General features: G+C 41.0%; 4 protein-coding genes across 5 annotated transcripts in view; 2 read left to right on the top strand and 2 right to left on the bottom strand.

The window, feature by feature from the left end:
- LOC124152751 overlaps window positions 1–6,005 on the bottom strand; it is a 14,364-nt gene extending 8,359 nt beyond the window's left edge. The window contains exon 1 of the mRNA XM_046525792.2: window positions 5,871–6,005. Coding sequence (XP_046381748.1) covers window positions 5,871–5,900 — 30 coding nt within the window. The 5' untranslated portion in view covers window positions 5,901–6,005. The remainder of the gene's footprint in view (window positions 1–5,870) is intronic.
- Window positions 6,006–28,590: 22,585 nt separating this feature from the next.
- LOC124152727 (ladderlectin-like) lies at window positions 28,591–36,290 on the bottom strand. Its single transcript, XM_048389846.1, has 5 exons — window positions 36,140–36,290; window positions 35,326–35,565; window positions 32,384–32,484; window positions 30,611–30,701; window positions 28,591–28,826 (listed from the first exon to the last, which is right to left on the bottom strand). Exons 1-5 carry the CDS (start codon window positions 36,288–36,290, stop codon window positions 28,591–28,593), a joined length of 819 nt encoding a protein of 272 aa, XP_048245803.1.
- An 18,683-nt stretch (window positions 36,291–54,973) lies between these two features.
- On the top strand, window positions 54,974–59,061 carry LOC125377043 (sodium- and chloride-dependent creatine transporter 1-like). Its single transcript, XM_048389845.1, has 4 exons — window positions 54,974–55,088; window positions 55,528–55,659; window positions 56,026–56,249; window positions 58,897–59,061. Exons 1-4 carry the CDS (start codon window positions 54,974–54,976, stop codon window positions 59,059–59,061), a joined length of 636 nt encoding a protein of 211 aa, XP_048245802.1.
- LOC124152729 (sodium- and chloride-dependent GABA transporter 3-like) lies at window positions 54,975–69,484 on the top strand. 2 transcript variants are annotated; one of them, XM_048388845.1, is made up of 12 exons: window positions 54,975–55,088; window positions 55,528–55,659; window positions 56,115–56,305; window positions 58,036–58,168; window positions 58,897–59,982; window positions 60,238–60,362; window positions 61,036–61,148; window positions 62,005–62,139; window positions 62,552–62,651; window positions 62,797–62,897; window positions 67,248–67,418; window positions 68,061–69,484. In XM_048388845.1, exons 5-12 carry the CDS (start codon window positions 59,843–59,845, stop codon window positions 68,142–68,144), a joined length of 969 nt encoding a protein of 322 aa, XP_048244802.1. In that variant the 5' UTR covers window positions 54,975–55,088; window positions 55,528–55,659; window positions 56,115–56,305; window positions 58,036–58,168; window positions 58,897–59,842; the 3' UTR covers window positions 68,145–69,484. The 2 variants fall into 2 exon arrangements, with proteins under 2 accessions (XP_048244802.1, XP_048244801.1); XM_048388844.1 differs by having other exon boundaries at window positions 56,026–56,305.
- Window positions 69,485–72,089: the final 2,605 nt, after the last annotated feature.

Below are 72,089 nucleotides of genomic sequence, written 5' to 3'. Positions count from 1 at the left end.
GGAATACTGTTAAAAGTGGCGTTAAACCCAACTCACTCACTCACTCTTCGTCGTGACGAGCGAACGCTTTAACCACTAGGCTACCCCAAAACCCCATACCGCATCAGACCTTTTTTCACGACAGCGTTTAATGTTAGGATAATAAAAATAGTTTTCATGTTTGTGCCCCACTGTGAGTGTACGAAGTTCCTGTTTTTTATGTATTTATCCTTCAATCGTTTGGGAAATGCAACAAATTAAGACACTGGTTCCATAAAGCCAGTATCCCAACGTCTATGTGCGCCAAGGGACTATCAAAGTGACGCGTGATGAGATGAGCGAACGAAACTAAACCCCGGCTTACGAACCACTCTATCAACCAGACAGGGAAACAGCTCCCAAGCCTTGATACCATTATTCAAGACGTGTTTCCTGTATACCTAAGAGAGATATTTTAAATTACACGAACCAATAAACGCAGTGAAGTTTTAATATCCTTAAAACCTTAATTTGAGTGTTAAGATTAAAATTTCATTTTTCTGCTATTGCTCTTTTCAAATTCATCGCATAGCGTCCAGCTCATATTCACTGATGGTTAGCACGTGCAAAGGTCAAGCCCCGGATGTATTGACACAGTAATGCATCATTGTATAACTGCAAGTGATGGTAAGTCCCAAATGGAAAACATAGCCACATGTGAAGCATGTATTATGTTAGAAAGGCTCAATACATTACTTCCTTCTGGCAAAACTTGATAGGCATTAGGGGGCACGGGTGTCCCAGTCGTTTAAGGCGCCGCAATTCGCTGTGCAGAGTTGCGTCCCTTGGGCACGCCAGAAACCTATGATTGTGGGTTCCAATCCCGGTTCGCCCCGATTATGTTTCTAGGTTAGTCAGCACCATACCCGTGCTCATGGGTTACACCGAAGTGGTAAACGTCTTAGACCTGCATCACTTCGAGCTTTCCAGCCACATTAAGCTGACACGCCGTGATATAACTGGAATACTGTTAAAAGCCGCGTTAAACCCAACTCACTCACTCACTCACTGATAGTTTTTAAGTTCCGTGAGTTAAATTTGTAGAGCAGCAGCCCAGAGCACTTTGGTCAACCGAACAAGGTACCAATATCCGAACACAGGAACATTTACTGTGTAACCCAACATATTCATATATGGATGTCTGCCGGGGAGCCCTTGCTGCGTGTGCCCCCCCCCCCCCCCCCCAAAAAAAAAGAAGGGACCATTCAAGGGCTGGATCAAACATTGGAGGTACCACATGAAAGTAAGTGTAAATGAACTGGTTCATCTCACAGAGTACTGAATGGGCCACACCAGACAAATCTTCCTCTGCATAAGGCCTGCCAGACACCCCCCACAAAGCACTCAGTGGACACTCTGGTAAAATTTGACTAGAGTATACATTCAAAGTACCAGATAAGTTTAGATGAACAGGTACATGTTACTGTGTACAAAACGGCCCCTTCCTGACAAATTGTCCTCTGCATAAGGTCCGCCATACCCCCCAGAGAGGGTCCCAAAATTTGGGCTAGGTTAAACATTGGAGGTACCACATAAAACCAACATAAAATGAACAATTGCACTCTACTTATTGCACAATACCCATTGCCAGGCAAATCATCTTCTGCATAAGGCCCGCCAGACTCCTACATAAAGTTGTCCCTTCGGGTATACACGGGTTAAATTGGGCTGGAATTTATATCGATTGTACCACATTAAGGTAAGTTTCAATGAGCAGGTTCTTATCACAGAGTACAGAATGGGCCACACCAGACAAATTGTCCTCTGTATAAGGCTTAAACATTGGAGGTATCACATGGAACCAACAGAAAATGAACTATTACACTCTACTTATTACAAAATACCCATTGCCAGACAAATCCTCTTCTGCATAAGGCCCGCCAGACACACCCTCACCCCACCCCACAAAGTTGACCCTCTGTAATCCCAGTGTGCATAATGAAACATAGGAGGCAGAAGAGCATTGGACATCAGCTCTGAGGGTCAACAAATGGTCAATTTATGTTTTGTTCTTAAAGATGGAAGGATTTTATTGAGATTAAAATCACGTATTTATAAAATTAGGTCTCTGAATACTAGTATTGATATCATAGATTAGGCCTATCGTTGAAATGTAATGAAAATGGCATGAATCTGATACGTGTTAATATATATCTGATCAGCTATGATAGCTTGGCTATGGATTCCTACAAAACCCAAACATGCTTAGGTAGTCCTCAAAGCCTGCTGTAAGAATGGTTAATGATAGTCCCTAATACGTACCATTTGGAAATCTCTATGTGATAATTGTGTTTGCATTGGATTAGACTTGATTTTCAAGACTCAATAGTATCTCGTCAACGAAGAAAAGACGTCTATGTAAAATTGATAAATATTGAGATATATTTGGCCCGAATTCAGCTTTTTAGATGATAAAAATTTCTAAATAAATGGAGATCATAGGTTATTAAACACAATTATTACCCAGATTTTCCAGATTATCGTCCTAAAACATTTCCAAGTGGTATTAGGGGCTGTCATTAACCATTCTGCAACACTCAACAACAAAAGTTCCTGTGACACCAATATTTTAGTGTATTTTTCAAAGAAGTAAAGTTTGGTTTTCATTATTGTAGTACATGCAGGGAATCAAGTCACAAAAACGCAACTGCTACAGAAAAAATGCATTCCATGTAAAAGTTTACTTTTATGCAAGCCCCATGCATTTCACTACCCAAGAATGAGTATAAAAACGTTAATGGGATTCCTTATGCATTGTTTAGCATCGTGCTGACAACAACCTCTCAGAAAAACAACAAAACTACGCAATTATTCAACATTATGAAATGCCACGCTTGTCCGAAAATGAGCGTCTGCGAGCCATTGGTATGCTTGAAGCAGGATCGAGTCAACGTGATGTTGCAAGAAAATTTAACGTCCACAGAAACACTATTTGGTGTTTATGCCAACGTTGGCAACAGACGAATGCAGTCAGAGACCATCCTCGGAATGGCAGGCCAGGCGTAACCAATAATCGACAAGACAACTGGATTCGAACAACACACCTCGATTCCAGCCAGCAACAGTGACTGCAAGAAACATCCCTGGCCTTCGACGAATATCTTCACAAACCGTGCGTCGCCGCCTCAGATGTGCAGGGATTGTCGCCAGAAGACCCGCCAGACGTCCCATTTTGACAAAAAAACACCGTCAAGCACGTCTACAGTGGTGCAGACAGCGTCTACGCTGGACGGTCGTACAGTGGGGACAAGTTCTATTCACTGACGAGTCTCGTTTTCACCTCAGCCACCGCGATGGACGGATTCGAGTGTACAAACGTCGAGGTGAAAGTTACGTCAATAATTGTCATCGGCCGTGTTGTTCTACCGTTTTTGCGTCGTCATGGCCCAGGCATTACCTTTCAACATGACAACGCCTGGCCTCATATTGATCGACTTGTTCAGGATTCTCTTCAACAAAACAACGTGAATGTCATCCCCTTGCCGGCTCGCTCCCCTGATCTATCACCAATCGAGCACAAGTGGGATGAGATGGATCGGCGCCTTCGACGTCAACTACGTGTTCCACAGACACTCCAGGAACTTCGAGATATGCTCCAGCAGATATGGACAGATAACCCACAGGACTTTGTGCGACGCCTGGTCCATTCCATGAGACGAAGATGTGTTGCTTGCATCGCAACCAGAGGTGGATATACACGCTATTGATTTTGTAAATTGACATTTTGGCATGTTCATGGTTTTTTTTAATGAAATCACGCATTTTCTGAAGTCAATATGACAAATTAAATCATTTGAACACTTACAGGAGTCTTTTATCTGTTGCAAACCGAAATTGTTTCAGATTTGGGAAAAAACATAACTTTGCATTAAATCTTATTCAATGTCACAGGATTTTTTGTTGTACAGTATATAAAAATCATGGCACATAGCATCATGTGCCTATCTGAGCATGTTTGGGCTTGCAGGAATCCATAGCCAAGCTATCAGGCTATAGCAGGCTTTGAGGACTTCATAGCTGATCAGATATATATTTACAGGAATCAAATTCATGCCATTTTCAATACATTTCAACGATAGGTCTAATCTATGATATCAATACTGGTATTCAGAGACCTAATTTTATAAATACGTGATTTTATTCTCAATAAAATCCTTCCATCTTTAAGAACAAAACATAAATTGACCATTTGTTGACCCTCAGAGCTGATGTCCAATGCTCTTCTGCCTCCTATGTTTCATTATGCACACTGGGATTACAGAGGGTCAACTTTGTGGGGTGGGGTGAGGGTGTGTCTGGCGGGCCTTATGCAGAAGAGGATTTGTCTGGCAATGGGTATTTTGTAATAAGTAGAGTGTAATAGTTCATTTTCTGTTGGTCCAATGTGATACCTCCAATGTTTAAGCCTTATGCAGAGGGTGATTGTCTGGTGTGGCCCATTCTGTACTCTGATAAGAACCTGTTCATTTAAACTTACCTTAATGTGGTACAATCGATATATATTCCAGCCCAATTTAACCCGTGTATACCTAAAGGGTCGTTTGACCAAAGTGTTCTGGGCTGCCGGTCTATTGGTAACCACTGTTCCATGCGTATAAAGAATTTGGAAATAAAGAAAAGGAATACTTCAAATTTGGTTCACGCAATTTCATCAAAAACATGGCCATGGGTGTTTGTTTCATGCAAGACAGATCATGCGTTTGTTTTATGTTGGTTTCAAATTAAGTTGGCGATTATTGTATTCCCTCAAGTAAATACAAAACGCAAAAGAATAGCAAGTCTTGATTAAACGCCGAAATAGCCTCAATTGGGCGCAAAGGGCAAAATATATAGTCGAGAAACTTATATGAATCGAAAGTCAGTGATGACACCAGGTGTTCGCAGAAACAGTAAGAATGCCCTGCCCTACCGGTAGAACCCCCCACTCATACAATTTGCATAAAAAGTAAGTGTTGTCTGACGTAGTATTCCTGCAATAAGGTAGGTGAGGTGAAATGGGGTTTAACGTCGCGTCCAAGATTATTGCACTTATATAGCGACGTGCATGTACGTGTGTGTGTTTGTGTGGCTGCTTGTACTAGTCCGGACTGATGCCGATTTATAGTGCTAGCTCACTGAGATACCATGCCGCGCCAAACAGGGTAACAACAAGTACCATCTTTTAACGTCTTTTGGTATGACGCGGTCGGGGATCGAACCCCGGACCTTCCGCTCTCCGGGCGGACGCACTACCTCGAGACAACGGAGTCTGATAAGACAAAAGATTCAAACAACCCAAACCGTTATTATACGCCACACTTAACCATTTGTAGTGTATTCTAAAATTGTATTTAGATCTCAAATCTGAAATCGGAACGTAGATTCTTGTGATAGTTAGTGAGTGAGTGAGTTGGGTTTTACGCGGCTTTTAACAGTATTCCAGTTATATCACGGCGTGTCAGCTTAATGTGGGAGGAAAGCTCGAAGTGATGCAGGTCTAAGACGTTTACCACTTCGGTGTAACCCATGAGCACGGGTATGGTGCTGACAAACATAGAAACGTAATCGGGGCGAACCGGGATTCGAACCCACAATCAAAGGTTTCTGGCGTGCCGAAGGGACGCAACTCTGCACAGCGATTCGCGGCGCCTTAGACGACTGGGCCACCCGTGTACCCTCTTGTGATAGAGACATTACAATTAAAAGAAATGGTACTATAAAATACCCAAACAATACGTTCACAATCATTAATCTACATTAAAACTACAAGAAAGTCTGACTTACAAAAGTATTTTAAAAAACGATGTGTTAAAAGTAGTTGACACTGCGTGAGACGATGAAGTAAAATAGTGATGAAAAGAGCTGTAACCTACCTTTGTGTGTTGTTTCCTCGACAAGAACATCTGCCAACAATATTAGACTATCTGACTTTAACTATGTATATATACACACTCCATAGGACCACGTGATTACGCATGAGTCAAGACTGTGTAATTGGCCACCATGGCCTGTTTCAAAACCAAACATAGCGAGTCCCTATTCGTTCACAGGAACAATAATCCATGTGACACCTTTGAACTTTTGCCGCGCTATGATACCCAATTATAACAAATTAGTATTATTAAAGACTGGAATACACACATTGATTGAATTAATTGATGTACTGATACACATTTTGTGCATGGAAAAAGGTTAACGCATGTTTTTTTATTGCTATTAATATTTGTGCCATAGCTCTAAGCTGAAGGTGCACGTCTTCAATGAGCAAATATGTTTTATTTGACCCAGAAAAATGTTCCTTAACCCTCTTGGCGCCTGGCCATCAGATTGACTTCAGTTGCGTTCCGCTCAGTGCCGCACTGTGATGACGTCGCGGTTTCAAAAACGTATGCATTGCATCAAAAGTGTTACAACGTTCTTATTTCTTCACCCAGTGTAACCAAATTGTATAACATGCAACTCAAGTTGATTGTTGGTTGGTTGGTTGGTTTGTTGTTTTACGCCGCACTCAGCAATATTCCAGCTATATGACGGCGGTCTGTAAATAATCGAGTCTGGACCAGACAATCCAGTTATTGATATCATGATCATCGATCCGCTTAATTGGGGTCGATGACATGCATCAACCAAGTCAGCGAGCCTGACCTCCCGATCCCGTTAGTCGCCTCTTACGACAAGCATAGTCGCCTTTTACGGCAAGCAGGGTTGCTGAAGACCTATTCTACCCCGGATCTTCACGGGTCGAGTTAATTGTGTTTCCAACAGAATCTAAAGTCAAAATATCCGAAAGATCTATTCAGAGCCTAGCCATCGATAAAAGTACTGGCATTGTAAGTTTCCCACATTGCTACATTAATATCGTGATGTGAAAGCATGTGACTATGGCAAGTAAAGTTCAGTAAGCGCCCTTGTTTGAAATCTAAATGTCCCATAGTTCATATCGTTGGAAAGTACATATCCTAACGGTGACAGACATATGACATTTTTGTCGAATTACACATTCATTGAGAAGTTTCCGTGATTTATATTTACCGATAAAAAATCCCGAAGAAATTGTCAGTGTTTTTGACGTCAAAACAACATTGACAGAAGTGATTAGATCATACGCAGTCCGTTTCAAAGATTATTTTTCAAAACGAATGGCAGTTTGGAATGTATACCTTGAAGAAATCCCGTTTACGTCCATGAAGGTTTCAGTGTCAATGCCCTTTCGTAAGTGATAAGACATCTTCGGGGTAATTGACATAAAAATTCAAAGGACAAAATGTGAAAGATCGCTAAACAGCACTAACAATACTCAAATTGACATCGCTCAAAATCGGACATCATTATTATTTCTTTATAATTAACAAGATTATACTAACGTACAGCCACCCAAAGGGAACTACACGTAGATTCAATCAAAATCGTTGAAATGTTTTCCTGGCCAGCAAATCCATTCAAAAAAACTCGGGCGCCATATGTCATAAAACCATTGCTTCGTTGTGCACACACACAGACCGCTTATTTATACTAATGCTATGATGTGTTATTGATGTTTTAAACCTAATTTATAAAAAGCTTGAAACTAGATGGAATTGGACATATTTAATACTTGAATTTGAAAGCTCAAGAAGCGAAGAGTAGGCTTTATCTAATACAACAACTTGCACAGGTTTGTTTGTTGTTTAACGCCGCACTCATTTATATTCCAGCTATATGACGACGGTCTGTAAATAATCGAGTCTGGACAAGACAATAATGTGACTGATATCATGAGCATCGATCCACGCAATTGGGATACGATGACATGCATCAACCAAGTCAGCGAACCTGACCTCTCGATCCCGTTAGTCGCCTCTTACGACAAGCATGGGATCCTGAAGACAAATTGGCTGTTTGATATTATAATAGTTACGTGTATGTGACATGGGTGCATAATACCAAAAAACACGCCGTCACTCGCAGCAGTTCAATATGGCAGAAAGAGGTCGAGAAGGGCGGTAACCACTTTACTAATCTCGCCATATTTCGCAATCCGTAGCACTGTATAAATATGAGCACACGAAATTAAAGCTGAAATGATTAGGGTGATGATGGTTATAATTTTGTGCGCACTTAGTGTTTGACATCTTTATTTACAGTTGAAAAGAGACATTTTCACAGGACCATATATGGTCCGTGGCACTAAGAAGGTGTGAAAAGTGAGGGACCATATACGGTCCCGTGGCACCAAGAGGGTTGATTAAGCGTAAACTCATCAGAAAATTATTAATATTTTTTTTAAAGGTGACTAAGTGCATGTGAACCGTGTGGGGGAGTGGAGTACACGATGAAATGAGACTGATGACGAGGATTTAGCATTACTGAAGACCCATTTGAGGAACAGTTATATTTATATTTGAAACTTTTATCATGAAAACAGCAGTGGAACAGAATTCAATTATCCCTGTCTACAAAGACTCTCCGTCAGTGATGGTAAATGTTTGTTAAATGTCGTCCTTTACATCATGAATGTGGTATTGCTTCCCTGTGCAACCTTCTTTACAGCCGAGAAAACTTTTTAAATTTAAATATTTCATTCTTTGAACTGTAACTTAATTCTCCTTATTGTTGTACAGGGAAGAGGAACGTACACACCTGAGGTCTGCAGGTGCAATATGATGGCAAATATGATAACGTCATAGAAAGAGCCTAAATACACCGTGAAACACAAGTATACGTCACGTCAACCAACAGAAGGCACAGGCGACGTGTGACAAGAAGGGGGGACATGACGATGGAGGAACTATCAAGTAGACATGAGAACGTGACTTAATGTGTTCTTCTGGTTTAACGTTCGCCAAACATACACTAGCGCTGTTTCATTGAGCTTTCAGTGTCATGGTGTATGGTCTGACCTGGCACAAATATACAGCACATGCACATACACACACATGCACATACATACACACACGCACACACACACACGCGCACACACACACACACACACACACACACACACACACACACACACACACACACACACACACACACACACACACACACACATGAAGGCATACATATACATACACACGCACGCATACACGCTAAAACAGATACACAAACGCTAGCACACACATACACTGAGGGCACGTGCGCTGACACACACACACACATGAAGGCACACACATACATACATTCGCACCCACACACGCTAAAACAGATACACAAACGCTAGCACACACATCCACATACACTGACAGGCACGCGCGCTGACACACACACACACACACACACACACACACACACACACACACACACATACGTTCATTCAGGCACACACACGCACATGCATACATACACACATACAGGCACGCCCATATAAACTCTGAATTGTTTGAAAGGCATTGTAGATAAGTTGACGGATGACAAAGTAGACGTTTCGGTATGGATCCTTATACCGTTGTCAGCACATGTCATGGTGCAGTCTTGCCTGACAATGGTATAAGGATCTATACCGAAACGTCGCCTTTACAGTATTAAAGAAGTTGTTATCCATACATTGTGTCTACTTTCACATGTATGCTCAAATACAACCTGCACCTCACTCTCAACCTCGCTATTGGGACCAGGTGACAGTATCCCCAGCACTCTCCTGCTTGTCGAGGCGACTAAGTGGACCTGGTGGTCAGGTACGGTGTTGTGGTCAACGTGAAATTTACATTTTACACTGCTGCGTTGAAAAGGTTAATGGATGGGGTGAAACAACGGGTCGCTTGTGCGCGATTGAAAAAACTTGCCCACTTGCATAAAGTTTTTATTGGCGATCGCCACTCCCATACTTTAACGGAATTTACAACACGTCGACCTTTTGTCCAAAATAATTCGCACGAAGCCCACGCGTGGTATCCTTTTTGCGCGCGTTTGTGTGTGTGTGTGTTTTCCCTAACGTTTTTCGTGTAAGATAGGGTAACCGGTGTCTAAAGTAGAAAAATATAATAATGTTTGTTACGTTAACCAACTTGATATAATTAACAAACTTATTTCTTAAAAAACTTGTATGAGAGGTGTGTGTTTTGTGTGTGTGTGTGTGTTTTTGTGTTATTTTGTGTGTGTTATATTGTGTGTGTGTTATATTGTGTGTGTGTGTGTGTGTGTGTGTGTGTGTGTGTGTGTGTGTGTGTGTGTGTGTGTGTGTGTGTGTGTGTGTGTGTGTGTGTGTGTGTGTGTGTTGTTTTGTTGTTTTTTGTTTTGTTTATGTGAGTGATTTTGGGGGAAGGGGAGCATCTAGTGATAAACTCAAATAAATTAGTGTCAAATTGTCATATGCTACAACTATCACTACCAATACTGCTACTGTATATAGAGACTCAACTTGCCAGTATGTTTTTACGCATGTGAAATATACACTACACGATAAAGTATTCGTTATACTGAGCAGGTTTCTGGGCATTTCCAAATGTAAACATGAACATACACTCAAAAGAAATCTCTGCTATAAGCAGAGACGATAGTTCCATTCCGAGTATATCATGAGCATGTGTTTATGAATCACTGTCAAAGAGTGATATCGATGATACCAGGAACGTTTCAAGGAGTGAAAATTCACAAGAACTCCGATATGCTCTCCCTTTGGCAAAACTGTTATGCTGGTGCCATCGCGGAAACACGACCTGACGAAATATCACCCTTGAATACATTCTGCGTTTCAAAAGGTAGCGTTTTCATGATGGTAATAATGTATTTTCATTTAAATGTTAAATTGTTCGTCCTTTGTGAATAGATCCTTAGTTTATTCTATGTCTGTCATCCAAGAGAGTCAGAGAGTCTCACCCATGACAGACAAACCAAGAGTGAGTGTGTTCAGTTTAAGGCCGCTTTTAACAGTATTACAGTTATATCACATCGTGTCAGCTTAATGTGGGAGGAAAGCCCGAAGTGATGCAGGTCTCAGACGTTTACCACTTCGGTGAAACCCACGAGCACGGGTATGGTGCTGACAAACCTAGAAACATTATCGGGGTGAACATGGATTCGAACCCACAATCATAGATTCTGGCGTGCCCCAAAACACAACGAATCGCGGCGCCTTAGACGACTGGGCCAAGCGTGCCCCCGATAAGCTAAGATAGTCTCTCCAATGACGCGCGAGTTAATATATGCACCAAACAAAAAATCAATATCATTATGTCTACTACTGATTATCAATTAATTAAACGTCGAGCTATCTATATCTATCAAGCGATGTCACTTCATTGTACATTATTGTCAGAAAAATACGATTTGAGTATATCACGCCCATTGTGATAGAAATGTTACCATGCGCCGATGACCTACGCTAACGAAAAAAACCTAATTGAGATATATGCATCACGTCGCACGACGTCCCAGTAGGGGATCAGGGGGAAATCAGTTAAACATAGACTTACGATAGTCGTAACGATGACATCCCTTTGTGCAATTCGACCCTGATTTGATTCCCCACATGTGCAACTTGTGTGAAGCCTATTTTGAGTGAGTGAGTGAGTGAGTTGGGTTTAACGCCGCTTTTTACAGTAATCCAGTTATATCGCGGCGCTTAATGTGGGAGGGAAGCCCGAAGTGATGCAGGTCTCAGACGTTTACCACTTCGGTGAAACTCACGAGCACGGGTAAAGTGCTGACAAACCTAGAAACATAATCGGGGCGAATCGGGATTCGAACCCACAATCAAAGTTTTCTGGCGTGCCCAAGGGACGCAACTCTGCACAGCGAAACGTGGCACCTTAGACGACTGTGCCCCCCGTGCCCCCAGCCTATTATGATCTGCGCCCTCAAAATTAAACGCCACGCACAACCACACTCCATCACTCGCTCATCTCTAACGTGCTTTCTGTAATATGTTGACGAATTTATGTTCCATTGTCCTACAGCCAGCAGGTGCCGCCATATGTGCGTGGAGAGGGCGTAAATTCATCACGCGGAAGGACACCGGGTTTCAGTTAACATTTGTAACAATATTTTGCAGGGTGACATTTATTCCCTGACCCGCGTGGGTTTTGATAAGACATTGTCACCTTGTAACGTGAGATGGTATTTGTTTCAATTAATTTACACTCAGTTTTACTGAATTAATTATATAATGAACTGTAGAACGCTAATTACTAGTGAAAATCTCAACGTTTCCGTGTATCATATCGAATCAAATATGTAAGATGGGACAAGTTTATTATGCTATGAAATGTAAACTTAAGAATTTCTTGAAAATTACGATTAAAGTATGCACAATCTTGAAAATTGGAGTGAGTGAGTGAGTTGGGTTTAACGCCGCTTTTAACAGTATTCCAGCTATATCACGGCGTGTCAGCTAAATGTGGGAGGGAAGCCCGAAGTGATGCAGGTCTCAGACGTTTACCACTTCGGTGAAACCCACGAGCACGGGTATGGTGCTGACAAACCTAGAAACATAATTGGGGCGAACCGGGATTCGAACCCACAATCATAGGTTTCTGGCGTGCCCACGGGACGCAACTCTTCACAGTGAATAGCGGCCCCTTCTTGAAAATGGTATCTCGAAACCTCACAAAGACTATGAAAAAGGACGTTTCCAATGGAATGTTGAAACGTACTTTTATCAGATAAGTTGTCCCAATTATGTCATCATGTTGCTTTGTTTTCCACTTGTTTAAACCATGAGATCAAACAGTCATCTGCAAACCATTTTGGCATTTGTCCAGATTAAAGCGATAAGTGCATGTCAGAGGAAACATGACTGGGATGCCATTAGGCGCGTTCAACGTGATCCCGGCCCTCTGACCATCTGCAGGTCGACGTGTTCAGGTCTGGTGACATTTGGTTCCGTGTCGGGAGCTCTGCAGCACCGGACGTCGGTGTTCCGGGAAAATGATCCGCCCATGAACTTTGGTATATGTGTCTCTGGCATACAAATTTGGACTTTTCATAAAAAAACTCATAAATTCTCTTTTGTTATATGTTTTGTAAAATGTCATCAAGATTGTAACTCATCATAGCTCTTTTGTAAAATGGTATGATCACCATCTAGATGTTTATATATTACTTGAGCTCTAATGTGTATAAACTCCCATTATCAGTAGGCAGGTCGGCAAATTAAGTAGTACGGGCGCCCAGTCCTCGAAACTGTTGCACTAATGTGTACACTAATAATTAACATAGCTATGTATCATATTAAAACTGACGCCACAAGTATAAAAGTCTAGAGGGCACAGTTTCTAACGAATGAACCAGAAAAGGCGGAGAAATCAAAATTAATTCAAATGTATTGGTAAGAATCGACCGAAAAGATTAAATAAAAATAACATTAAAATTAAAAAGGAGGGAGAAACACTGTATCTTGATCCCCTTTCATTAACGCACAATAAACATACGCGCCATGCATAGCCACATTACTGATTCAAATATATCGAGCGCATTGAGATAAGCACAAGACTAGTCGCCTTAACAGACCACAAAACAAAGTTGGTTGATCGTTCTTTAATTTCTCGGTTACCAGTCTAAACAACTGAAACTCTATGCCACTTGATTGATTAACTGATCTTTAAAAATTGTTTAGGTGTTCGGGCGACTAGGCCCATGTACACCGTGCCCATAGTGAGTGAGTGAGTGAGTGATTGTGTATGGTCTTACGCCGCTTTTAGCAATATTCCGTTAATATCACGGCTTGGGACACCAGAAATGGGCTTGACACATTGTACCCTTGTCGAAAATCGAACCCTGGTCGTCGGTGTGACGAGCGAATGCTTTAACCACAAGGCTACCCAACCGCCCCTTGCCCATAATGAAGGTTTGCGAAGTTTCTTGATTTGTCATAAAGTATCAAAACTGCCACACGCTTTAATATAAGCAAGAATTACATTCAGAACTTCATTGGGAAGGATATTCCTAGAACATAGTAAACCAGCCAATGAGAGGGCAGTATTGAGAACTGTGAGAGAATCCACCATTGCCATTCCGTTGATTTACATATCTTAGGCAATGCTGTGAATAATGAGCCACATTGTCAAGCTGATTACACAATGTACAAAGTGCAGAAATGAATTATTAATAACATTGAGATATGCACCAAGGTCACAAGTCTGGTTAAGAAAACCCCTTCTCTCCGATTGTTTTGCGATGTTTGTAAGGTATTAATAAAAGGCTCGATGCCATAGAGATGACGTCCTTTTACGGATGATGCCCATCTCTGTTCTCTTCATTTTTTCCGACGTCAACTTTAAACCTTTCTCTTTACAGAGAAAGTGAAGATCCGGTTAGAATTGATCTTCAGCTTGTATGCTTCACGTTAGAGGCGACTAACTATGATCATTATCGTTTTTTATTATTTACAGATTAACATAACAAATTCTGCAAAGAGGGTTTGGGTGATCCTGGCACAGTCAGGCTGGTTAGGCTCATCATCTGCTCAAGGTCCTTGACCCCTCTGCACGCAGCCCAGACAGCGAATGGGACTTCCCACAGGAAGCGCTGCCTAGTCAAACCCACCCAGAACTATACGGAGAATAAGAAGACTCCTCAACACTGCATTACCCAGGTTGTCAGAAGGTCTGTATTCCTGGCAGCAAACCCAGGTACTCTCCCAATGTCAGTAAAAGGTTTGAGAAGTACCAAACCTTAGGCACCGAGAACAATGGGGAGTCGGACAAGTTGGTACCTGGGATGCAAGCGTTTTATTTTAATAATAGAGATAATGATGGTAGTTAATCGCTTCTGGTGACAATAAGAAAAAGAGGAAGAAGAAGAAGAAGAAACGTTATTGTTCCAGAAAATACTGGAGCACATCAAACACAGACACACACAATCGGCCTCCACACAACATGAGATATGAATGTCACTAAACGGACGACGAGATTTAATCTTTTACCAGGAGCCACCCACGACTGCATATAACGCTTACGTCGTGTACTACAACATGTGATGTGCTGTATGGTAGTGGCCGTAACGCCTCCTCCTTGTCCTCCTGTCCCAAGAGGACCACGTTATTGGTGCAGTCACGGCACATGTCCACATTAATACCGCTGAGATAAAGGGGAGAGTGATAAACAACTGATGCGTCATACAGAGGAATTATGCATCAGGATTATCGTAAAGCGTTCCCTCCAATAAAAAATGGAAATATCCCAAAAATTAAGTTTCATTTGTTTAGGAAAGATAATTATTGAATAACTCTTTGTAAATTATGATATTTTTTTCAGGCCAATGTCTGATTGTGTAGATCCCACAAAATAAAACATGACGTTCAGTATTGACCTCAGTCATCATCGTATGTGCCAAATCTATACAGAAACAGGTATAAATCTCACAAAAGCAGGTTTGGTTTGATATATTAGCAGCAGAATCAGTTCCCTATTACTGTCTCTGAATATTAAATCAGTCAACTTTCTATATTCAGAAATACTCAGGGGGAAGGGAGTTGGTGTGGGCGTCGGGATGGGTTGGCCCGTGGGGGAACGGTGCATGGGACCGTGGAGGCGCCGTAATACCCCGTGTATTATTGAGACGGATGGAAAATTATCTACAATGTAATGTTGTTATCCCAAGTGTGGATGTGGCGTCGCCCCGTTTAGGATGACAGCCTCTGTTATGGGAAACACAAAATGTCAGCGCACGTAATTTTAAATTGTCCAATTCATTGTTTGCTTTGATACAAGAGACACACATTGTCAAATCTTTTATACGAGTGTGTGAGTTTGTGTGTGTGTGAAAAATGATACTGTTAACATAGTATTAAATTTTTTGTAATTACATCTCTTATTTAACACACCAACGTACGTATGCTGTATTTCATATCGTAATTCTCTCTTTATACCAATGTAAAAATATGTTTGCATTTTATCATATTTCAAAATATCGACACATCTGACCATGAAACATGGTATCTTAGATTTCTGAATTTACAATGTTCATGTTCCACTTTACGCTTGTGTTAATAAGCTTATGTTACTGTTCCACATTAGGCTCGTGTTAAAAAGCTCATGTTCATGTTCCACACTGGGCTTGTGTTAAAAAGCTAATGTTCATGTTCCACATTAGGCTTGTGTTAATAAGGTTATGCTACAGTCCCACACTGGGCTTGTGTTAATAAGCTAATGTTACTGTTCCACACTGGGCTTGTGTTAATAAGCTGATGTTACAGTCCCACATTAGGCTTGTGTAATAAGCTAATGTTACTGTTCCACATTAGACTCGTGTTGATAAGCTGATGTTACAGTCCCACATTAGGCTTGTGTTAATAAGCTAATGTTACTGTTCCACATACGGGCACGGGTGGCCCAGTTGTCTAAGACGCCGCGATTCGCTGTGCAGAGTTGCGTCCCTTCGGCACGCCAGAAACCTATGATTGTGGGTTCGAATCCCGGTTCGCCCCGATTATGTTTCTAGGTTTGTCAGCACCATACCCGTGCTCGTGGGTTTCACCGAAGTGGTAAACGTCTGAGATCTGCATCACTTCGGGCTTTCCTCCCACATTAAGCTGACACGCCGTGATATAACTGAAATACTGTTAAAAGCGGCGTTAAACCCAACTCACTCACTCACTACTGTTCCACATTAGGCTTTTGTTAATAAGCTAATGTTACTGTTCCACATTAGGCTTTTGTTAATAAGCTTATGTTACTGTTCCACATTAGGCTTGTGTTAATAAGTTTATGTTACTGTCCTACATGGTGTTAATAAGCTAACGTTATTGTTCCACTTTACGCTTGTGTCAATAAGCTTATGTTACTCTTCCTCATTAGGGCTGTGTTAATAAGCTAATGTTACAGTTCCACATTAGGCTTGTGTTAATATGCTAATGTTACTGTTCCACATTAGGCTTGTGTTATGTGTTAAGCTAATGATAATGGTTACTGCATAGTTGGCCATCTGGACAGACTGAGTGACGCCGCCTTGGTCAAGCTCCACACAGCGTGGAACCATGCTCACGCTATCGACCGCTTATTCCTCTACACTCTGTCTACTCCCTGTACACCGACGTTATAAAATAGCCATAAATCCACATTCACTCCCCTCTCAGTCGCCTCCATAAACCGTGAAGATGTCGTGAGGCATTGCCCATGTTGTCGCGGAGTAGACACGGGGTGAGACTTGATATGCTATCTAAATCAAAGGCAGTGAAAACCTAAACGGTATAATCCCTCCGCCATTTCCTTCACATACAGGTCACCATGTTGCAAGTTTCCTTTCTGGTAGTCGTAAAAACCAACTGCACTCCTTCCCCACCACGCCTTACGAAGAACTGACTAATTTCTCTTTATTACCATACAGCATCTTCCGATTAAACCTATGAATTGTTATTAAACCTCCCCATGCCCGTCACGGAGAGGACACAACGAATGCGCTTCATTTCGGTGACTGGTTTTCCTTTCCTGTCACGCAACCCCCGAGGGAGACAACGTTCTATATATATGGAACATCTTGGCAGTTGACGAAGAACACGTGAGTTTCTAGCGGAAGGATACACTATGAGAACAGCAGTGTTTGGACTCATTCTTGCGGGATATTTTGTTGCTGTGACTGGGAAACTACAGTACCAATGCTTCTTTGGTGAGCTCAAACGTTTCACATGTGAGTTCGAACTGTTTAAATTACCGGATGCTGCATATTTTAATTTACAATTGTTACCCCTGTGTTGTTTGTACTTTGTAAGCATAGGAAGTTCCTCACAGTCCTCGTTTGAGAATTTAAAGGTCAGGAGCATGTTAAAAACAACTTCAATGAGAAAGATTGATATATTATCTCTTTGGCTTGTGTTAATTTGGTATGTAAAACGGCATTGTGCACTCAAATAAATGTTGGTTATTTTACCATGAAAGATTTCATTTAGGATGCATCGGAAAATTGTTGTTTCGATGATATACTTTTCGAGTGCAGAAAGGCAATATTGTTTAATGCTTGTAATTGAGTGCTCATCTCATTAAACATTTCAAGGGCTACATGCACTGTTAAATTTTTAACAAGTCTATTTTCCTAAACTGTATTGCTTAGTAAAACCTATTGATTGTTTGTACTCTATTCGTCTAATTCATATATTTCACTCCCTGTCAGCCTGATTAATATATTATTGTTAAAGATATACTAGTATACAATAATTATGTTTTTAATTAGCATTGGGCATATCTAACATCGAAACATACTAGCGTATTTGCATACAGCGAATAGCTATTATGCAGTCTATCAGTGCCATGAAAAAATATTTATACAATGAGTTACTGCGGGTATCTTCTCATAATTTCAACAATAACGAAACTTACGAAATAGTATGGAAAGTCCCGCGATACGGAATGTTAAGCAGGTTGGCGTCACGAGTACTACTGTTTCTTTCTAAATATCGCCTCGGAGACGCATAAATTGAAACAAAGTACATATGTACGTGACAGGTTTTCAAACTTACATCCACTAATCCTTGTTAACTATCATTGTGTTTTTGTGTATTTCCCCACTTGCCTGTACATGCCTGTGTTTGCCTTAATCCCCAGTGTTTGTCTGAATTCGACCCTCCTTGTGGTTGCCTGAATTTGCCTCTTCCTGTGTTTGACTGAGTTTGCATTTTCCTGTGTTTGCCTGAATTTGCCTCTTCCTGTGTTTGCCTGAGTTCGCCCCTCCTTGTGGTTGCCTGAATTTGCCTCTTCCTGTGTTTGCCTGAATTTGCCTCTTCCTGTGTTTGACTGAGTTTGCATTTTCCTGTGTTTGCCTGAGTTTGCCTCTCCCTGTGTTTGCCTGAGTTTGCCTCTCCCTGTGTTTGCCTGAATTTGCCTCTTCCTGTGTTTGCCTGAGTTCGCCCCTCCTTGTGGTTGCCTGAATTTGCCTCTTCCTGTGTTTGCCTGAATTTGCCTCTTCCTGTGTTTGCCTGAATTTGCCTCTTCCTGTGTTTGACTGAGTTTGCATTTTCCTGTGTTTGCCTGAGTTTGCCTCTCCCTGTGTTTGCCTGAGTTTGCCTCTCCCTGTGTTTGCCTGAATTTGCCTCTTCCTGTGTTTGCCTGAGTTCGCCCCTCCTTGTGGTTGCCTGAATTTGCCTCTTCCTGTGTTTGCCTGAATTTGCCTCTTCTGTGTTTGACTGAGTTTGCCTCTCCCTGTGTTTTCCTGAGTTTGCCTCTTCCTGTGTTTGACCGAGTTTGCCTCTTCCTGTGTGTGCCTGAGTTTGCCTCTTCCTGTGTGTGCCTGAATTTGCCTCTTCCCGTGTTTGACTGAATTTGTCTCTTCCGGTGTTTGCGAAACGGGTGATCACCTACTCTGCTTGTTGCCGACTTACTGTCCTACAGTCACGGAGTGGGGGTCTAGGGATAAACTAAGTAACATCTCGAACATCATTGCCATTGCTTCAAAACGGTTCACAAACGCCAACTAAAATTACTTCACAGCCATTTAATATCTAAACGACAGATGAACAAATATCTAAACGACAGATGAATGCTCCAGTATAGTTGAAACAGCTCAATTTTCAAACGAAATAAGTGTTTTACGTAAATGAAACGAAATGATCGTCCCCGCACACACCGAATGAAAACACTCCCAAGCTCACCACCCAATATTATTCGTTAATGTGTACTGTGTTGTTTAACATAAATATCTATCTACATACGCATGTTAAATTACCCTGTGTTACAGATAATATATTTTAAATCGTTCTGTGCTGTACTCAACGCAACTATTGAAGGATCGCCTATGTAATATGGGACTGATACTAATTGATATATATAATGAAGGTTTCCTTTCATTCACTACTGTTAATGGGGTTTACAATCACGTGTCAATACTCTGATTTGCACGTGCAGCAACTGACAACTGGTTGTGTTCGGGCGATACGATTTTGTGACCGCGAACAAAATGCTTAAATTTGTGAAAATTTTGGCCAGTGCTTACCTGCTTTCCATGGTTCAAATATTGTTTTCATTAATACAACCACAAACCTTCACATTAGTGTGATCTTTAATACCACCATTTTTGATCATTTTTAGTTTATGGTTTGAATAGGAGACCTTCAATTGTATCGTCCTTAACTGTATGGGTTCAATTGTTGTGCTGAGTATATATATACTCGTATGTATACATCATTCCTTGCCCGCCTTGCATTCACTCTAACCCTGTCCCCCGGATCCACATACCGTATTCGATGTAATAAGCGCCCCGCTCTAATAAGCGCCCACGACAATATTTGATAATATATTGACTAGTGAACAATCCCAAATTAGCACCCCTTACGAATGATCAATGTTCACAAGACTTATTTATTCGTGTATAATACGTGTGTTATATGCATCCTTGATTATGGGAAATTAAATTCTGGAAAAATATATCTGTCGTATATAAATATTTCGTATATAAACATAAACGAAATTTTCGATGTTTCAACTTTTTCACCAAAATAACATTCTAATAAGAGCCCCCCCCCCCCCCCCCCATTTCTAATTTTGAGAGCGCCCTGGGCGCTTATTATGTCGAATACGAAATGTATAATTAGAGATCAAATTTCGTCTCGTAACGTGCAGCTGACGTGTGATGAGGACGCGCCCACAAATGACACCGTTGGGACACCTGTTGTCTGAGGCCACTGCCGCTTCCTTCCCAAAACACACACTCGCCTCCGTGAGTGAAAGCGACATCACTGCAGTCCCCATCGATCATGTCACAATGTGTTAGTGCCTTAATACGATTCTTATTACACTGGTGCATTGATCGGTCCGATGGGCGCCATAGGTAATGATATACACAGAAGGATCTGTCATTGTCAGGGTGTACAGCGTGCCGTGGTCAGAAAACTAGTGGCAGAACGTGTCCCCCCGGCCGTGATAACTCTGTGGGTGGGTGGGTGTGGGTGTGAGAGACACAGAGAGAGAGAGAGAGCACGAGACACAGAGAGAGAGAGACAGAGAGAGAGAGACAGAGAGAGAGAGAGAGAGAGAGACAGAGAGAGAGAGAGAGAGAGAGAAATCGTGTGTGTGTGAGTCAGAGAGAGAGTGTCTGTGTGTGTCAGTGAGAGAACGAGTGTGTGTGTGAGAGGTAGAGTGTGTGTGTGAGAGTGAGAAAGAGTGTGTGTGTGTGTGTGTGTGTGTGTGTGTGTGTGTGTGTGTGTGTGTGTGTGTGTGTGTATATGTGTGTGTGAGTCAGGGAGAGTGTCAGTGAGAGAACGAGTGTGTGTGAGAGAGGATGAGAGTGTGTGAGAGTGAGAGAGAGGGTGTGTGTGTACAAGAGAGAGATTGTGCGTGTGTGAGTGAGTGAGAGAGAGTGTGTGTGTCTGAGTGTGTATGTTTGAGTGTGTGTGTGTGTGTGTGTGTGTGTGTGTGTGTGTGTGTGTGTGTGTGTGTGTGTGTGTGTGTGTGTGTGTGTGTGTGTGCGTTACGTAGAGTCCCAATAGCAAGGGGAGTCGTTTGTCATATCACGGAGGGGGTAGCACACTCATAAGTTTAACACATATCTATTGCGAGTTTTAGTTTTCATAGAGTTTCTGTTTTTGTATTGATATTGACAAACCTAGTCATAATGCTTATTGTGACCGAGTCTGAGGCGTGAGATGGCAATTTTAGCTTTCATTTCATTTAAGTATGAGTTTGGCTTTTGGTTGATCTTGGGTTGAATTTTGGGTAGCCTTCTGCCCACTGGGCGTGCCATCTTTGGACTATGGAAGCTTTGATTTTGCTTTTTATCTCTAGTTTACTAAAGAGAATAGGCTGAATCTTCGCTTTGTCTTGAGCTACCTTTGCCAGTTTCTCTGCCTTTTCATTTCTAAGAATATCTATTTGAGACGGGATCCAACACCGCTCCATCCCTTGCCCTTGGACGAGAGTTTTGTATTTTAGTATAGAATATTGTTGACTGTGTTTGGCCTGGAGTTTGAGTTTCTGCCGCTGATGGCTTGAAGTGCACTTAGCGAGTCTTGGATCCATCAGTGTATATTTGGGCCCAACTGTCCCAGGTAGTTTGAAGTTTAGTGATAGTCACTGATCGTAGTAGGGTTGAGTTTTCTTTTTTAGTGACTTCTGATGTTACAGCAGTGTCAACTGTTAGAGTTTTTAAAGTCCATGGATGGTGTAACCCTTTGTAGTGACTATCTGGAGGCTGAATGTCATCACCATTGTGACTTCGAGTGAGTTCACTTACTAATATCCCAGATGGCTTTAGTGAGGGATTTTTCTTGGCTGTATTTTTCTAGGGTTCTCCTGTTTCTCTTGTAGTGCTTCTAGTGAAGTACCTGTTCCTGCATCTGGGGTTAGCATCAGGGCTTTGTATTGCATTCTGGCGGGGCGGCTCAAGTCTATAAACCATAGTCTATTTTTTATCTAAAAGGTTATTTGTAGAGGTCCAGCTGAGTGTCCCTCGAAGTGCCCCAAGATGTGCCTAAAATTTCCCGTAATACGTTCAGGTCTTTTTGACATCTGTGTTCCACATATTTTATATGTATGCTCCAGATGAGGTACTGATCTAGGATTTGCGGATTTTTCGAATTTGATTGGTTTGCCAATTATGGAGAGACGGGGTATCATAGCATCTTTTCCCCTGCGTTTGAATAGAAGTCCCACAGTTGTTTCCACTTGAAAGGGTGAACCCCCATTTATTGCACTATTGATCTACTCCGTCCAGGGCTGACTGGAGTTGTTTTCAGATTTGAGAAATATCTCTCTACTTTACCCATATTGCTGCGTCATCAGCGAATTTAGACATTTGTGTAGGAGAGTTGACATGATGAAATAGATCATTGATCATGATGTTAAACAGGGTTGGGCTGATAATGCTGCCTTGTGGCCTGCCATTGTCCACTGACATATTATCAGATTGATTGTTCCCTTTTTCCTATTTTAAACATAGCGACCTGTCTTGCAGGCAGCTGTCTATGAAGTTTGCCATGTTCCCTTCTATTCCATTTTGTGCTACTTTGTGAGGAGACCGTCATGCCATACCATGTCGAAGGCTTTTCTGAAGTCCAGAAATACTGCGGCTGGGTATTATCTGTTTTATTTAGCTTCTTTTTATTTCATTTTCCAGTTATAGTACATGATCTACACTTGAGTGTCGCTTCCTGAAGCCGCTTTGATCAGGTTTGATGTGATTGCCAGTTTGATGCATGGTTTCCGTAGATTTGCACATGTTTGAAGTGAGTGAGATCGGTCGATAGGAGTATCGCAGTGCTTCGTCTTTTCCTAAGGCTTGCTTTAGAAGCGGAATAACTGCAGCATGTTTCCATGCTTTTTGAACTTCCCATTTGGACCATATCGTGTTGTACAACTCAGTGAGTAAGCTCTTTTTTTAATCAGGTAGGTTTTCAATATCTCGTAACTGGTTGTGTCAAGAGTGAGTGAGTGAGTGAGTGAGCTGGGTTTAACGCCGCTTTTAACAGTATTCCAGTTACATCACGGCGTGTCAGCTTAATGTGGGAGGAAAGCCCGAAGTGGTGCAGGTCTCAGACGTTTACCACTTCGGTGAAACCCACGAGTACGGGTATGGTGCTGACATACCTAGAAACATAATTGGGGCGAACCGGGATTCGAACCCACAATCATAGGTTTCTGGCGTGCCCAAGGGACGCAACTCTGCACAGCGAATCGCGGCGCCTTAGACGACTGGGCCACCCGTGCTCCCGTTGTGTCAAGAACAGGTGCTTTTCCTTTTCCATTTTGTATTGCATCATCAAACGCTGTCACAGTAAATGGTATATTGTATACCAGATGCTTGCTTTGCGGATGTTGTAATACCTGAGTCTTAAGCATTTTTCCTAGTTGAATTCTTTGCTGGAACCGTTTTTGCTGCTGACAGATGAGAGGTGCTCAGCTAGAATGTTGGCCTTTTCTTTGACTATATTGGCGTTGGCTAACTTGGGAATTTTTGTAGGTTGAAGCTAACCCCTGATTGCGTGTTATTTGCTCCAGACTGTTTTAGTATTTGTTTGTTTCATTTGGAGATTGCAGAAGGTAAGCCATGACTCTTGTTTATAATCTTCTGTGGGCTGTCACGCACACGTACATGCACGTCGCTATATTAGTGCAATAATTTTGGACGCAAAGTTAAACTCCATTTCACCTCACCTCACTTCTACTCCGACCACTATCATTTCTACTCCCGCAACTATCACATCTACTACCGCCATTCGCACTTCTATTCCCGCCACTATCACATCTACTCCCGCCATTCTCACTTCCACTACCGCCATTCTCACTTCTACTCCCGTCACTTCTACTCCCGTCACTCTAACTTCTACCCCCGCCGCTCTCACTTCTACTCCTACCGCTTTCAGTTCTACTCCCTCTCTTCTCACACTTCTATTCCCGCCACTCTTACTTCTTCTCCCGCTATTCTTACTTCTACTACCGCCATTCTCACTTCTACTCCAGCCACTATCACTTCTACTCCAACCATTCTCACCTCTACTTCTACCGCTCTGACTTCTAATCCCACCGCTGTCACTTCTACCCCTACCGGATACAGGAGAAAGATATATAACATATAATAATTTTCAGTGGCTTTTTAAGGTTTCATACACAAAAGTCGTTCCTTTGCATACACAATACAATAAAAATTAATTGACAGGTAAATATAATAAACAAATTTTGTTTGACACTGGCACACCTAAGTTCATCATTTTGTTAGTCATGGAAATATAATATTAGCAACGTTTAAAAGCCCAAACACTTGGGGCTTTCCTCCCACATTAAGCTGACACGCCGTGATATGACTGGAATACTGTTAAGAGCGGCGTTAACCCCAACTCACTCACTCACTTTAAAGCCAATGTATACCAACACTCTGACTCATTATCATCTCAAAATGGCGAGCGTGACACTGAGAAAAGCGGAAGTGAGCAATGTCACGTGGTCTTGGCGCCACAACTGAAATAGGACACCCTTCTCTCCACAGCTGCCGCGAGCAATCTACCAACCCGACTGGACAGTAAAGTCGCTTTTTGCTAAGTTTAATTCTGGCAGCTTTTACTTAATAATTTCGTTGAATTCAGGTTTACTTCTCAGTGTTGTGAAATGTGGACAACAGAGGCTAGAGCTGCTGATGATTGTTCGACAGACATGGAAAGTCGTCCTTCTTGTCATAGTCTTATGAATATTGTTTGTCACTCTGAATCTCACCCGTGAAGATCAAGGTCAGAAGAGATATTCAGCAACCTATGCTTGCCGTTAAAGGCCAGTATGTTTGTCGTAAGAGGCGACAGTCGAGTTGTCAGGCTTAACTTGGTTGATTCATGTCATCGTATCCCAAATGCGTGGATCGATGCTCATGAAGTCAGTCACTAAATAGTCTGACCCAGACTCGATTATTTACAGACCGCCGTTATAATAGCTTGAATATTGCTGAGTGCGGCGTTAAACAACAGACAAACAAATAAACACTCTGAATCTTTGATAACGTCATAATAGAATAGAGCTAGGAAATGATAATAGAGACTGGGGATCCAATTCCAATTTACGTTTTTCATTCACATTGCTGTACACACGCTCTTTCATTAATACATTAACAATTCTGCAATAAATAAAGATTCTGTGTTAGCTGCCTCCGTGGTATAATGGATAGAGTGTCTGCCCGAAGAGCGGAAGGTCAGTGCCAAGAGAGGTTAAAAGACGACTTTTGTTGTTGGCGCTCGGCATTACGGGGCTAAAACAAGGACGGGTCATCTCGGAGTCAGGATACTGCGTCTGGGGTACCATGTTGAAACTACAGCATGGTATCTCAGTGGGCTAGAGCTTTAGCATCAACATTAGTCTGGACTAGTACAATCTACCACACACACACACACACACACACACACACGCACACACACATGCGCACGCACGCAAACACACACACGCACGCAAACACACACAAACACACACACACGCAAAAAAAAACACACATACAAAGACACACAAACACACACACACTCACACTCAAACACACACACACGCAAACAAACACACACACATTCAAAGACAAACAAACACACGCACACACACTTGCACGCAAACACACACGCACGCACGCAAACACACACGCACGCAAACACACACACTCAAACAAACACACTCACACTCAAACACACACACGCGCAAACAAACACACACATACAAAGACACACAAACACACACACACACATACACTCAAACAAACACACTCACAGACACTCAAACACACACACACACGCAAACAAACACACACACATTCAAAGACAAACACACACACACGCAAACAAACACACACACCTACAAAGACACACACTCACTCACACACACACACACACACACACTCAAACACAGACACACACGCGCCATATTGTCAGACATGGCTTTCAGTATCCGTATAAAATACAAAAAGCACCAGGCGTTATAACATTCACACATTAGGGCCTGTCACGTTTTTTGATAATTTCAAAAAATATGTTCCACAGAAAAAATACTTTATGTTTTTTATATATCAATAAAAGACCACGCCCGTCATTATATGAGTTCAGTAATCTCCATTCCACCTCACCTGTTTCTTTTGTAGTGGAAGACGGACAGAGGCTAGAGTTCTGTGCCCCTGGCTTACCGAGGCTCCAATTCCTTGACAATGGCGACTTCCAGAGGACCCCCCCACCCTACCCATGTTTCGACTGTATGTGTGACGAAGAGGGCCTGTCCTGCTGCGAGTACGTATGCACTGTCGCTGCTGTGAGTGAGTGTGTGAGTTGGGTTTAACGTCGCTTAGAGCATTGTTCTAGTTATGTCACGACGTGTCAGTTAAATGTTGGAGGAAAGCCCTAAGTGGTGCAGGTCTTAGACGTTTACCATTTTGATGAAACCCACGACCACGGTGGTGATGTGAATGATCTTAACGATCTTAACCTGTACGCCAGTGTTGTTTCACTTGATTGAAATAATTGATCACATATTTTGCTTACCCTTTTCGTGTCATCCTTGATTTTCAATGATCCATTCATATAAATTTCTTCATCGCTATTTTGCCTTTTTACCCCCAATGGAATCTGATTCGGCAAGTAATCTCTGGCGTGCGTGTGTGTGTGTGTGCGTGTGCGTGTGTGTGCGCGCGTGTGTGTTCCTTTAAATAAAATCATCAGAGCACAACATAATTTTCTTGCTGTTTATTCTGTATCAAGCCATATTCAAAATAAATAAACGTACATCATGCATTTTAAAAATATAAAAAAGAAAATATGCCCACAGTGCGTCTGACGATCGAAGTGTATACGTTAAGTAATACCCATGCATTCATGACTTAATTCACTGGTGATTCTCCTTGTTGCAGGTGCGAGCGAGGAAGGCATCAAGGGTGAATGTGTGATTAAAGGGAGCTAACTCTTGATTGAGGTCTTCTTCGCCTTATTTCATGACCTTGTGTTTCCGGCCTCGTGGCGCCATTCCAGACATGACATGCGTACAACGTCCCACGCACCATGGCGACAGTTACAACAGTTCAATAGAAATGGAACACATTTGTAAAAAAAGATCGCCCATCAGTCATTTGTTCACTGTAGCTATTTTGCTCTGTTTTGGATAACGCAAAATGTAATCTGTCATTATATTGACCGTATGTGTGAAAACGATGCCCGTTTGAACAAGCAACAGCTTAAAGGGAAGGTTATAAATCACACTTTCCTACCGGTGAAAATCGATGATCAATGCCTGATAATATAGGGTTCCGAATAACAGAGAGATGGGTCTATTGATGGTTGTGTTTCATGTGTTGTTTTTGATTAACGACCAACCTTTACCAGTCAAGGCGGGGAGTTGTTTCAGACAGGATATTTTTCGGGCTCTTCTTCAAAACAAACTATGTTTTCTTGTGAAAGGGGTGTCTGCACAATTTAAACAGATCACAAATGTTGTTTCGGGGCATCAACTATGTTCAAACTGAGGAATATTATATTATTATCTGAAAAAAAATAGCATTTACAGGTTGAAATTCAACATGTGTTTTCCTTTTTCAGTGATTATTGTCACCAAATGTGAAGTTTTTTTATTGACTAAAACAATGGGTCTTCATGAGTAATATTTCGTCAAGCTGATCAGCATAACATATTTCCCTAATGTTCTATCTATATAATGCTTGCTCGGTGTCAGTAAAGACACGTTCCACCCGCTCTGGTCTCATTACCTACCAGACAAACATGGCTGACCTCGCAGAAAAACCGGAATCCAAATCAACCATTTTGTCCACCATCGTCAAGCCTGTTGGGTATTTTTCACGTATAATACCTGTTGAATGTTGTTTACTATAAACGTGTTGTGTACAGCGCCATTATCGATCATACAATCAGGAACTGGTGAAATGAATATCTGTAGAAATGCACCTGGAACTAGTGATGCATACTATATTTGGCGAACACTTTCAACGTGTTCCATCATGAGAGAATGAAACAATGATATTTTCGGAAATGTAACATCTTATCAGATATACACATATTTTAAAAGCGTAAACGTAGACTATTTTTTTTTTTTTATCTTTGGAGCCGTAGCTCCGGTTATAAGTCAAATGTTCCAATTAGCCTTATCTGGACAGGCACGCAGGGACGTATATCGTTGTTACATCCAAGTTTCATTCGATCAAGTTAACGAATAAAATGACGATATCATAATATTATGTTATCTTGTTTCGTAGACGAGCGAATCCGACCATTCAATACTCTCTTGCATGCTGAATACACGGTTATCTCCCCTGGTCTGCCGAGCTGAGGTTTATCTGACAGATGAAGTTGATTCTCCTGTCGCACTTGATGTCGACCCACTTGTTCTTCCGGCTGATAGCCAGGCAGTGTTCAGCCCCCGCAGCATTGTTTGGTTCCCTCTTCTTCCACATACGATGAAAGAAATGTTTCCTGGCCGAAAACCAGCGCCATGCTCCTTCTTTGGGAAGATCCGTCCCGCCCAGGAAGTAAAACTTCCCTGTTAAAAGACGAATGCGAATTATGAAGATTGTTGATTTGTTTGTTTGTTTTACATCGCAGTCAGCAATTATCTAGCAATATTACGACGGCCTGTAAATAATCGAGTCTTGACAAAAAAGTAACAATTGTTGCTGCTATGGTCAATGTCCCACGAGGTGGGGTTCTATGACACGCAATCACTGCAACCAAGTCATCCAACTTGGCACACGATACGTTTAGTCGCTTCTTAAGACAAGCATTGGTTACTGGCATTGTGTGAAATACTTTCGCGCCCTTCAAGCCAGAGTTAGTCACTGGTTTGGGTTTAATGCGCGTTTGAAAACTATACGGATCATATCACGGCGCGTCAGCTTAATGAGGAGGGAAGTCCAAAGTGATGCAGGTCTCAGACGTTTACCACTTTGGTGAAACCCACGAGCAGGTTGCTGACAAACCCAGAATGTAAATCATGGAAATACTGCCTAAACCAGCTGCCTAGCAACAACATGCTTAAAAACATACAGCGATAGATACAGCGCAATTTTGCTAGAGGGAACTGAAAGCACTGTTCTACGATTCATCCTCTCCTTAATCAAACTCACGTTGTAAAAAATCGTAAACAAGCAAGCTTATAACCATACATGGCAACACGACGCTATGCAGTCGGGATTTGCAGTAAAGCATTTCCTTGACTAAGCAAATCTACACTGGCTGTGATCTAAAATCAGTAATGCGTCCTGAAGGTTCCTAGATAGCCGAGCAGGTAGGAATATATTTCTCCTGTCAAACAGTTACTTCCGACTTTGGGGTAACTTGGGATCTATTCTTTCTTGGGTTCTCAGTGGGGAAGTGATGACGAAAGAATGAGTGAGTATGGTTTTACGCCGCTTTTAGCAATATTTCAGCAAAATCACGGCCGGGACGCCAGACATAGACCATGTGAGGAATTGGGGGGCAAGGGTGGCGCCGCGATTCGCTGTGCAGAGTTGCGTCCCTTTGGCACGCCAGAAACCTATGATTGTGGGTTCGAATCCCGGTTCGCCCCGATTATGTTTCAAGGTTTGTCAGCACCATACCCGTGCTCGTGGGTTTCACCGAAGTGGTAAACGTCTGAGACGTGCATCACTTCGGGCTTTCCTCCAACATTAAGCTGACACGCCGCGATGTAACTGGAATACTGTTAAAAGCGGCGTTAAACCCAACTAACTCACTCATTCACTCACTCGCTCAGAATATCACGTGATGTCAGCGAGAAGTCGCATAGTTGCTGATGCGGCGTTAGAAAACAATCGCTCATTCACTCCTGCAAGCATCATGCTGGATGACGAGTGAGTGAGTATAGTTTTACGCCGCTTTTAGCAATACTCCAGCAATATCACGACGGGGGACTCCAGAAATGGACTTCACACATTGTACCCATGTTGGAATCGAACCCGGGTCTTCGGCGTGACGAGCGAACGCTTTAACCACTAGGCGACCCCACCGCCCGTTCGATGAAAAGCCGAACAGGTTCTCGTCTTGACGTTTGTGTGAAACCCAGTGGTACGGGTATGATGCTTGCACTTCCAATATTTTTGTCTCGGGGAATATTGGACGTGAAACAAATATTTGGAAAAGAAGGTTATGTGACTCAAGGATGACGCTCACAGAAACACGGCTTTTATCTTGTGGAAATTCTTGGTTCGGTTGCCATCTTGTTCAGTGGGTGAAATCATGGTGTACCTCGTCACGATATGAACTCGTCCTCAAAGCTGCAAAAACACCCACTCACGCACACTAAAATGACATGCACTTCATACTCACCGCGTCTTTTCTTCACTTCATTGGTGACCAATCTACGGAGATAGCGGTTGTTTACCATGGCTAAGTTAGATCCCATCATACGGCAGTAAGTCTGGAATTATTCAAGACACAGTTACATAAACCAGACCAGGTCATTGTTTTCCAATATACATTACTCGTCACGATATGGCTGAGATATTGCCGATGTGACGTAAAGCATAAACTCACTCACTCACTGACACTCCAATATATATTAGCATTCGATGTTTGTTTGTTTGTAGTTTTACGCCGCACTCAGCAATATTCCAGCTATATGACAGCGGTCTGTAAATAATCGAGGCTGGACCAGTTAATCCAGTGATTGATATCATGAACATCGCTCCACGGAATTGGGATACGATGACATGCATCAACCAAGTCGAGCCTGACAACCCGATCCCGTTTGTCGCCTCTTACGACAAGCACAGTCGCCTTAAAAGGACAAGCATGGGTTGCTGAAGACCTATTCTATCCCGGATCTAAAAAGGTATATCCGCATTTGATTAAAAGTTGCTGATGTAGAGTTTTCGTTTTAATATTTTCGAATTATTGACCCTTCTCACAAACCTTGTGTCGTGACACAGAATATCATACCTGCCATAAGCCGTTTGGAAGGAATCGAGCATTGCGTTCGAACTGGCCACAATGAACAGATAACTGTTTTCTTCATATTTTCGATAGATGCAATTTGTGAATTTACAGATTCCCCGCTTAAATCTGCACATATTCACATATTTATCAAAATTAGATCAAAATACACAAAATAATATCTAAGGAAGGCATATTTTCGTTCCTAACGTAACCTTTTGGGGAGTGCCTGGCATGGATGGGGTGAAACGTTTAGAAACGTAAACGCATCTCAACTCTACTAATAGTGAGAGAGTATGTTTTACGCCGCTTTTAGCAATATTCCAGCAGTATCACAGCGGGGGATACCAGAAATAGGCTTCACACTTTGCATCCATGTCGGGAATCGAACCCGGGTCTTCGGCATGACGAGCGAACGCTTTAACCACTAGGCTACCCCACCGCCCTCCTCCACTAATAAACCATAAAAAAAACATTATTATTAATATAACATCAATGACAGAGAATAAACAGTTTCGATTAGTTTCAAAACAGATTGCATTTGGCATAAAAGTCAAACCGATTTGGAAATTATATGAATACTGATAAATGAAACGAGGTCCATCGTTTATCAGAGTAAGTGAATGGACGCTAGTCCGGATGGAATACCGTATGGGACACTCCCGCGCCTTTGTACATGAATACTTCATGTATTTGTTGGAGATGAGTGCGAGAGCTTAACGAGACTTTGAACACATTTTCAGTTTGAGGATGTCTAATATATGTGGAAGAAGGCCCAGTTGACGAAACGTTTGACGGTTACAACTGTGGTAAAAGTCCCGAACATGACATGCGGGTGAGGCTTCTAATCTACCCATGATCAGAGTCACGTGACGGAAGGAAAGCCTAGTGGTTCAAGTGTTCGCTGGTCTCGCCCAAGGCCCGGGTTCTATTTTCATAATGAGAACACTGTGTGAAGAACATTTCTGGTTACTCCCAACCGTGATACTGCCGGGATGTTGGTAAATGCGGCGTAAAACCATACCTTTCACCCTCAAATAACCACCCTTCTTTTGCCCCCAGCCCTTATGAAGTCCCACCCTAGCATCAGCCACACGATCGTCATGGGCTTAGATGAGACCATCGTTTACTTCATGTTGGTAAAAGAAGGTATTTCATTGAACTTACATAAGCTTCTGCCCATGAACCGACGAAGTTGGAGAACCAGAAGCAGTTGGACTTGGTGGACTTCTCCTTGGCTGGGAATTGTGTGAATCGCTCAGGACAGCCTATTTGGTAACAGAAAACATAAGCAAAATTGTATATAACTTCATACTTTGAAGTTTACAGTTTTTCTTTCATGCTGAATGGGTAGTAACGTGATCTGATATTTGGAGTTCACACACCTGTGAATGGACAAAACACGTTCACACGATGTGAACAATTTGTTTGTGAAATTGATCATGTGAACTTTTGCCGGAACTACCTTCCCAGGTTTCCCCGAATTCTCGATCTGTATTTACGATCAACTCGTTTTTCTATTTTATTTATAATCCCTGCATTTATCCGCAATATAATGCATTAATTTAGCATTTCTGCCTGGTAATGTAACATTTCATCTGACTTATGAATAAATAAATGCTTTGGTTCTGGTGTTTCATGTCGTCTAGCTACTACATGAAACAAAATGGATTGTCCTTACGGTGATTTGCATATGGAATGGCTGTCTTTTAATACTAATAACGCAAGTAAAGAAAATTAATTCTGTAAAATTACTGAGGTGAACGAAACTGATTTATTGAGCGATATTGACTTTGATGCCTTGTTTTCGGAAATGACAGGAATCTAGCAACAATGAAAACAATGCAGTGCTCAGATGTGGCCGCTGACACAGAGCAAACGCGACTGCTCCTCATAAAAAAAACTTGCCTGTTTTACCTATTCGTCATCGGAGACGAGAAAATATCCGTAGACGGAATTAGAAATCTACTCTTCCGGTTTCTGAGTTGGCCGACCTTCTCCGTGCATTCTAGGCCGAGAAGCGGCGGCACATGAGGAGTGAGGGGGCACAGAAATGAAGCTGGTCATACAGTAAGTAGGTCCATCTCAGGTGACAAGAAACACCAGCTAAGCAAAGTATTACAGCACACGCGACAAATCCCAAACTCCAAATATAACACACCCTGACGTTGAAAATTAACACAAAACACGCAAGTTTCAGAGCACTCAGTTCAATCCCCACCAGTCCATTCCGCATGGTCCGAATTGTTTTGCGATCATCCAAACACAAGCAACACATTCATAAATCGGTGATATTCCCAATTTGCTAGTGCCATGAGAGGGTTCACGCGTCGGGGTGTTTTCCATCAACGTCGTTTTCAACAGCAGTAACTATAAATTTCATCCTCATGCTCCCGTTCGACTCGAACCTCTTTACAAACACATGTGACGTCATATATAAACCGCGCTTGAAGGTTGACCTCGCCTCGGTGCATCGAGGTCATGTTTATATTTTTGTTCACCTTCCTGTAACCTATTTTTTAAGATTTGATTTATCCCAAATATTGTTTGTAAATTTGTTCAGAGAATGAAAATTTTATTATTGCTGGCATATAGCTAGATTATGTTTGTATATATTCAAAGAACTATTTTTCTTTGCGTTACTGAGTATGAGTGGGGAAACGTGTGTGACCGAGCCGGCAAATACCGACAAAATAACATTGTTGTAATGTTCTTCGGCGAAACCAGAGGACTTCAAATTCAAGCAAAACATTGTTACGATATTATTCGCCGAAGCAGGTAAACTACAAGGTATGAAATTATATCGTAACGAATTGAACGTCAGTTTGGATGGGTTCATTGAAGTGTGAACGATTTAAAAACGCTGGTTAAACTTTCGCAAGCTCGGAGGTTCACACAGTTTAACCAGCGCTTTTAAATCGTTCACACTTCAATGAACCCATCCAAACTGACGTTTAATTCTTTAGTATATATGTCAAAAGTAGAGTAAGTGATCAATACTCTCTACTATTGGTACTAGCGAACTAACTTGCTTCAGAAATGTTTGTTTTCGCAGTGATGTTTTGTTTCTTGTTAAACACCGCACTATTCCAGCGTTATGACGGCGGTCTGTAAATAATCGAGTCTGGACCAGACAATCCAGTGATTGATGTCATGAGCATCGATCCACGCAGTTGGGTTGGTTGGTTGGTTGTTTAACGTCGCACTCAGCAATATTCCAGCTATATGACGGCGGTCTGTAAATAATCGAGTCTGGTCCAGACAATCCAGTGATTGATATCATGAGCACCGATCCACGCAATTGGGATCGATGATATGCATCAAGTCAGCAAGCCAGACCACCCGATCCCGTTAGTCGCCTTTTACGACAAGCATAGTCATCTTTTACGGCAAGCATGGGTTGCTGAAGACCTATTTACCCCGGAATCTTCACGGGTCCGAAGCAGTTGGAATACGACAAGCGTCAAACAAGTCAGCGAGCCTCTTACCACAAGCATGGGGTGTTTTGATATTGTGACATTAGTGACACAACAGGCATATGACGAATGTATTGTACAATGCAAAAGATTCGAATAGTGATCATAATGTAAATCAATTTTGGATAAAATATTGAAATTGTAATTCTACATTCCTTTAACCTCAACACGCTAACAGTTACAGATATATTTGACGTATTGTACATTTTCTTTAACATTAACATGTGTTCATTAATTAAACAGCTGAAATATTTTCCCGGAGCGGTATATATACTACTCATATGAACACACGATTTTTTTCATATGACTATATTTAAGCTGTCTAGGCATGATACATTAACTATAGTCATTTGTAAAAAGAATTGGGTGTTCTTTAACATATTTTGAGTAGTATATAAAAATCATGTTTTCGCTTGTTTATCGACACGGATTTCATTTATGAAATACAAATATATTTAAACCGTATATAAAACCTCCTATTCTTAGAAAAGTATACATATGGTCCTTTTTCTTAAATCAACCAACAAATCAAGCAATCAAGTTATCACTTTGTTGTGGGAGGGACATTATGTTATTATGGGGACAAATAAACATTGGTTTAGACTCTCATCTTGGCTTGCTGATCAATCTTACCGTTTCTGGAATCAAACAGTATCGAACTTCGGTAGGTGTCTCCAAGAGGTTGCAGCTGCTCCTGAATATCCTTCAGGTCTATCAACGTCTGTACTTGGCGGGCACCTGTTGTGTCGATTTGCCTAGACATCGTTTGTTCCATTTCATTAAGATGCACGGAAAGTCTGTCAGCTCGCTTGTTGAGGAATTCAACTTTTTTCTTCAACTCCTCTACAACAAAGGTTTCTGAGTCCGAACGGGCTGTAGGATACACACTTTTACGTGTCCAGTCTGTTTGTTTTGTGTTAATATCACTGGACCTGGGTTCCAATTTCGTATTGTCTTCGGATATATTTTTCGGAGGAATATTCTGCAAATTTGTCTGACCATCAGGAACTTTCAGACCCGATGAAGCTGATGAACTCGGTCGGTACGTAGATGTCGTTGTTGGTAAGGGTCCATCTTCCTCGCCAAGGTAATTAGGAACAGAAGAACAGCCGTTAGTTTCAAAAGAGTTTTCATACCTCACCGGCATCTGTGCATCCAAAGTATCAGTAGTTCTGTGTCCAACATATACTGGTAGTACCGTGCAGTTATTATTGACAACTTGTGCAGAAGGAGTATTACCATTGTTTCCATTTCCAAACTTGTCGTTGAGCCTTGGCAATGTTAAATTATCAGTGCGGTTCTGTCTGTTCGTACTGATGACAGCCATGCTGGAGATCGCCTCCATCAGCAATACAACGGCTACTACTCGAAACAGAGCGGCTGAATGTAACGCCATGGTGAGTGAGTAAAGAGGCTACGGAATGTCAACATTGTAGGAAGTCCTGACTTTTATACAGGTTCAAGGGAAGTAGAGGGAATTCAGGGCCGAGGGACAGCTCCTGGGACGTCCGTCGGTCATGAGGAAGACTATATGTGGTAGTGCGTTTACACATGTCCCTGTTGCCCCAGGTCTCCACTATCAGGACGGCGATTACCATTTCGACCTTTGATCATTTCATAGTTCAGCTTTCATTCAGCCAGCTGTTCTGAAGTTGGTAACACACACACACACACACACACACACACACACAAAACACACACACAACACACACCTCTCATGTTTTTAAGAAATAGGTTTATCTTAATTATATCAAGTTGGTTAATGTAACAAACATATAATTATTTATTTTTCTACTTTGGACACCGGTTACCCTATCTACCACGACAAACGTTAGGGAAAACACACACACAAACACGCACACGCACGCACACACACACACGCACGCACGCACGCACGCACGCACGCACACACCTCATATTTTTAAGAAATAAGTTTATCTTAATTATATCAAGTTGGTTAATGTAACAAACATATAATTTATTTTTCATCTTTGTACACCGGCTACCTTATAACACACGACAAATGTTCGGGAAAACACGCACACGCACGCACGCACACGCACGCGCACGCACGCACGCACGCACACACCTCATATTTTTTTAGAAATAGGCTATCTTAATTATATCAAGTTGGTTAATGTAACAAACATATAATTTATTTTTCATCTTTGTACACAGGCTACCTTATAAAACACGACAAATGTTCGGGAAAACACGCACACGCACGCACACACACACGCACGCACGCACACAAATAAAATAAAATATTTTATGTTACTTATAGATCACATTGAACGTATCGGCACTGAAATACCATGGCAATAAACAGATCGACGTATAAACGTCTTTGGACGCAGGAACGGAACGTCACAAAACGTTCACAACCAATGGGAGCGGCGAGACGTCACACAAACACCACATCACGACCTGATGCGTGCATGGCGGATAAGGCGAGCTGTGACTCCTCCAGCAGGTTTGGTGTCACCAGGAAGTGACGCTGTGATAGATGCTTGCGTCGCTGCAAGGACCCGTATTAGATACATCGCATTGGAAAACATACAAGCCATTGCATTTCATTTGTTTACTTCATAACGTTGGGTTCACAAAATACCCTGTAGCGCCACATGAAGTATGTGATCAAGTCGGAACAATACTATCCAATGCATTTGAGATTTCTCTCTTGACAAGTGACTTCCACGAGGGCTTCCAGGCTACTACTGTCGAGGATGCATTACTAACAGAGCATGTGAGGTCACAGAAGTGTTACTTTATTACTTTGTTTGTATTTAACTTTGTTTACCGGAAGTATACCGGGGGGTCAAAGGTCCGTCATAGACTGTGCCATTTGTAGGTTCCCTGTGTTCTGATCGTGTACCCCTTGTTTAAGAGGTTCAAAAGGATTTAGTCGACAATTATTTATAGTTTCATGTCCCAATCACCCCGGATGTATTAATAATTTATTTACATCTCACTACAAACATTTTCAGTGTAGTCTTAACAGCCATTAGTTTAGACAAGGTTACACAACAATTGATAACATGTTTATATTGCACAGTATTGTGCAAAGACACGTAAATGTAAAAGGGGGATATTCCTTCCAATATGTGTAGACTTTGCAAAAGAACTGACACTGTACAAAGAAAAAGGCTATGGGCCATTTTAAACACTTATGATCCAATTTATAAAATTAATAATCTATTCAGTAACATCTATGAGAATATTCAAGGGTATGTAAGGAATAATCATGATTGTTCAGAAACCTTTGATATACAGGCCGGATATAAGACAAGATTGTTTTTTATAGTCCCTTTTCATTTTCATTATTTATAAATGAACTAGCAACTCAAATTAAAAATAACTGCACGAATGATTAAAAGTACACCCGGATATGGTTCATTTATGTCCTGTAATATTTGCAGATGATATTGTGTCAATTTCAGTTATGTGTGGTCTACAGAAACAAAATTAAGAAAACAAACAATTATCGTGAACAATGGAAATTAACGGTAAATATGGATAAACAAAGGTAACTGTATTTAGAGACTGAGGGCAAATTATCAAAATATGAACAATTTTGAACAAATAGAAAGAGTACACTTAAAAGCATGTAAGAAATTTGTAAAAACAAATATACATATCATGGTTATATCATGAATGTGGCAGATATCCTTTATATATTTTACAATATTAAATTTAAAAATACGCTGCCTTGGATCCGTGTTTTCAATTCCATTCAACAAAGTTTTATTTAGCCAAATTGAAGCACACTAACACCTTCCATTTTACAATATGCTCGAAGTGAGTGAGGTATTTGGGTTTAACGCCGCTTTGAATAGTACTGGCAAACATAGCATGTAAGCCATGAACATACTGCCTAGCAACAACATGCTTCAAAAAGAATCACAGCGATAGAGGAATTGTACTCGAGGCAATTCATTAATTGTAACCACTGTTCTACGATTGATCTGCTCCTAAATCCAACTCTCGTCGTACAAGTTCGTATACACGGAACCTGAAACCCCACGGGATGGTGCTGACAAACCAAGAAACGTAACCGGGCGAACCGGGATTCGAACCCACAATCATAAATTTCTGGCGAATTGATGCGCCTTAGAAGACTGGTCCAATTGCGCCCCCAATAAGCCAGGAGACAACTGGGCGCGATACGGCGTCTAAGGGACTGCAATTATCCGTGAAGAGTTGCAGTCCTTATTTGTGCCAGGATCCTATGACCATGGGTTGAATCCCAGTTTCGGCCTTATTGTGATTGTGTTGTCATCACCACACGTGTACTTGAGTTGTTAGTTATGATTGTGGGTTCGAATCCCGATTCGCCCCGATTATGTTTCTAGGTTTGTCAGCACCATATCCGTGCTCGTGGGTTTCACCGAAGTGGTAAACTGTCTGAGACCTGCATCACTTCAGGCTTTCCTCCCACATTAGGCTGACACGCCGCGATATAACTGGAATAATGTTAAAAGCAGCGTTAAACCCAACTCACTCACTCCTAGTGGTAAAGGGATAAAAGTCCTGCCTCACTTTGATCTTTCCTCCAACATCAAGTTGCAGTGATGCAACTGAAATACTGCAAAATAACTCAAAGCAGCTTTAAACCTGAGTCATGTACTGCAACAAAGACCTTGTCCTCGTGTTTGAGTAGGCGTCACAAGTATGTCATGTTGACATTGTGTAAGGATATCTCGCTGTGAAGATCCGTATCCATCATCAAAATGCCCCATTTCAGGGAGGTGATTCCTGTTCCTCAAATTATGTCCACATTTGCCACTAAACATAAACGAACGTCTTACTTCCCCCGTATGGAGTATTGTGTGGGAGGTCAGCTTGGGTTTTTGACCCGTGTGGTTTGTAAATACTATTTATTATTTCTTCTCCTCACAACAATGCGGGGACGGTCAGGTAGCCAAGTGGTTAAAACGTTCGCTCGTCACGCCGATGACCCGGGTTCGATTCCCCACATGGGTACAATGTGTGAAGCCCATTTCTGGTGTCCCCCACCGTGATATTGCTGGAATATTCCTAACAGCGGCGTAAAACCATACTCACTCACTCACTCACTCACTCACTCACACACCAATGGAACCGAGGAGGTTTATTACTTTAAACCACATTCATCATTTCAAAAAGATGTTACCTTACTCACACATACAAGCTGTACATTGCCTGGCAAAAGAAAGTAAACACACATGTTTGATGGTGACTGAAAACAAGCACCAAATGGTTATTGGGTGGTGATGCGTTTGATACGGGTATCATTAGTTGTGTTTTGAACATTAAGTCTGAAGTATTTCGGCGACTGTGTTCAGCCTAGTAATAGTAACGTTTGCAATTGTTTGGTAAAATCCAATTTTCAAGTGTATGCTTTTTTCCGGGCTTTTTTTTCAGGTTTCGAGAATGTCAATGCTTTGTCATTGGGAAGCAGGGAGTGAGTGAGTATGGTTTTACGCCGCTTTAAGCAATAATCCAACAATATCACGGCTTCATACATTGTACCCATGTCGGGAATCGAACCCGGGTCTTCGGCGTGACGAGCGAACGCTTTAACCACTAGGCTACCCGACCGCCCCTGGGAAGCAGGGAGGGAACACTTGCTAAGAACACTCATTAAGGAGATAAACATTAAGTGTTTTCAGAGTTTGGGGATATATTGAATATTTGATTTCGGATAGTTTCATTTCGAACTGAAGACGTTGCAGGACATGTTAACGTGTACGGGCATCACTACTCAAATCTGAAAACACATAGTTGTCGACATTGCAAAATACAAAAGTAGATTTCTACGTGTACTCTCAAAGTTGTGAGACAGACATGACGTCACTCTGATGGCTCCCTGGAATGTGACGACGTCATGATAACTCAACCGACCTGGTAAGCAAAAAAAAATCGAAGTTGATATGATAAATATTGAACAAACTTAATATCTAATAAACGCGGTATTCATTTTGCCAAACCGAATGTCACAGGTTGTTCTTTAAAATCTGATTGAGAACAGAGATATTTATCCACAGATATATTTATATACAGTGAGTAGTCCCACTGAAATCTAACATCCTCGATATTGCAGTAAAATTGCACGTGTTTGTTTGCTTTTCAAATATGTGATTTAGAAAAACACATCAAGAAAAGTATTCATACGCATTGAAAAGTCCGTTAGATCTCCGAGGTTCGAATCCCATTTGAGAATATTTTCAACCAATTAGATTACGACGCACATTGTATCATAAAATCTATTCGCCATAAGGTCAGTGACGACAGAGCGAAACAGTGATCCATGGTGATTGGACACAGCATGGAATATCTACGGAAGCATAACCACATTTGTTGATGTTGTGGAATTAAATTGCTAACGTCAGCAAAACATGTACAAACGTCTAACATAGATCCTCATATATAAAGTTAGAAGTTCCGGATATAAACCTAATTGTTCCGGATATAAATTTGAGAGCTGTTGTTCCGGACGTACAGCTTACAGTTCCGTACATACGGCTCGTGTATCACTGCCATCACGCTTCCTTTCAGAAGAACCCTCGGATGGGAGTTGAGTGAGTGAGTGAGTGAGTTGGGCTTAACGCCGCTTTTAACAGTATTCCAGTTACATCACGGCGTGTCAGCTTAATGTGGGAGGAAAGCCCGAAGTGATGCAGGTCTCAGACGTTTACCACTTCGGTGAAACCCACGAGCACGGGTATGGTGCTGACAAACGTAGAAACATAATCGGAGCGAACCGGGATTCGAACCCACAATCATAGGTTTCTGGCGTGGCCAAGGGACGCAACTCTGCACAGCGAATCGCGGCGCCTTAGACGACTGGGCCACCCGTGCCCCCGGATGGGAGTTGAAGTAGCGTACAATAATTGTCCCCCTGAGAGGATATTTAAGCCTGTGTCATTCAAAGTTATTCTTATGCCTGTAACTAACAGATCTGCTTATTGTAAGCTTCATCTAATCATGCAACCAATTGTCAGAGACTAAAGGCTTGATGTAAATCTTGCTGGGAACGATGCAGGTGGCAGAAGTAGTGCCCCTAGGAAAGTGGCCTAAGTTTGTTTGCTGGAGATCTGTAGTCCGACCTTCATATGGTGTCTGTTCTGAAAAGGATTAGTCTGATTTTTTTTACTGTTTTCACATTAGTTTTAAAGACAAAGCAGTGATAAGTAATAGTAAGGTTACCGTCCGTTGTTGACAGGTCGTTATCGACCTTGTATTAATATCATCATGTAAACCCACTACCTTTCCTAGTCACAATATGACCTTCCGGCGTGACCGACGTGACCTCTCTCACTCGTACCAAAAGAAGAGGCACCTTAACGAAGGAATTCAGGGCAAACTATCATCTGTAGATATCAGCCGCACAAGAGCAATGATATTGTGATAATTCAAATAGAAAAACATTCTACGTTTTCGCTTATATTAGTTTTATCGCTTTGGTTGCGTCTTGAATTATTCATGCTTTGGCAAGAGGTGAGGAGAAATAGTGTTTAACGTCGCGTCCAAGATTATTGCACTTATACAGCGACGTGCATGCACGTGTATGTGTGTGTGGCTGCTTGTACTAGTCCGGACTGATGCCGATTTATAGTGCACTGAGATACCATGCCGCAGTTTAACATGAATACCCCACTCAGACACAGTATACTGACTCCGAGCCGACCAGTCCTTTGTTTTAGCCTCTCAATCACAAGTACCATCTTTTAACGTCTTTTGGTATGACGCGGCTGGGGATCGAACCTTCCGCTCTCCGGGCGGACGCTCTACCATTAGACCACGGAGGCGGTCGCTTTGGCAAGACGTTTTGTACAGTCAATATATGTGGCAATGTGTATAACTCCCAGTCATTTCTGTTAATGTGTTTGACAACAACGCCATTTAGATGTACACTTTTTGTTCGGGTTTATGTGCATTTGATTGGCTAAAATGTTTCCATAAACCGTACATATAAATGGTATTAAAATCCCCTAAACTAGTAACATAAATAAAACATTAATAAACAATGTATCATCACAGTTCTATTATTGCAATTATTTTAGAAAAATACACATGTAAGTTGCCATAGTGACAAGTCCATTCTAATTCTCTCCAATCATTTATGCTGGCATTGTAACCATTGTTCAACGTAATCATGCCATTTTTTAAGTAAACCGTAATTCTACATTATATAAAAAAATACTACCCATCAAAAGTTGAGACTCACCAGCGTAAATGTAGCCACTCACTATACTCAACTGTTCCAAACCAGATAATGCCAAATATTCTAAACTTTGTACAGGTACTGTTTACACATGAACTGATGTGGCGTAAAACCAAATCTGTAACGGTGAAAAGATTAGAGTTTTGAGTTCATTAATTGATAAAACCCAGTGAAATGTCGCAAATTTTTAAACAAAACTTCGCACCAAAACGCAGCTGTTCACATGCACGATAATGCACGTGTTTTAGCAGCAATTTGACGCGGGTTACTCGTGCAATTCATCTTTATAAGGATTGCATTTGGCTCCTCTGAGTTAGTGGAGAAATTCTTCTTTGATGCAAGCATGGGTACAGGGAGAAGTCTCCGTATTGAGCAACGACATCAAGCCTTGGCACTGCTACAAGATGGCAGATCACAACGGTATGTTGCCAGACGTCTTGGCGTATCCCAAAAGGCAGTTTCCAACCTCTGGGTACGCTTTCAACAGACCAACTCCGTCCAGTATCGACCTAGGTCGGGTAGGCCCAGGGTTCAAGATATTGTAAGTATATTTTGAAGGTTGAGCAAACCACCCCTGATTCCATGGCGATTAGGGAGATACCCATTAAACATCCATGTTAAGTTAAGAATGGTATCATATTGGTGTAAATTAGTTCTATCAGAAACCAAATTATCAGGTATAATGTACACTCAGACTTATGTTGAAACTCCGAATTGACAACTCAGAGTTGACGTTCCCACTTGTAAATGAAATCCAACGTATTTTACAAAGTACAGGTCTGAATCACATTTGACTGTCTCAGCAATTTCCCAGTGTACAATGGAATTGTCCTCATAGATCAATTTTTACAAAGTTGTAGGAGAAGTAAAGTTAATTCCTCAAAAGGACGCCATTATAATTTGTACGAAGATATGCTCTAAATGTTTATATTATTTACCTCATAATTTAAGCATTTGACTTACAATAATCAGACCCACCAACCAACGACTCCCAATTGAACCTGGTAGATGGCATAACCTCAATAGGGAACATAGACTTTGTACTCTCTGTAAAATTTAAATTGGTGATGAATTTCATTTTATACTAGAATGCCATGAATGAGACAATTTAAGAAATAAATATCTCCCATTATATTGTAAATATTCAAAACTGAAAAATTGGTTTCACTTATGACTTGTTTTCATAAACCTCTTCTCTTACGACTAGCCCAGTATGTAAAATGTGGACTGCGTATGCTCCACTAACTATTGTCTCATTTAGTTGTATATATGCCTCGCTTGTTAATTTCTCTATATCACCACGGTGATTCATGAGAAATAAGCATCTTCTTCTTCAGTAACAAATAGGCAGCAACATAATGAAATAATGAAGTAATGGGGTCGTACCGGCATTTACGTCATGTTGGTATGGGGTTTCAGCCACACATGTTTTGCCAAAATTGTTCGTCGGAAATAATAGACGGTTGGAACAATAGAGTGATGTCACAAGAATTATTTATGTCAGTATATATAGACTAAGTGGTAAAGCAACTGAACTGAAATAGAAGCCTTGAATATTGACAGAAATCGACAAATATTTTTTTTTAAATACCATAATGGTACTGTACCATCGATTATACGAAACACACTTTTAATGCTTTCAATTCCATGTGTGATGTGCCACTATCGTTTGAATTAATCCATGTTTCCGTGTGAAATGGCGTTGAAATCTGTTACCACGTCAAACGTATTTACACGCAGCGTTTTATTTGTTACGATTCACATATTTTAATGTTGAAATGTATACCGCTTGTAGAAGAAACAAATTATCCAGAAAAAAATAATCATGCATTAACAAACCTGACACACACTTATGATGCTCAATCCGTAATCTGTAGGTTTGTTGACTTAATATCCATTGGTATTGCGCTGTGCCTCTTATCTGTTCAAAATCGCACCCGACAGCAGTAGGATATTCTACACGTCAATGATAAAATCTAAATTAATAACCCAATCATTGATTAAATAATTATCCCAAAGAAGAGAAAACGTCAAATGGGAACTACTGATTGCTATATTCCAGACGCCATCGTCCGAACACACACATTATAGACGGGGACAGAGGGTGAATACCACTAATTACACCTTAAAGCAATACACTGGTGACCAGGGGATTGACAACAACCACAGATGATAGGGTTTTGCTTTTTCGGATAATGAGTGAGTGAGTGAGTGAGTTGGGTTTTACGCCGCTTTTAACAGTATTCCAGTTATATCACGGCGTGTCAGCTTAATGTGGGAGGAAAGCCCGAAGTGATGCAGGTCTCAGACGTTTACCACTTCGGTGAAACCCACGAGCACGGGTATGGTGCTGACAAACCTAGAAACATAATCGGGGCGAACCGGGATTCGAACCCACAATCATAGGTTTCTGGCGTGCCCAAGGGACGCAACTCTGCACAGCGAATCGCGGCTCCTTAGACGACTGGGCCACCCGTGCCCCCTCGGATAATGACATCCCAATAATCCCCATAATGACAACAATGATGTTGCACAATATGTAATTAGGATTTCTGAAAAAAAAGAAAGGTATTTTAAGTTTTGAACACATGCAGACGTATTTGCTATGCACATTAACATTTTCTTTGAACCTTGTGAACTTAAATTTCTCTGGATAGTTACTTTGGCAACCTATATAGATTTTGTTAAGATTCAATCATTCCGACACCTGGCATTGTAGAGTGAAAATGTTCAAGTTTAACATCGCATCAGCAATCTTTCAGTTTACAGCAACGACATTGAAAAGTTTGTTTTAGTATCGTTACAAATGAGCTTTAATTATTGTTAAATATTGTTGCATTTTATATTGTACCGCGTAGGTTCCAACAGGTTATTATTACATCAGTAGGCACAGTATCGTCTTATGTACCTCCGTTGTTTTTCAGAGAGTGATATGACTTGTAAAATGTTTGGTACAACGACATATATACTAGCCACATAAAGAAACTGTGCACGGAGAAAATATATTCTGGATTGAAATACAACACAGCAAGAACAAAATGAAGCAGACGCTGTAGCAGCTGAATGATCGGACCATAAGAAAATGTCAACGGGACCTGAACAACATCTGTTACGATGACGTCAGAAGATCAAAATGGAGTAGGGGGTCATACGACAAAGTCACAAAGTCAATAACGGGTATGACCACCCTGTGCGTGAATCACAGCAGTGCATCGGCGACGCATGGAGTCCACCAAATGGGCATGGAAGGCCTGGGGAATGGCCTGCCATATCCTCCTCAAATCCTGTGCCAAGTCAGGGACGTTATCTGGAGGATGTGGAAGACGACGCAGACGGCGCTCCATTTCATCCCACACATGCTCTATTGGGGAGAGATCTGGAGAAATTGCAGGCCATGGCAATAACTTGACATTGTTATGGTGAAGGAAATCCATTGCGACCCTAGCCGTGTGAGGACGAGCGTTGTCCTGTTGAAATGTCAATCCCGGGCCATGACGTTGCAGGAAAGGAATGACCACAGGCCTCAGAATCTGATCTCTGTAGCCAACACCGGTGAGATTGCCCTGAACAACCACCAAAGGGGTTCTGTGCCGTGCTGTTATCCCACCCCAAATCATCACAGAGCCACCTCCAAAACGATTCCTCTCCACAATACAGTTGCGTGCATAACGTTCTCCCAAACGCCGGTAGACAATTTGGCGCCCGTCACTGTGGGAAATGTTGAACCTCGATTCATCTGTCAAGACAACATTTCTCCACCATATTCGAGGTTGGCGAACATGATTTCGACACCATCTTAGACGGTTGACTCGATGACGGTGTGTCAGGATGGGACGTATGGCAGGGCGTCGTGGTCGAATCCAGTACTGACGTAAACGATTCCTGACAGTGTTGGGATGGATACGGCGCAGTCCAGGAATTGTCTGGGACGTCGTTACTGCCGTTTGGAACCTGTGTCGAAGATGTGTAACTCGAATCCATCTGTCCTGTCATGGCGTCGTTACTCGGGGACGTCCTGAACGTGGGTGGTCGGCAACGTCATTTGTGTTCTGATAACGCCTCACCAATGCCGATATCGTGTAACGATGGCATTGGAAATGTGTTGCCACCTGTTGTTGCCTCATTCCTGCTCGGATCATTCCAATGGCTTCATGACGCTGTGCAGCTGTCAATCTTGGCATGATTTGCTTGTGATATGCTTGTGTCTGCGCCTGAGAAGTTTTGAATTTTTGAATGACCACAGATCATGCTTTCCAAAGTGACAGCGAATTTTGAGTTGCACATGCTGTGTACAGCTGCACGGGATGCACGTGCAGTAACACATTGCACGTCCATAGGCCCCCATCAATGACGTCATATCGCATGGCCCGTGCATGAGCGTTTGAATGTCTCCATTAACTGCTGTGTTCAAACCCATCTTTCATATATGGACGGTGTGCCCTTATATCTATATTTTCTCCGTGCACAGTTTCTTTTTTGTGTTTTGATAGGCAGATTTTGGTATGATGTTCGTGGTAGCATTTGTCACGCTGACATCCTTACGCCATTTAAAGCACAGCTAGTCACATTTTGTCAACGTTCATACACATACATTTACTGAACCAATCTGACAGGTTGATCTATTTTTATAAAAGAAGATTTATGACTGATGAACAAGCCAGAGGAAGGCCCACGTGCCTCTTGGCAGGTAAAAATAGGGATGTTTCGGTTATTCTGTGGAGACCTCACTTATTGCCCCATGTTTATGTACATAATGTACAGTGTATTTTCCGTAACTACCAACAGGTGTCGCACCTGTAATGTTCACTTAATACACGCGTGAGAATGGCCATCCGTATACTATCTTCTTCAATTAATCAGTCTGTTTATATTCAATACGGGTCCGTTTGTAATTATGGGCGGCGATATCTGACGTGACACCTGCTGGGAATTTTGTAAACCGACACAAATACACTGCTCAGTTCTTTCTATTAAAACATTTTTTTGTCAAAACAATAGTGAGAGAGAATAGTTTCGTGTAAGAAGTTTTTTCTGACATTATTTTACAAACGTTGGCACGCACATAAAAACATCAGGCCACGTTAGCCTTTGAGACACACCCATTAACAAAGCCCATATAAATGCGTAAATAAAACATACAATGGCATATGTACACTGCCAGTTGTTTACAGACCCAAGCAGCCATACAAACAGCATAAGCCTTACATTCACCACCTACACATCTACACAGCATTAACCTTGCATTCACTACCCACATATACACAGCATAGACAATACATTCACTACCCACATATACACATATCATAGACAATACATTTACTACCCACATATACACACATCATAGACAAAACATTCACTACCCACATATACACACATCATAGACAATACATTCACTACCCATATATACACACATCATAGACAATACATTCACTACCCACATATACACACATCATAGACAATACATTCGCTACCCACATATACACACATCATAGACAATACATTCACTACCCACATATACACACATCATAGACAATACATTCACTACCACATATACACACATCATAGACAATACATTCACCACCCACATATACACACATCATGGACAATACATTCACTACCACATATACACACATCATAGACAATACATTCACTACCACATATACACACATCATAGACAATACATTCACTACCCACATATACACACATCATAGACAATACATTCACTACCCATACATACACACATCATAGACAATACATTCACTACCCATACATACACACATCATAGACAATACATTCACTACCCACATATACACACATCATGGACAATACATTCACTACCACATATACACACATCATGGACAATACATTCACTACCACATATACACACATCATGGACAATACATTCACTACCCACATATACACACATCATGGACAATACATTCACTACCACATATACACACATCATGGACAATACATTCACTACCCACATATACACACATCATGGACAATACATTCACTACCCACATATACACACATCATAGACAATACATTCACTACCCACATATACACACATCATGGACAATACATTCACTACCACATATACACACATCATGGACAATACATTCACCACCCACATATACACACATCATGGACAATACATTCACTACCCACATATACACAGCATAGACAATACATTCACTACCCACATATACACACATCATAGACAATACATTCACTACCCATACATACACACATCATAGACAATACATTCTCTACCCACATATACACACAGCATAGCCAATACATTCACTACCACATATACACACAGCATAGACAATAAGTTCACTACTCATATAGACACACAGCATAGACAATACATTCGCTACCCGCATACACACAACCTAGACAATACATTCACTGCCCACATACACACACATCATAGACAATACATTTACTAACCATATAGACACACAGCACAGCCGTTCATTCACTACCGATATCGACACACAGCATAGACAATACATTCGCTAACCATATAGACACACAGCACAGCCGTTCATTCACTACCGATATCGACACACAGCATAGACAATACATTTACTAACCATATAGACACACAGCACAGCCGTTCATTCACTACCGATATCGACACACAGCATAGACAATACATTCGCTAACCATATAGACACACATCATAGACAGTACATTGACTACCCACATATACACACAGCATCACCGTACATTCGCTACCCATATAGAGACACAGCATCGCCGTACATTCACTACCCATATAGACACACAGCTTAGCAGTACATTCACTACCCATATATACACACAACATAGCCGTACATTCGCCACCGATATAGACACACATCATAGCCGTATATTCACTTCCGATATAGACACAAAGCATAGCCGTACAATCACTTCCCATATAGACACACAGCATAGCCGTACATTCACTACACATATAGACACACAGGATAGCCGTACACTCACTACACATATAGACACACAGGATAGCCGTACATTCACTACCAATATAGACACACAACGTAGACAATACATTCAGTACCCATATAGACACACAACATCGCCGTACATTCACTTCCCACAGAGACACACAGCATAGTCGTACATTCACTGGCACATGTCATACACACAGCATTGATCAAACGTTAACTACACGCACACACAGGTCTCCAGTATACAACCACTACCACACCTAACCACACCTTCTTTCTCCACTAATCGCCTACAGACCTATCAAAATCACACCCACATATCCACTGTAAATTTTCAATCCACACATGCACATATATTAACCTACAGACATGACAGAGTGTTCTCCTTATCACAAAATTCAATTTCAGCTTAACATGGGTCCTCCTTCAGTCAGAGGTTTGTTCACTCCAAAATAATTGTGTCACGGGTGTCACATGCGAGTCGGCCGCGTTGCATACGGGTTGCGTCACGCGTTGCACATGCATGTAAGAGGAATGAACTTCGAATTCTAGGCAGTAGTGGAGGGGTTGTGGACAGACGACATATGACGCCCGACCGACAGATTACCGTATTTATATATTTAGCTCAACTGACTTTCAATCAGGTGTACTAAAACCATGGCAATTTCCTCATTTGACCTTCATTGCTGAGAGAAATATTGACAGAAATACTTCGTTCGTCATTTTCTAAGTAGATTTTCTTTTTGTGAACATCTGGTATCACCACCATTAGATAAAGATTCATAAGTACAAGCTCACGATACAGTTGGAATCCTACAGTCGTTTCTCGTCTTTCAGCAGAGATTTTCTTGTGGCTACGGAAAGGGATTTGTTGCTTATTTTTACTGAAATAAATTAGTAGTATTCCATCCAAAAGTCGTATGCCTCATAAGTTATAATGTTTGTATCGCAAACTATATCATAGAATGTCTAATTTGGGATGATAAGGAGTGGCGGTAGTCGAATGACGCCTCACTCCTTGACTCAGAGAAACCCCGATGACCAGGAGGATTGCAGAATCCTGGCTTAACTGACCAAAACGACAAGGAACGGCTATATGTTTTGGTAACTGAAATAGGGTCCCCCTTGACGCCCCAACGCAGTTCCGACAATAGCTTATTTCCAGTGCAATTTCCCATTTCATCCCATTCTACAAATGGAAAGGTTTGAAACATATAATGATCGTAGATCAATGAAAATAATGGAACATAGATTCTTGGTATTGAAATATAACGAGCAAAATCTTAATATAAATGGTTTTCAGTAATTATGTATTTCCGTTTTTCTTTGTCCCAGCTAATCTACAGCTTGGAGGGAACATGTTCATTTAAAATGTTAGAAAAGAACCACAAGAATGCATTCATTTAGCTCTTAGACAAGAATCATATTTCTTTCTGAGGATACAAAACAAAGTAATTATTATTAAATACGTATGTTAATCACAAGTCAAATGTCACTGATCGAAGTATTTGATTATGCAGAGTGAAAAACAAATTAATGAAAGTATTAAAACATCGAAACGAAAACACATTGACGCTGAAAACATTTTGTCATTCTGAAATCAATTATCTATATATTGTGTGTAGATTTAACTACCTTTACTTTTGATGTTATTAATTGAACCATTCGAGATTCTAATGTTTGAGTTAAAATATTAAAACGGATTTTTAATATTGGATCTATCCTTTCTCACTGTAAAACGTTCCATTCCCTTACGCTACAATAGGTACATTATTGTCTTGGAATATCAAGCCTTCAAACAGATATGAAAAGCTCATGTCAGCAAACCAAACTCACAAATCTGCGCCAACCATTCTCATTTACTCGTCGATCGCCATGGAAATCTGCTTAATTTTGATGAACTAGATCTACTTTCTAGTTCAGTCAAAGAGAATATTATAATTTGGATGCTGAGACCATGACACGTGTATCCATTATACGACAAACGTTGGGGTCAAACCACTCGCACCTGTCCAGACGAGAAATTCACAGCGGCGGGAAATAACCGACCGTCTATTAGCCTACACAAATAAAATTGCAGATTGTAACGCCATGGAAAGAAAAAATAAATAAAGCGTTTGCTCATTGCTGACATTTCAGATAACATATCAAATAAACACTGAAGACTTGCAAAAGGTTATCTGACGATAATCGAGAGTACAGTCTACATCAATAAATTGTAAGTCTAATATCCATTGCAGAATACATACGAACCTGTCGTGTTTTGATAATATATTCCATTTTCTGAGGAGATTTATAATGTGTCGTCTGATTATATATACTAGCCACATAAAAAAACTGTGCACGGAGAAAATATATTCTGGATTGAAATACAACACAGCAAGAACAAAATGATGCAGACGTTATAGCAGCTGAATGATCGGACCATAAGAAAATGTCAACGGGACCTGAACAACATCTGTTACGATGACGCCAGAAGATCAAAATGGAGTAGGGGGTCAAACGACAAAGTCACAAAGTCAATAACGGGTATGACCACCCTGTGCGTGAATCACAGCAGTGCATCGGCGACGCATGGAGTCCACCAAATGGGCATGGAAGGCCTGGGGAATGGTCTGCCATATCTTCCTCAAATCCTGTGCCAAGTCACGGACGTTATCTGGAGGATGTGGAAGACGTCGCAGACGGCGCTCCATTTCATCCCACACATGCTCTATTGGGGAGAGATCTGGAGAAATTGCAGGTCATGGCAGTAACATGACATTGTTATGGAGAAGAAAATCCATTGCGACCCTAGCCGTGTGAGGACGAGCGTTGTCCTGTTGAAATGTCAATCCCGGGCCATGACGTTGCAGGAAAGGAATGACCACAGGCCTCAGAATCTGATCTCTAGCCAATACCGGTGAGATTGCCCTAAACAACCACCAAAGGGGTTCGGTGCCGTGCTGTTATCCCACCCCAAATCACCATAGAGCCACCTCCAAAACGATTCCTCTCCACAATACAGTTGCGTGCATAACGTTCTCCCAAACGCCGGTAGACACGTTGGCGCCCGTCACTGTGGGAAATATTGAACCTCGATTCATCTGTCAAGACAACATTTCTCCACCATATTCGAGGCTGGCGAACATGATTTCGACACCATCTTAGACGGTTGACTCGATGATGGTGTGTCAGGATGGGACGTATGGCAGGGCGTCGTGGTCGAATCCAGTACTGACGTAAACGATTCCTGACAGTGTTGGGATGGATACGGCGCAGTCCAGGAATTGTCTGGGACGTCGTTACTGCCGTTTGGAACCTGTGTCGGAGATGTGTAACTCGAATCCATCTGTCCTGTCTTGGCGTTGTTACTCGGGGACGTCCTGAACGTGGGTGGTCGGCAACGTCATTTGTGTTCTGATAACGCCTCACCAATGCCGATATCGTGTTACGATGGCATTGGAAATGTGTTGCCACCTGTTGTTGCCTCATTCCTGCTCGGATCATTCCAATGGCTTCATGACGCTGTGCAGCTGTTAATCTCGGCATGATTTGCTTGTGATATGCTTGTGTCTGCGCCTGAGAAGTTTTGAATTTTTGAATGACCACAGATCATGCTTTCCAAAGTGACAGCGAATTTTGAGTTGCACATGCTGTGTACAGCTGCACAGGATGCACGTGCAGTAACACATTGCACGTCCATAGGCCCCCATCAATGACGTCATATCGCATGGCACGTGCATGAGCGTTTGAATGTCTCCAATAATTGCTGTGTTCAAACCCATCTTTCATATATGGACGGTGTGCCCTTATATCTATATTTTCTCCGTGCACAGTTTCTTTATGTGGCTAGTATATTTACATACAAAGTTGGTTATCAGTCATCTTGTACAAGTACAGCATGTACCATGTACATTAAACTCACTGAAAACGCTATTTCAGCAAACCAATCATAGCGCCATTATCACGGTTTCAATTAAAGGGGAAAAAATCGAAACCGAACTTTACAGCACATCGTACAAATAAGCGGTTAACCTAAATGCAAAAAGGTATTGCTGTCATCATTTTAGAAATTATGTTGACGTTTTCAGTATTTGTATTATGTTTGTGTCTCGTGCACTATCGACAGAAACGGGGGACGAGACACTACATGTGAAACCGACTTTGACACAATTTGTTTACAATATGGCGTCGATTCGGGATAGATGTCCTGGCCCCTTTTGAAATCTCCTTCTGCGGCAACATTTGAGACGTTTAGGGCATTCCACACGGTCAGGTAGTCTGATCAATCACACGTGACTCTTACTTATTTCGTCTGCAAAAAGCACCAGTTATGTGTCGAGACGGACGAGCATGCAGGGCAACTGGTAGACAAGAAATCGCTGCACAGCTATGCTGCGAACATGCGCTGTCGATCAATTCGGGCCTACATTGGCCATTCAATGTTTACGTGTTGGTACCATCTCTCCATATCCTAAATTTCAATATTTCTTTTCAATCAGCATCTGCACTGTTTCGTCTCTAGCACCGTGCTATATCGTCATGCCAAACAGTCGATAAAAATATGCAATACTTGAACTTCCGCTGCGGACTAAACGTCAGTAGTCTTACGCCAATAGTTACACAATGGCGAAAAAGTAGATCTTTCTGACCATTCTGATCGGTTTCTCTTTCAAATTGCTTGTCTGATATAATAATAGTTACGTTTATGTGACATGGGTGCACAATCAATATTCGCCGTCATTCGCTTGAAATTCAAACATGGCAGAAAAAGATCCACAACCGCGGTAACCTCTTCACCATATTTCGCTATCCGTAGCTCTGTATTAAACATTAGGTACACAATGTTAAAAGCGGAGATGATTGGGGTGATGATGGTTATAGTTTTGATTTCCCGGGTACCAAGATGGTTGATCCCACCAAGCACTCGGAAGGAATACAGCGCCGTTACAAATAAATAGGACATAAATTCAGACTATTCTAAATGCGCATTTGTTATGAATAACATTGCATTGATATCCGCCCTTATGCATAAAGGTCGAGCCATGTTTGAATAATATTGAAGTAACGCAGATATACTGTTTGGTCGAAGGTTAAAGTCACACACTTATTTGTGTGTTATACAGGGATGGCCGGCGAAAGATGGCGGCACCATTTGGACTACATCATCACTTCATTTGGTTCTAGTATAGGATCAGGGGCATTTATCAAGTTCCCATATTTGTGTATGCGTAATGGTGGAGGTAAGATGTTACGACTAATGTTGACATTTCCGTCAGATGTGCTAAAAATAACATATTTCAATTGGTCGGCTATATCTCAAAAGAGATGAAATTCTGTGAGTATATTTACTGATACCATTGCAGGTATAATGCACAAATGAGTTCTGAAAAAAAGTGTATTACGTGCAAAAACGCAATTAAAGAAAGTCAGGGTACCTCGAAACATGCGGGTGTCATGGAACACGTAATACGTGTAGGCCAAACGCGTATATAATATGTCATATATCATTTGAGATTATTGCACCTATGTTTTGTCATTTGCTCATACCATAATCTCGTTACTTCTCTTCCCTAACTGTACCACGTGCAAATATGCCTATGCCTTGTTATACATTCTGTTTTGAATCCCATTTAATCCCAGTCCTATTAAGGGTTTATCAATGTTCATGTTATCGTTTAGGTGCGTTTGTGATACCTTTCGCCCTGTTCACCATAATCGCCGTCATGCCTTGTGTGTTCCTGGATATGGTGATTGGTCAGCTCTCCCAGAGTGGACCAATCAACGCCTGGAATATGTGTCCACCGTTCAAAGGTACATGGGTGCTTATTCTTTGGTTGTACAGCATTTAAGAAATGTCGCTAAGAACACTTATTATTTGTGTTCAAACAACATTTATATATTAACCTTAACTATTTGGTTTAGTGTTCTCGTGCGTAAACACATATTACTGACGCTGAAGTGTGATCAGTTATGCATGATCTTCGGGCTTAATTTATTATTGAGGTTTTGTTAATAATAATACTTTGTCCACACTCTTGCATACAATATGGTGAATGTTTACTACCCAATATATATGGCAATGACATATTAACTATAGTAATGAAAAAGAATCGAGTGTTAATTCACTTCTTTTGAGTAGAAATCTGCCCATGCGATGACCTTGCGTTTTTTTTTCAGGAATTGGTGTTGGCATCTTGATTCTCATATGGATTATATTCACACTTTACAATGCCATATTTTCCTGGTTTGTCTACTTCTTCTACCAGTCGTTTTCTTCCACCCTACCTTGGGCCCATTGCAACAACGACTGGAACACCCCCTCATGTATATCTGACAGTGGTATCCATGTGGCCTCTACGAACCATTCGGAAGTTACAAACTGTACTGCCTACAGTCATCAAGTAAACTTCACCGAAGGAGCGCACGTGTGTATGACTGCTGCAGAAGAGTTTTGGAAGTAAGGAACTGACAATTTTGAGATTCTTGGGGGCTGACATTTTATTGAAAACCACAGAGAGGCAAATATCTGTTTTTTGTTGCTGAAGAGTCTATATATATTCCCCATTCAAAATGACCATGGTATGATTCACAGTGCTTATAATACATGTATAGTGAGTGAGCTGGATTTAACGCTGCATTGAATAGATGTTCAGGTGCTGTGGTTCATTCACACCTTTAAAACGTCAACGCCAGACAATGATCACTCTCGAATATTTTCAGAAACAGATTCCATTCAGCCAAAAGGTCTGCAAAGTGATGCAAAATTTATTATTGGTTTGGTTGGTTGGTTTGTTGTTTAACGCCGCACTCAGCAATATTCCAGCTATATGACGGTGGTCTGTAAACAATCGAGTCTGGACCAGACAATCCAGTGATTAATATCATGAGCATCGATCCACGCAATTGGGATCGATTACATGCATCAACCAGGTCAGCGAGCCTGACCACCCGATCCCGTTAGTCGCCTTTTACGACAAGCATAGTCACCTTTTACGGCAAGCATGGGTTGCTGAAGACCTATTCTACCCCGGAATCGAAACATTTATGAATGAAAATCAGTGATGACACCAGGTGTCGACGAAACAGGATTAGTTCTAAGCAAGTTAATGACGACTGTAAGTGAGTGAGTGAGTGAGGTTTTAAGCCGCTTTTAGCAATATTCCAGCAATATCACGGTGGGGACGACTGTAAGAGCATTTCAGTTTTATCATGGCAAATGTTAGAGGAGAGACGTACCCCGTGAAGATGCAGGTTAAAATTCATCTTAAGCAACCCATGCTTGTCGTAAGAGGTGACAAACTGAATCGGGTGGACATGTTCAGTGACTTGGTTGATGCATGTCATTGCATCCAATTTGCATAAATTGATGTTCGTGAAGTCAGTCCCTGGATTGCCTGGTTCAGGCCCGATCATACAGCTAGAATATTGCTAAGTTTGGCGTTGAACTACAAACAGGAAACAAACAAACAACAAGAGGAGAGAAGTGAAATGTATCGCATTGGTCAACCGAATTACGTTGAGTGCTGCTGACAGAACAAGGACCTAGGTGAAACTGGGTCTTGACCCATCAAGCAAGGTTTCGACTATACTGCAGGGCAAAAGAATGTATACACCCATGTTTGAGAGAAGCTAACAATGAAACAAGAAATGGTTATTCGATGACGATGTACTTGATACGGGAGTCATTGTTATGTTTTGGGTCTTAAGTGTGCATTGTTTCGGAGACTGTTATAACCCTAGAATGGTTTTGATAAACATTCGTAATGTTTCGGTCAAATCCAATTCTCAAGTGTATAGTTTCTTTTCACACTTAATTTACTATGTGAAACATTAAGCCGTTCAGCTTTTGAAAACCATGGTCCCCTGCAAACTTACAAAATTCTCCACACGTGAATGAGCATACAATTTAATATTGATTGAAAAGTAGTTGCTAACTGGCCTAGCGTCAACCAGTCTCGATTATCCACTGAAACAGGTTCCTTCGTGCGTAAAAGTAAAATAACAGTGGGAATTTTATGAATGGATCACTGAAAATTAGTGATAATACCAGGTTTTCACTTTCAGCATTCTTCCAACATAACGCTGCCAACCCTTGATAAAACTGTAATATTGTTCATATCAACGAAAAACACTCCGTCCCTCACCCACTCACTCACTCACAATTGTCAGATTGCAGAATACTGTCAGATTGCAAGTGTTGCAGTTGACTGATGGTTTACAGGACATGGGTGGAGTAAGGTGGCCTCTGGTTCTGTGTCTGGCCATAACATACTTGATTGTGTTTGTTTGCCAGTGTCAAGGGATCAGGGTGACTGGAAAGGTAAATAAAAGGGACAAACCCCTTTCCATATTCATAATATAATCTCTGCTAAAAGCAGAATCGATTATAGTTGTCTTTATCATGATGATACCAGGTGTTTGCGAAAAGGTGAGCTTGTCCTGCCCAACTAGTGGTCGCCGTCACAAACACATGCAAAAGCAAGTCAGTCAAATACATCTATGTAACGATTTGCGATGGTAGGATATCAATCACTGGATTGTATGGTCCAGAATCTATTATTTACAGACCGCCGTCATGTAGTTGGAGTGTAGGCGTTAAAGAAAAAAATCCAAATCAAGCAATGAATATATCAGAAGAATCCTTACTCTAAACTTAATAGTGAGTGAGTGAGTGAGTATGGTTTTACGCCGCTTTTAGCAATATTCCAGCAATATCACGGCGGGGGACACCAGAAATGGGCTTCACACATTGTACCCATGTCGGGAATCGAACCCGGGTCTTCGGCGTGAAGAGCGAACGCTTTAACCACTAGGCTATCCGACCGCCCCTCTAAACTTAATAACTCACTTAATCAACATGTAAACGCATACCAAACATTTGTTTGTTCAAACATCTACTATTTGTCTGCCATAACACATTGTTTTTATGTCACAAAGACTGTTCTAATATTTACCTCATAGATGTTGACGTGATACGATTGCTTAACTGATATCGTTGTTGTTTGTTTCCATGTCGTACGCCTAAGGTAACCTTGATGACTGTTGCAGCTTGTTTATGTCACTGTGGGCGTTCCGTTTGTCCTGATCATCGTCTTCCTCGTCAGGGGATGTCTACTGCCAGGGTCAGCTGAAGGAATGTATTATTTCATCAAACCCAACTTCGATAAGCTTACAGAACCAGGGGTCATCCAAAGTCTGACTGCTGTACATTAAATGCTTGTCATCTATGAGTCATTCTGAAAGAAAGCACATGAAAGAACTAAATCCGAATGAAAACGTTTCAATTCATTGATGCATGTGACTATAGATATAGTTGCACCTCTATCTTCAAGTTGTCAAAAATGAAAGCACTCTGAAATGCTGGATTTCCCCTCAGATAACATATGTGTAGAATTTGGGGATAAAGCATTTAGGCTCGAAGTCGGCTTCCCCATGGGCACCATTCGTGCTCCCCTCCTTTATGCATATGATTTATTTGCTGATCGGCAGAATCAAAACAACGGCATTTAACCAAGACGTCATGTAGATTGATGATTTGGTCTTTCAATAATGGTCAAATCGCCAATTGCCTTCCCTGATAGACACACCTCAGCTAAAAATAAAATATACCATTGAAACCGCCTCATCTGTTTCATATTTAAATATATGCATAAAGAATTAGAGTGACAAAAGACTATCTACAAGACTTATGACAAAAGAATTTGCAACCACATAACCCCTACCATGTTATAAACGTGTGTCGAAAAAAACACATTTATTGATTTTTAAAGATAAGATGTCTAAGAAACCGATCAGCAGTCTAGCATTATGCAAAAAATAAATGTTTTATAAAATTTAAAACATTCAAAACAAGAAGTATTGAGATCTGACTGAGCGCCAGCACAGTAAAGTTTTCAATATAATATCGCTAACGAAGATATTTTCAGTTGAAAATCAGACATTATGAAAGTCAACTGTGAAGTAAAGATTCCTTTGCTCCTCAGTTAAATTACAAATGCAGACAGTAGCCGTTATTTTCTTCTTTCTCCAGATATGGATTGAGGCATGTAATTTTGCTTTATTTTCCTTGACTGTTGGCATGGGATTCAATTTAACCATGTCGAAATACAACAAGTTCAACAATAACTGTTTCAGGTAGGTTTTCTTACAAGAAACCTTATGTTACCAGAGTGGACATATAATTTGAAATTCTACTGCCTCACCGGCAATGATAATTTAACATCTTGACTTGCAACGGTAATTGTAACGTCATCACCTGCAATGGTAACTTAACACCATCGCCTGTCATGGAACGTATAACAGCATGAACATGCATACCCTAAAATGTGATCATACATTACCTATAAACAGATCTATCTCGATTTCGATTGATATCCATTTCCATTTTAGAGACGCAGTTTGTGTTTGTATCGTGGATATGCTTGCTACTATTTTGGTCGGATTTTCCTTCTTTTCAATCATCGGTCACGTTGCCTACCAACGTGGAGTGACAGTAGAGGCTTTTGCGTCATCAGGTTAGTTGCTTTAGTCGTCGAGTGCATGTAACCAGGTGATGTTAATGACGGGATGAGCCGCGTTAGATACATTACGTACGGACATATGTATATAGGAGTCCAAATGCTTTGCAAATATTCGGGTATGTATTCTTTTGTAAAAGGTAATCATGCCAGAAAACTATGATTTTGGTTTCGAATCACTGTTGAACCTGAGAATGTGTCTAGCTTTGTCTGCACCATACTAGTGCGATGTGATTAAGATACTTTTAATGGGAGTGTAATGGGAACAGTTAACGAGCCCTTATTCAGAATATCTTAAACCTAAAGAAGAGAGAGATAAATTTCAAGACAAAAGGATGTAACTCATGGATTTGGAGATCAACTTTAAAATTCAACCATCGAGCCCTCATTCCAAATCATGATCATCAAAAGCGATAATGACATTATTACATCATATATTATTATTAGCATCACTTTGTATTTTCTGCACAAATGTCTGGTGGTTATAACATTGGTGTTGTATGCAGACCAAAAACCCATTGGGGCACAGTTAGGTCACGTGTTGCATAAAGTCTTCAAGTCTTTTGGTTTCACTCGATGGTTGTAAGTGTGTTTCTGTCTGTGATGAGGCATCCCAAGCCATATGGGTGTTTGTGATTGACTATTATATCTTGACCATCGTCCCTTTCAGGCTTCAACCTTGCATTTATTGTGTTTCCGCAAGTCCTGACTTATCTGCCCCTGCCACAATTATGGTCAACCTTGACATTTATCATGCTGATGACACTGGAAATAGATTGTCAGGTAAAACGTTAAAGTAGAATAGGTGTTAATGAGTGTGTAATTAGGTAACGATGCCTGTATGAAGTGTTCAAGAAAACTTAAGAAAAAAGAAAAATTAATTAGCCATGATGATTTGCCAATATTTTTGACGCACAAAGGTTGAACAAAGTTAACAGACATGGCTGACTTTGAACCAACTGCTGGTTACACTAACCTGACTTGACAATCTAGACATGTCATATGGCAACGTTGCATTTGTCACATTCGACTTTCTCACGATTATTAACGCAGAAGCCCTCCAAAGTGCATCCGTTGTGATGTGAAATTCGCAGTAAAGAATATTGAAAAACCGTGTCCTAATGGCTTGCTATATGGCTGCAATATAGCAAGTGTGTGATGTGACATTGTAATTCATACATTTTTACTCTAAAAAATAGCAGTGCTTACTTCTATAATTTTCCTTTATCATATGATACATCGTGTGTGACGAAATATACCACGTTACTAAACAAAAGCGAAACAATGAGTAGTGAAGGCCTTCTAGAATGAAAACATGTAGATTGATGAATATTGTATCTTGCAGCATGAGGCCCTTAAACTGTGCATCCATCTGGCAACAAACGCTGACCTGACGGCTCTATCCTCTGACAGTTATTCTTGTTATATTAATGTTATCAAAATAATAAGTCATAATGTTATAGCAACATGTGACACATTTACGTGAGTCTTGAAACAAGCACACTTGTTGGACCCAATTTATATTTTTATTGACAAGCACTGTTTCAAAGAGAAAAGTTGTGGGGTACTTGTCTCGTAAGCTGTCTCTTGCTGTACTTAACGTGTGCTTTATAAGCTGGCCTTGAACCTTACCTTACAGTTGCCAGCCGTTGAAGTCATATCATCAGCATTTGAAGATATGTTCCCAAGTCTACGTAATCATAAGCGTCGGTGGCTTCTAACAGCTCTGATCCTCTTGAGCAGTTTCCCCTTTGCCATCATCTATCATTTACAGGTATCACGATAAAACCTTTTTTGTACAAAATATGGTCGATGATCAGATCAGGAATCACAAACATAACTGAGTGACTGATGAATGTAGTTTTTACAGGACCCCAGTAGCAATCGTTCCAACTGACTGTCATGGTCCAGACAGCTAACCATATAAATAAAAGTGACTGAACCATTTCTATAACCATAACAAATCTCTGTCAAAAGCATGTCACAAACACATGCAAAGTTAAGTCAACTGTTGTAAATCAGACACACAACGGGAACAAAGTCAAAATGGAGAACTAATGCATCAAATTCAGAAATGTCAACATGTCCACAACAAAAACTTTTCAAAGTAATACTGAGGCCTTGAACAAGAGAACGAATCTTTCTGAAACGTTTGACCATTTATTCCCATTTATGTCCATTTTCAGGGTGGGATATACATGCTGACACTGGTGGATTGGTATGCCTATTTCCCGTCCACAGCGCTCTTTGCCTTGTCGGAATGCATTGTGATGGGGTGGCTCTACGGTAAGCAGCCTGAGTGATACTGAAACACTTCCAAAGTACATATTTGGAATGAATCATTGTTTGTACTTCCCCAATTGTTTTAAAAGTTTGTCCTTTGATAAGAACTATGAACTTAGGTGGTCATTACTTTGTTCATACTGTTTAGGCACAACGAGGCTTCAAGCGGACGTCCAACTGATGTGGGGGAAGAAGATCCCTAAGCTTTTCACCATGTCAATCAAATTTGCATCTCCATTACTCCTTGTGGTAGGTCTGTTTTAGCTCTCAATTTGATTCAACTCGTGATCAGCTGCCTTGAAATTCCTAATGCCTGTTGAATTACGTCGCCATGGACATATATAATAACATTAATAGAAGAATCAGTTTACACCTAAAGATCAGAGAAAAATGTCTTTGTTAGTTACTTTCATACTCCAGAAATTTGTATACAGTAATCACATATTGTATCATATATTTTTGTATATTACCAATTTGCAATGTCCTCGAAATATTGGAAATAATACCTTCAGAGGATTCATTTACGAATGCAGTTATTCAGGCAGATTGAGTGTAATTGAATGTCCCAACACAATAATTATTTTGTGTGTGTAATGACAAGGGTGAATCAGAGCCGTGTAGGGTCTCAAGGGGTTGTTTCCTCTTCTTAAAAGATCAAAGGTTTGGAGCCGATTAATCAAAGAGAGCAAATAAATAAACTTATGGCGTGATACACGCAATAAAGCTTTCAAATAGCAGTTTGTACCGAATAACACCCACAGTGCTACAACAACAAAAATGGGTGATCCACACATACCACCATAGGGACATGCAAATTGGCCTCTACTTTCAACCACTTTCGGCTCATGACTAGAAAAATCGTCACAGAAAATAGCATTATAGCGATGATTGTAGTCTATTGATAGTGAGATTGATTGATTCAAACTTCGAAGAATTGTAAAGGCAATTAAGTCATTTCCGGTAAGTGACAGTCTCATATGAATGTGGTATTGACTTCTAAAGTTATTCAGGAAGGCATAGGGTTAATTTAAGACATAGGTAATAAAGACAACAGCTTCGGATATCATGTCATACATTACGTCCTCAAAGAGCTCGAGTGTCTACACAAACTAGTAATGTATTCATTTCTGCAATTTCCTGTGTCTCTAAAATTAATATTATTGACAATGCACCATTTTTTCTATCTACCATCAATGTATCAACAGGGGGCGTGTGAGGCCGCGTTGTCTAAGGTATCAGTATCTGTGCTTCTTTCCTAAAGCTACAGTCACACAGACAATGCGACCGCGACGCAACCTCTTGGCGACCGATTTCCTTTGGGACCGACTGGCGATAGCTGAGACCAGTGAAACTACTTCTGCCCATATTTGGAATTAGGGTATGACCGCCGATCAATCAGTGATAGGTTTTGCAACTTGTCAGTGATCAATCGGCAATTGTGCACCGCAGATACTGCGAAATGTTTGCAACTGGGTGAGACGGATCGGTGAATATTCAGCGAATTTTCGGTGACTTGTTGCAGCTAGTTATAAAAAGGGTGTTTTTCTGAGTCAAGATGTTAACATCAGAACACTTGCAGTTGCTCCGCCTGCAAAGAATAAACCAAAATGCTGCAGTTGCTGCCATGATGATGTGCAGAAGAATGAGAAGGACAAGGCGAAGGGAGTATTGGCTAGGAGACTATGAGACTATGAGAATCTGAAGGCAGAGTTGGAGAGAGAAAGTCGTGATGATTTTGTTGGCTTCCTCAGAATGGAGCCTGTCAACAACTCTGGCTCTTCCTCCTCATCAGGTATCCGCCTCTTCTTTTGTTGAGATTTTGTTGGCTCTGGCTCCATTGTAGCAGACCTGTACTCCACAGCAGTTGTCTCTATTGTATCTTCTACAATTTCTGGTTTCTTTTATTTTCCTGTCTATATGGACCATAGTGATGAATGGAAATAATTGATGTGAATTCTCTGAGTACTTATGAGAATGATGCTGTAATGCACAGACAGGTCACAGACAGTGACATGTTGCAAATCCAACGGCGAATGATCGACGCAGGCTTGGAAATCACTTTGCAACTAATCAACAACCAGTCACCGATGAAGCACCAGTCGACCACTGCCTCATCACTGATCAATCACCGATAGGTCGGCACGAGGTTGCAAAGAGTCAACACCCTTGTGTACATGAAACCCATGCAATTAAGTCATTTCCGGTGAGTGACGGTCTCATATGACTATGAAACCGATCACTGCATAGTGGATACCAATCTGCGATTAAAATAACACCACTTGGGGACCTCTAGGAGACCTCTTGGTGACCAATGAAACCTCCGAGCGACCAAATCGGTTGCAGCCAGTCTTTTGTGCATGCGACCGTATGGATTTTGCGACCCCTCTGAAACCTTGTAGCGACCTTAGAGAAACCTGTCAGAGACCCCTGAAACCTCAATGTGATTGTCAAATATTTGTGTCGCCAGTTGGTTCGGTCGCATAATCTGTGTGACTGTGTGACTTTAGTCGTACCAGAATCTTATGATCACGGGATCAAGAGGGGTCATGTGAGACCCAGCTGTCTAATGTATCAGTTTCTGTGCTTGCTTACTCGATCCCAGATTCACCCTGATTATGATTCTACCTTTGTCAGCCACGCCCTCATGGCTTTTACCGGAGTGGCACACATCTGGGATCGTGTTCGTTTCTCGATGGCGTATAAATATTTTTTTCACTGGTTTATCTGGTTTTGACTGCATTAATTACAGGTCCTCCTGATAACTGGAATATTGCTGACTGGCGTTAACCAACATTCACACACTCACTAGCCAGTAGTATACCAGGCTTATTCTGGTCCGGACCTAGCTAATCCCCATGTGTCGTCGCAGGTTATGTGTCAACCGGAAGTGACGCCATGACCGGAAGTGGCATATAGGGATAATGGGTAATAACCAAGACAGGAAATGATGTCATAACCGAAATATCGCCTGTGCTCTGTGACGGGAGTATCCGTACTTTTCCAACGATACAATTTAACTCCACAATTTAACTCCGCAATGAAAGCACTGTACACTGTTCCAGTGTTGAAGAATCCACTTGTTGCCAGATCAAGGGGAGTTTGCTTGTGAGAATTGAGTGAGTATATGTCATTTCGCGAAAGTCTCAAGAAAGAAATGACTCTCCCTTGACAGATGTTCTGGAAGAACACAGGGCCGACCCTTTGTGCAAGACCAATTCCACCCCACACAATGATGCTAAGATCACCCCACGAGTCCCCCTCAACACAAGCATCCGAATAACATTACCCACGGCGTCGCCAGACTCTCTCTCTTAAAAAGCGTGCATGTGATTTGTGCATCTTAATCCGCTGCTGATAAGATACAGATGAAGCAAACTCCCCTGGATCTGGCAATGAGTGGATTCTTCTACACCGGAACTAACGATCGGGTACAATGCTTTCATTGCGGAGTTAAATTTGGTATTTAGAAACGTATAACTCCAGTATACGCGTCAATTCAAAGGTCATTAAAAGGACCAACCAAAAAAACAAAAGAAAACTTGACTTGTCTTGATTATCATGTATGCAATGTATTTTTCATGTAAGAAACACATCATTACATTTATTAATTCGACAAAGACATCATTCGCCTTGGATATAATAAACATCACAACTACACCCATTTTATAAATGCATTCGTTAATTTATACACAATGGTAAAAAAAAGCGTATGCGGGTTGTCATTTTATGGGGGCATACAGCAGAAATATCCTACTATATGTGCCGAGACCGACATTTTGAACATATACGATATCTCTCTTTCACGATGACCATGTCAGCTATTCACAAATACATCCATTTAATAAATGCATTCGTTAATAGATAAAAAAAAAGATTTTGCGGGTCGCTATTTTTTAGTGTATACAGCATAAATGTCCGACCATTATGTGTCGAGACCACCATTTAATCACTCAATTCTCACAAAACCGGTGGACACACTAAATCACATGAGCAGAAATGCTATGACGTCACTTCGTCATCATTCCCAGAATATGTACTCATCGTCCCTTCCGGTTATGACTTCACTTCCTGTCTTGGCTATGACCAATAACCCCCATGAAATGTCACTTTCGGTTATGACGTCACTTCCGGTTGACCCATGACCTGTGACGTCACTTGAGGATTTGCTAGATGCATATGCAATGTATTACTTAAAATTTCGTAGCAGAATCATAGCGTTGACAGCCGTACACCAGTTTATCACTCACAACGATGCACACTTTCAAATTTCACGCCAAACCGCATGCTTTTTCTCTCATACCATCCAATCGCAGTTGCCACCCCTGTCCAAGCCAAGCCATTCAACCACATACCGCTAAATAAACAAAAGTGACTTTCTGTCATCTACACTCCCCATGCCATGTCAACGTCCTAGACCTCCAAATCTTCGATCATTTCTCCGGATTTAAACTGACAAACTTTGGTACAACTGGAATACTGTTCAAAGCAGTGTTACACGTAACGCACTCACTAATTATTAGGACTACATGTATCTCTCCTCTCAAGAATAAGAAATGCAAAGAATGGCACACAGAAGGTCCTTTTCATCTTTTCATCCAGATCATCTTCGGCTACTCCCTCTACTCCTACCGACCTCCTAAGTATGAGGACTACATCTATCCTGCCTGGGCCACAGCCGTCGGCTGGATGATATCCTGTGCCTCCATTATTCCCTTGCCCGCCCTCTTCATCTGGACAGTTTGGCGGACTCCAGGAGACACTCTCACTGAGGTAGCACATACAGCATCTGTAGTATAAACAAACATTATGGGTGCCTATGACACCTTGAGGTGTTTGATGGATGACAAGTATTAATACAGTTACCTCTCCTTCCACCTTTTGTTCATTTCGCTACACCAAATATAGTATGGTATTAGTGTAAGGAGAACAGATATATGATGTGTTTAGATCAATTTTTTTTTAAATAATTTGTTTTATGTTTATGATAATCTTATGTTTTGATACATATGTTTATTCATAATTTCATGGCGAGCACAAGTTAGTCCAAATAAGCAGACTTTGGCCCTATTTTACCGTAGAACACTGTGCTATCTGGATAGGTATTATAACAGGAATCTATGCACCAATGCAAAAAAAATTGTTCATGTGAATTGATTGTCAAAATTTATTGATTACATATAATTCTATCTATATCTGATAGATTAAAAATGTTGGTAACGTCCCTTTCTGGAAAAGAAGCTAAGACACATTTCGTTTTTTTTAAAGGATATAAATGAGGCCACACGTAAAAGCTGTATATGGATCAATCACAGTGTTGTTCCTGGGATGGTTTCACATTCCATTCATCAATGCTTCAGCTAATCTCTTCACGATTCAGGAAGTCATGCTTGTTTTCACAAATATACATTTCAGAAAATTAGACAGTCGCTGAGGCCAAATAAACAGTGGAGTGAGCATGCTCGTGACGCAGCTGGCAACGAAGTTCTATGCATTTAGAAGACATCAAGTTCAACCATTCTTTTGGTTTCACTAGCAAATGCCTGGTGAAGTCATTCACATGAAAACATCACATGTGTGATTATCATACCCCAAACAAACACACAAACAACTAAATTGTGCTCCATGCATGAACATGCAAGTGAGAAAATGTGAATCGCAACCTGAAAATCGAGAAGTCTTCATAAACATGTATTGAAAGATGTATTATTTCATTTCAGAATATGTTTATTTTTTATTGAAATTTGTTTGAAGAACTCTTATTTTCGTTAGTATATAAATAAAGAGTCACCAAATAAAGTAAATGTCACGCTACATGGGATAACAGCCAAGAATACCTACAGCTAGGTTATATGAACAACTGATCCCACGCCACTTTCAGCAAGAGGTGATATATTGTTCTGTTGCAAAATTATTCCCTGTTGGTGCTTTAAGAATTAATTCCCATTATAGTCAGTGATGCACAGGAACTATTTTCCAACAGTGTTCATATACAAGTTATAAAATATATGATATGCTGCTTGTTATTTTTCTGTCCTTTGTCGACAAGTGTTCGACATCCTACATGGCCGAAATACTGCTACTGTGGCTTTATTTTAACTCACTCACTCACTCACTCTTGCTTGTCTTCCTCATTCCCACCATGATGAATCTCAAACTCAACACGTGCCTGACACATGAATTCCTTATCTTTGTAATACGAGTAAGGAAGAACGAGGTAAGCATTTCTCATGGGTGATTTAGGTTTAATATCTGGATTGTATTTGTTATTTCATCTAAACAAGGGGAAAATATACAAAGTTTTATATCTGTTTCGCTAAACTTATGATATTTTACCACTCACTGACGTCAAGCATATGGACAATGACATTATCAATTTCATTAGAATCATGGCGAAAGGTCATTCTGATGAGGCCTGAATGGGATGTCTTCGGGTATCTGTTTAACAGTAGTGGTTACAGAAGCGAGAACCAAGATCTGATTTAAATGATATTGTGACATTAGTGAATCAAGTAACAGTGAATGTCGATACTGTCAGGGTGTTGAAACCTAAATCATCACTCAATCATAAATCGACATTGAATGATAACTTGAAAAGGATCTATGTGTCAGCTGAATGTGTATTTATACACGTTGAATTATATCTCGTTTTCAGTTCAAGGAAATGGTTGAAAACATAACTTGTTTCCAAAAACCATTAATAATTCACTGGTCATGCTGGATGTACTGAAAACTAAAGCGTTTTGGGTACAAAAACGTTGTTTGGTTTCTTCTTTCAGAGAAATGCATCGTGTGTTTGGATTATTCTGTTATAATAAAATAAAATAATAAAAATGTAATACCGTATTGTTTGTCTTCTGTCTCCTGTTCTTCGTAAATACCACTTGTGACTGAAATAAAGATCATGTTAAGAAAACAGAAATTATCAGAAATACAGAGTGGTGTTTAGAAAAGTATGGTAACTCTTGAAGCAATTTGTGGATTCCTGTTAATGTTCAAGACCTCTATTTCAATTCAGCTGCTTCACCACAATACCGAAATCATTTTATTTACGTCACTCTGTTGTTCCAACCATACATTATTTCCTGTGAACAACTTCAGCCATATACATGTAGCTGAAGCCCCCTATTCAATGAAATCAGGTGTGGTTGGTTGTATTTGCACGAGAACATACAAAGACAATACTATTGCATCATGTTATTGCCTATTTGCTACTCAAGAAATGAACTGACCAAGATTGCTTTTAATTCAATGCCTTTTTTATTCACAATGAATCATTGGGTCGGATAAGTCCCCAATATTCCCTGCCAATAGAGGGATATTCACCACACCCTTTCAATATTTTAATAAATGAAGATTAATTGATTGAAAAGATTACACAGCGATCTAGCCAAGTGTATGTTTTACATTTTGAGTGTATGGATGTGGGATTAAGGGAGAATATAAATGGGTAGTTTTGTTCTAACTGTTACTAATAACCAGTGGAGGATATATATTGGAAAGGTTCGTACTTACTTTGCTGTCTGGCAAGGGGCGGGGGGTTAAAACTAACGGTCCTGTGAAAACTAACGGTCTAATTCGGTCTGTTTCACTCTTGACTGGTGTCATTAACTCAGGGCGAGTGATGTGAACACGCCAAATCTCGTAAATTACCAGTAAGTGTACCGGGTTAATCTGTCAACAGGTTTATTACCTTGTGCTCATGTTAAACTAATTAAATTGAAAATGAGAGAAGAAACTAGTATTTAATATCTTTTACCATAAACAACTCTCCTTTTAATAAACAGTTATTTTCGTACTCTTACTCTATTGTAAGTATGCAACGTAAAAATTGAAACAAAATATTGAAGATGCAACAATGCTTTATAAAGCTAGTATATATAAATTGATTGTGCTAATATATGGAAGCTAAAGCAGCACTCAACAAATCTGTGACACCACTTCTTATTCCATACACTGATTATAAGCCAGAGATTGGATCATATATACGAAATCTGATGCAGAAGAAGTGGGACACCCCAGTAGGTATCAATAAATTACATGGAATTAAACCAAATATCGGTTACACCCCACTTGGGTTGTCAGTCCAAATTTGAAAAAGTCATTATGTGACGATGTCGTATTGGCCATTCGAGATACACACATGAGTATCTACTAAAAGGTGAGGATCCTCCGTTTTGTATCCCTTGTGATGAAAGAATCACAGTCAGGCATGTCCTGCTATACTGTAGTGACTTTTCCATCACAAGGGATAAATATTTCAGTGTTAAAACAATTAAGGACCTTTTTAATGATGTTAATGCTCATTTAATATTATGGTTTTTTTAAAGAAATTGAACTTGTTCATAAACTTTGAAGTATTGAGTTATTCTTTTAGTGCTTATTTATAATTGAGATTGTTAGTGGCTGTACCCTCGAAGGGGGTTGAAGTAGCGTAAAATTATTGTCCCCCTAAGAGGTGAAATTGGGTTTAACGTCGCGTCCAAGATTATTGCACTTATATAGCGACGTGCATGCACTTGTGTATGTGTGTGTGTGTGGCTGCTTGTACTAGTCCGGACTGATGCCGATTTATAGTGCTAGCTCACTGGGATACCATGCCGCAGTTGAACATGAATACCCCACTCAGACACAGTATACTGACTCCGAGCCGACCAGTCCTTGTTTTAGCCCCTTAATGCCGAGCGCCAGACAGGGTAACAACAAGTACAATCTTTTAACGTCTTTTTGTATGACGCGGCCCGGGATCGAACCCTGGACCGTCCGCCCGGAGACCACGGAGGCGGTCTGTCCCCCAAAGAGGGTATGTAAGTCCCATATCGTTCGAAGCCAGGCTTTTAAACGTAGTATATTCGTTAATTTAATCTTTGGCTTTTCTGGTACACTGACGCCCGTGACTGAGGGGATGATGTAGATCCTGCCGGGCTCCATGCAGGAAGCAAAGGCACTGTAAGTCCACGTGGTCCCTAGTTTGGTGATCTCCCTTCAGTGACTGACGATCTCAAGCCCATTTTTATATTGTGTTGTGCATTAATTCTTACTGCTTTTTAATATTCTCAACTAGTTTTAAATCAAAACTGTGATATTCTAGTTATTGTACTGTCCATCCTTGACAGTTTTTTATTTAGTCTAAATATATGTTTCATTAATGTATAACTTCTCGTCACGATATCTGGCTGAAATACTGCCGATGTGACGTTAAATATTCACTCACTCACTCATTCACTCTTCACGGCTTTTGCGTTTACACCTCCATAAACGCAAAACCCGTGATGATTCAGCAACCCCCGCTTGTAAGAGGCGACTTACAGGATCGGTGGGCAGGCTCGCTGATTTAAATGATGCATGTCATCGTATCCCACATGCGTAGATCGATGCCCATGATGTCAATCACTGGTCTGGTCCAGACTCGATTATTTACAGACCGCCGTCATTTTGCTGGAA

This window comes from Haliotis rufescens, unplaced genomic scaffold (genome assembly GCF_023055435.1).
Source record: "Haliotis rufescens isolate VD_foot unplaced genomic scaffold, xgHalRufe1.0.p SCAF_8, whole genome shotgun sequence".
Taxonomy (NCBI): domain Eukaryota; kingdom Metazoa; phylum Mollusca; class Gastropoda; order Lepetellida; family Haliotidae; genus Haliotis; species Haliotis rufescens.
The sequence above is the reverse complement of the archived record's forward strand: the minus strand, read 5'-3'. Positions and strand labels throughout refer to the sequence as shown.

Coding starts and splice junctions, on each gene's coding strand:
- LOC124152727 (XM_048389846.1), bottom strand. CDS start 36,290: ATGGTAATCGCCGTCCTGATAGTGGAGACCTGGGGCAACAGGGACATG. Junction 35,566..36,139: donor TCCCTTGAACCTGTATAAAA/GTCAGGACTTCC, acceptor TGTATCCTACAG/CCCGTTCGGACTCAGAAACC. Junction 32,485..35,325: donor ACTGTTTGATTCCAGAAACG/GTAAGATTGATC, acceptor GTTACCAAATAG/GCTGTCCTGAGCGATTCACA.
- LOC124152729 (XM_048388845.1), top strand. CDS start 59,843: ATGCAGACAGTAGCCGTTATTTTCTTCTTTCTCCAGATATGGATTGAG. Junction 60,363..61,035: donor AGAGGCTTTTGCGTCATCAG/GTTAGTTGCTTT, acceptor CGTCCCTTTCAG/GCTTCAACCTTGCATTTATT. Junction 67,419..68,060: donor CAGGAGACACTCTCACTGAG/GTAGCACATACA, acceptor TATACATTTCAG/AAAATTAGACAGTCGCTGAG.
- LOC125377043 (XM_048389845.1), top strand. CDS start 54,974: ATGGCCGGCGAAAGATGGCGGCACCATTTGGACTACATCATCACTTCA. Junction 55,660..56,025: donor TATGTGTCCACCGTTCAAAG/GTACATGGGTGC, acceptor TTTTTTTTTCAG/GAATTGGTGTTGGCATCTTG. Junction 56,250..58,896: donor GTACTGCCTACAGTCATCAA/GTAAACTTCACC, acceptor TGACTGTTGCAG/CTTGTTTATGTCACTGTGGG.